Below are 72,089 nucleotides of genomic sequence, written 5' to 3'. Positions count from 1 at the left end.
AACAGTATAAAACAGTGTTATATCTGAATTCCATATGGTCAAGAAGCTAGAGAAAAGACTGAACACGCCAAGTAGAGACATGGAAGATATTTTTAAAAATCACAAATAGAACTCCTAGAAATGAAAACTACATTGTCTTAGATGAAAACCACACTGCATAGAAGTGACAGCATACTAGATATTGCAGAAGACTGTTTAGTGAATTTGAAGATAAAGCACTAGAAACCATCCCAAATGAAACACAGAGAGGAAATTTACCACAGATTACCTTAAATTTCTGAGAAGAAAAAGGTGAACTTATTGAAATGAGATGTGCTCCAATGTGCTGGAAGATGTGAGAGAGGTAGAGAAGATTCTAAAAGGCAAATAGGATAGAGGTTCAGGAAAAAAAGATAGATAAAAAGATTGCAAAGAGCATACAAGACTATGCTGAGTTTGTATAACATAGTTTCTGTTAAGGATCCATTTCCCCAGCAACCTAAGTGTCCATCAACAGATGAATGGATAAAGAAGATGTGGCACATATATACAATGGAATATTACTCAGCCATAAAAAGAAATGAAACTGAGTTATTTGTAATGAGGTGGATAGACCTGGAGTCTGTCATACAGAGTGAAGTAAGTCAGAAGGATAAAAACAAATACCGTATGCTAACACATATATATGGAATCTAAAAAAAAAAATGTCATGAAGAGATTAGTGGTAGGATGGGAATAAAACACAGACCTACTAGAGCATGGACTTGAGGATATGGGGAGGGGGAAGGGTAAGCTGTGACGATGTGAGAGAGTGGCAGGGACATATACACACTACCAAATGTAAATTAGATAGCTAGTGGGAAGCTACAGCATAGCACAGGGAGTTCACCTCTGTGCTTTGTGACCACCTAGAGGGGTGGGATAGGGAGGGACGGAGGGAGGGTGATGCAAGAGGGAAGAGATATGGGAACATATGTATATGTATAACTGATTCACTTTGTTGTAAAGGAGAAACTAACACACTATTGTAAAACAGTTATACTCAAATAAAGATGTTAAAAAAAAAAAGGATCCATTTCCCCATTAGCCACACTATAAACACCAGAAGAATAATTTTTGCCATTTCTCCTTTCTCTATTTTCTAAGCCATGCTAAATTAGTCCCATGAATTACTTTCCTGGTTTCTCTAGTATTCATTCTTTTCACTGACACCCTAGTTCTGGCTCTTTTTTCCATTCATCTGGACGTCAATATGGTCTTCTAATTAATCTGCCATCCATTCTAAACTGTGTTGCCGAATTCTTTTTCCTAAGGCACCACTTTGATCATGTCACTTTTTTTTTGCTATAAAATCTTCAAAGGCTCCGCTGCCCTCTGAATAAAAATTTGGACTGTGTTTCACCTGCAATTCAAAGTTTTACCTATTTCTCCAGCTTTTTATATGTCTTATGATATAGCTGTACTAAATTATCTGTTATTTCCAACAAACTTTCATTTTATTGCCTCTTACTTAATCATTAATGAAAACACTTACTGAGTACCTACAATGTGGCATTAATCTAAATGACAGGGATAACGTCACTTTCCTTCAACCTAGGTTCATGGAAATCTGATCACCTTCATACAAATCCATATAATGAAGTTTCTGAACTTTCAAAGTTGAAGATCAGACCACAGATAGAGGTAAAATCACTATGGTACAGTCGCTTAGGAAGTTTTACCTGAAATAACCAACTGCCATCTAGTGTTCAGAACATTATGGAATGAATTATTTGCATGAGGTTCAAGAGAGAAAACAGACCACAGAAAAATGTGTGAGAATCAGATTGAAATGAGTGAAAAAGGTCTAATTTGTCCTGTACAGAACAATTTCCCTCTGCTTGGGAAAAGATAAGTGATCTGTACCACAAGAATGGAAAGTTAAAATATCCCTGTGCTTTTGTACATGGAACATGCATTTCATCCCTTTGACAAATATTTTTAAGTATCCACTAACATGCCCTGTGATCGATTTATATGTCAATTTGAGATGGAGCTTCTGAAAAGGCCTAGAGTCAGAGAAATGAACCTATGAACATTTAATAGTATTGTTTATGATATTTATGTTTCTCCATGAATAAAATCAATGCCTTTTGGCAGCAAAGTGAATTACTAAGGTGGGTAAGAGTCTAAGTAGTGAGTACAAGTGAGTTATCGGCCAAGAATCTATCATAGGAATACTGAGTAAGCATGACAATGTATTTCTAATGAGAAAAGTCACCTCAGATTTTAGGCTGATGGCCCAGACTCACATGTGAGAAAAGGAATGTTGACTTGTTTAGGTATTTAAGCATTTTCAAGGGTCCCTTCTAACTCTTAATATTATAAAGCTTATTGTCAAAACCAAATTTTTTAATATTTTCTGCTCTTAAAAGGCTACTTTTCCCAGACACTCTATGTCAGGTTAGTCAAAATACAGAGACAGATTTACCATGAAACTAATGAAAGAAACTTAAGCTTTTGGGATCCTCACTTGTGCTGTCCCCTTTTAAATAAGTAAATAAGTATTCACTTTTGTACCTAATTTTGATATGTAATTCCATATTGTTCTTTGTAAATAGAGCCCAAGAATTGTATAAGCTTTAGGTCACAATACACCTAGAAATGCCTCTGGTAGAAACCTTAGAATTACTGAAGTACTCTTGTTCACCTCATTTTATTTAATTCTAAGAATTACTATTTCATCCTTCAAAATTCTCTTGGATTTTCTCTTGTCAATTTCTGCTGATACTATTTAGTTCAGGGCTTCCTCACTTGAAAACTGCATCATGGAGGGGAGCGAGAAGATGGCGGAAGAGTAAGACGCGGGGATCACTCTTCCTCCTCACAGATACATCAGAAATACATCTACACGTGGAACTTCTCCTATAGAACACCCACCAAACGCTGGCAGAAGACCTCAGACCTCAGACCTCAGGCAAGAAACCCCCCCACGTACCTTGTTAGGGCAAAAGAAAAAAGAATAAACAGAGACAAAAGAATAGGGACGGGACCTGCACCAGTGGGAGGGAGCCGAGAGGGAGGAAAGGTTCCCGCACACTAGAAGCCCCTTCGCGGGCGGAGACTGCGGGTGGTGGAGGGGGAAGCTTCAGAGCCGCGGAGGAGACCACAGCCAACAGGGTGCGGAGGGCAAAGCGGAGAGATTCCCGCACGGAGGATCGGTGCCGATCAGCACTCACCAGCCCGAGAGGCTTGTCTGCTCATCCGCCGCGGCGGGCGGGGCTGGGAACTGAGCCTCGGGCGGATCCCAGGGAAAGGTCTGGAGTTGGCAGAGCGAAAACAGCCTGAAGGGGTTAGCGCACCACGGCTGGCCGGGAGGGAGTTCGGGAGAAGTCTGGAGCTGCCGAAGAGGCAAGAGACCTTTTCTTCCCTCTTTACCTCCTGCTGCGCGAGGATAGGGGTTTAAGCGCGCCGCTTAAAGGAGCTCCAGAAACGGGCGCGGAGCTGCCGAAGAGACAAGAGACTTTTTCTTGCCTCTTCGCTTCCTGGGGCGCGAGGAAAGGGAATTAAGGGCACCACATAAAGGAGCTCCAGAAACGGGCGCGAGCTGCGGCTGTCGGCGCGGACAACAGAGACGGGTGTGGGGCGCTACGGTTGCTGCTGCCGCCACCAAGAGGCCTGTGTGCGATCGCAGGTCACTCTCCACACCGCCCCTCCCGGGAGCCTGTGCAGCCCGCCAGTGCCGGGGTCCCGGGATCCAGGGACTGCTTCCCCGGGAAAACGCGCGGCGCGGTGCGCCTCGGGCCGGTGCAGCGTCACGCCGGCCTCTGCCGCCGCGGACTCGCCCCACATCCGTGCCCCACCACCCACCGCCTGAGTGAGCCAGAGACCACGAATCAGCTGCTCCCGTTAATGCTGCTCCTTTGACCCCGCCCTCTCTGAGCGAAGGGCAGACGCCCTCGGACAACCTGCGCGCAGAGGCGGGGCCAGGTCCAGGGCTGAGCCCCAGGAGCTGTGCGAACAAAGAGAGGGGGTGGTCCCTCCCAGCAGCCTCAGAAACAGCGGGTTAAAGCTCCACAGTCAGCTTGAAGTGCCTTGCATCTGTGGAAAACCTGAATAGACAGCGAAATATCCCAGGTTGAGGAAGTGGACATTGGGAGCAAGATATACTATTATTTTCCCCTTTTTTCTTTTTGTGAGTGTGTATGTGGGTGCTGCTGTGTGAGATTTTGTCTGTGTAGCTTTGTTTTCACCATTTGTTCTGGGGTTAGACCAACCTTTTTTTTTTTTTTTTTTTGGTCTTTTTTCTTTCTTTCTTTTTTTTTTTTTTCTTCTTTAATAGAAATTTTTCTTCTTAATAATTATTTTGTTATTTTAATAACTATATTTTACCCTACTTTATTTTGTCTTCTCCCCTTTCTTTCTTCCTTTCTTCCCTCCTTTCTTTCCTATTTCCCTCCTTCCTTCCTTCCTCCCTTCCTTCCTTCCTTCCTCCCTTCCTTCCTTTATTCCCTCCTTCCTTCCTTTATTCCCTCCTTCCTTCCTCCCATCCTTTCTTCCTCCCTCCCTTCCTTCCTTTATTCCCTCCTTCCTTCCTCCCTTCCTTTCTTCCTCCCTCCCTTCCTTTCTTCCTCCCTCTCTTCCTTTCTTCTTCCCTCCCTTCCTTTCTTTATTCCCTCCTTCCTTCTTCCCTTCCTTTCTTCCTCCCTCCCTTCCTTTCTTTATTCCCTCCTTCCTTCCTCCCTTCCTTTCTTCCTCCCTCCCTTCCTTTATTCCCTCCTTCCTTCCTCCCTTCCTTTCTTCCTCCCTCCCTTCCTTCCTTTATTCCCTCCTTCCTTCCTCCCTTCCTTTCTTCCTCCCTCCCTTCCTTTCTTCCTCCCTCTCTTCCTTTCTTCTTCCCTCCCTTCCTTTCTTTATTCCCTCCTTCCTTCTTCCCTTCCTTTCTTCCTCCCTCCCTTCCTTTCTTTATTCCCTCCTTCCTTCCTCCCTTCCTTTCTTCCTCCCTCCCTTCCTTTATTCCCTCCTTCCTTCCTCCCTTCCTTTCTTCCTCCCTCCCTTCCTTCCTTTATTCCCTCCTTCCTTCCTCCCTCCCTTCCTTTCTTCCTCCCTCCCTTCCTTTCTTTATTCCCTCCTTCCTTCCTCCCTCCCTTCCTTTCTTTATTCCCTCCTTCCTTCCTCCCTCCCTTCCTTTCTTTATTCCCTCCTTCCTTCCTCCCTTCCTTTCTTCCTCCCTCCCTTCCTTTCTTCCTCCCTCTCTTCCTTTCTTCCTCCCTCCCTTCCTTTCTTTATTCCCTCCTTCCTTCCTCCCTTCCTCCCTCCCTTCCTTTCTTTATTCCCTCCTTCCTTCCTCCCTTCCTTTCTTCCTCCCTCCCTTCCTTTTATTCCCTCCTTCCTTCCTCCCTTCCTTTCTTCCTCCCTCCCTTCCTTTCTTTAGTCCCTCCTTCCTTCCTCCCTTCCTTTCTTCCTCCCTCCCTTCCTTTCTTACTTCCTTCCCTCCCTTCCTTCTTTCTTCCTTCCTTTCTTGACTTTCTACTTTTTTCTCCCTTTTGTTTTGAGCTGTGTGGATTAAAGGCTCTTGGCACTCCAGCCAGGTGTCAAGGCTGTGTCTCTGAGGTGGGAGAACTAACCTCGGGACACTGGTTCACAAGAAACCTCTCAGCTCCACGTAATATCAAACGGCGAAAATCTCCCAGAGATCTCCATCTCAACACCAAGACCCAGATTCACTCAAGGACCAGCAACGAGCAGTGCTGGACATCCTATACCCAACAAAGAGCGAGACAGGTCTACAGGCCCATCCATTAGCAGAGAGCCCGCCTAGAATCACAGTAAGGCTACCGACATCCCCATACACGCCCCCAGACGTGGACCTACCCACCAGGGAGACGGGATCCAGCCTCATCCACCAGAACAGGGGAACTGGTCCCCCCAACCAGGAAACCTGCTCAACCCACTGAACCAACCTCAGCCACTGGGGACAGCCACCAAAAATAGATAGAAATTCGAACCTGCAGCCTGCAAAAGGGAGACCCCAAACACAGTAAGATAAGCAAAATGAGAAGACAGAAAAACACACAGCAGATGAAGGAACAAGATAAAAACACACCAGATCTAACAGATGAAGAGGTAATAGCCAATCTACCTGAAAGAGAATTTAGAATAATGATGGTGAAGATGATGCAAAATCTTGGAAATAGAATAGACAAATTGCAAGAATCAGTTAACAAGGACCTAGAAGAAATAAAGAGGAAGCAAGTAACAATGAGCAACACAATAAATGAAATGAAAAATACTCTAGACGGGATCAGTAGCAGAATAACTGAGGCAGAAGGACGGATAAGTGACCTGGAAGATAAAATAGTGGAAATAACTACTGCAGAGCAGAAGAAAGAAAAAAGAATGAAAAGAACTGAGGACAGTCTCAGAGATCTCTGGGACAACATTAAACGCACCAACATTCGAATCATAGGGGTCCCAGAAGAAGAAGAGAAAAAGAAAGGGACTGAGAAAATATTTGAAGAGATTATAGTTGAAAACTTCCCTAATATAGGAAAGGAAATAGTCAACCAAGTCCAGGAAGCACAGAGAGTCCCATACAGGATAAACCCAAGGATAAACACGCCAAGACACATAATAATCAAACTGTCAAAAATTAAATACAAAGAAAACATATTAAAAGCAGCAAGGGAAAAACAACAAATAACACACAAGGGAATCCCCATAAGGCTAACATCTGATCTTTCAGCAGAAACTCTACAAGCCAGAAGGGAGTGGCAGGACATATTTAAAGTGATGAAGGAAAAAAACCTACAACCAAGATTACTCTACCCAGCAAGGATCTCATTCAGATTTGATGGAGAAATTAAAACCTTTACAGACAAGCAAAAGCTGAGGGAGTACAGCACCACCAAACCAGCTTTACAACAAATGCTAAAGGAACTTCTCTAAGCAAGAAACATAAGAGAAGGAAAAGACCTACAAGAACAACCTGAAACAATTAAGTAAATGGTAATAGGAACGCACATATCAATAATTACCTTAAATGTAAATGGATTAAATGCTCCCACCAAAAGACACAGACTGGATGAATGGATACAAAAACAGGACCCATATATATGCTGTCTACAAGAGACCCACTTCAGACCTAGGGACACTTACAGGCTGAAAGTGAGGGGATGGAAAAAGATATTCCATGCAAATGGAAATCAGAAGAAAGCTGGAGTAGCAATTCTCATATCAGACAAAATAGACTTTAAAATAAAAACTATTACAAGAGACAAAGAAGGACACTATATAATGATCAAGGGATCGATCCATGAAGAAGATATAACAATTGTAAATATTTATGCACCCAACATAGGCGCACCTCAATACATAAGGCAAATACTAACAGCCATAAAAGGGGAAATCGACAGTAACACAATCATAGTAGGGGACTTTAACACCCCACTGTCACCAATGGACAGATCATCCAAAATGAAAATAAATAAGGAAACACAAGCTTTAAATGATACATTATACAAGATGGATTTACTTGATATTTATAGGACATTCCATCCAAAAACAACAGAATACACATTGTTCTCAAGTGCCCATGGAACATTCTCCAGGATAGATCATATCTTGGGTCACAAATCTAGCCTTGGCAAATTTAAGAAAATTGAAATCGTATCAAGTATCTTTTCTGACCACAACGCTATGAGACTAGATATCAATTACAGGAAAAGATCTGTAAAAAATACAAGCACATGGAGGCTAAACAATACACTACTTAATAACGAAGTGATCACTGAAGAAATCAAAGAGGAAATCAAAAAGTACTTAGAAACAAATGACAATGGAGACACGACGACCCAAAACCTATGGGATACAGCAAAAGCAGTTCTAAGAGGGAAGCTTATAGCAATACAATCCTACCTTAAGAAACAGGAAACATCTCGAATAAACAACTTAACTTTGCACCTAAAGCAATTAGAGAAGGAAGAACAAAAAAACCCCAAATTTAGCAGAAGGAAAGAAATCATAAAGATCAGATCAGGAATAAATGAAAAAGAAATGAAGGAAACAATAGCAAAGATCAATAAAAGTAAAAGCTGGTTCTCTGAGAAGATAAATAAAATTGATAAACCATTAGCCAGACTCATCAAGAAAAAAAGGGAGAAGACTCAAATCAATACAATTAGAAATGAAAAAGGAGATGTAACAACTGACGCTGCAGAAATACAAAAGATTATTAGAGATTACTACAAGCAACTCTATGCCAATAAAATGGACAACCTGGAAGAAATGGACAAATTCTTAGAAATGCACAACCTGCCAAGACTGAACCAGGAAGAAATAGAAAACATGAACAGACCAATCACAAGCACTGAAATTGAAACTGTGATTAAAAATCTTCCAACAAACAAAAGCCCAGGACCAGATGGCTTCACAGGCGAATTCTATCAAACATTTAGAGAAGAGCTAACACCTATCCTTCTGAAACTCTTCCAAAAGATCGCAGAGGTAGGAACACTCCCAAACTCATTCTACGAGGCCACCATCACCCTGATACCAAAACCAGACAAAGATGTCACAAAGAAAGAAAACTATAGGCCAATATCACTGATGAACATAGATGCAAAAATCCTCAACAAAATACTAGCAAACAGAATCCAACAGCACATTAAAAGGATCATACACCATGATCAAGTGGGGTTTATTCCAGGAATGCAAGGATTCTTCAATATACGCAAATCAATCAACGTGATACACCATATCAACAAACTGAAGGAGAAAAACCATATGATCATCTCAATAGATGCAGAGAAAGCTTTTGACAAAATTCAACACCCATTTATGATAAAAACCCTGCAGAAAGTAGGCATAGAGGGAACTTTCCTCAATATAATAAAGGCAATATATGACAAACCCAGAGCCAGCATTGTTCTCAATGGTGAAAAACTGAAACCATTTCCACTAAGATCAGGAACAAGACAAGGTTGTCCACTCTCACCACTCTTATTCAACCTAGTTTTGGAAGTTCTAGCCACAGCAATTAGAGAAAATAGAGAAATAAAAGGAATCCAAATAGGAAAAGAAGAAGTAAAGCTGTCACTGTTTGCAGATGACATGATACTATACATAGAGAATACTAAGGATGCTACCAGAAAACTACTAGAACTAATCAATGAATTTGGTAAAGTAGCAGGATACAAAGTTAATGCACAGAAATCTCTGGCATTCTTATACACTAATGATGAAAAATCTGAGAATGAAATTAAGAAAACACTCCCATTTACCATTGCAACAAAAAGAATAAAATATCTAGGAATAAACCTACCTAAGGAGACAAAAGACTTGTATGCAGAAAACTATAAGACACTGATGAAAGAGATTAAAGATGATACAAATAGGTGGAGAAATATACCATGTTCTTGGATTGGAAGAATCAACATAGTGAAAATGACTGTTTTACCCAAAGCAATATACAGATTCAATGCAATCCCTATCAAATTGCCACTGGCATTTTTTACAGAACTAGAACAAAGAATTTCACAATTTGTATGGAAACACAAAAGACCCCGAATAGCCAAAGCAATCTTGAGAACGAAAAATGGAGCTGGAGGAATCAGGCTCCCTGACTTCAGACTATACTACAAGGCCACAGTAATCAAGACAGTATGGTACTGGCACAAAAACAGAAATATAGATCAATGGAACAGGATAGAAAGCCCAGAGATAAACCCACACACATATGGTCACCTTATCTTTGATAAAGGAGGCAAGAATATATATTGGAGAAAAGACAGCCTCTTCAATAAGTGGTGCTGGGAAAACTGGACAGCTACCTGTAGAAGTATGAAATTAGAACACTCCCTAACACCATACACAAAAATAAACTCAAAATGGGTTAAAGATCTACATGTAAGGCCAGACACTATCAAACTCTTAGAGGAAAACATAGGCAGAACGCTCTATGATATAAATCACAGCAAGATCCTTTTTGACCCATCTCCTAGAGAAATGGAAATAAAAACAAAAATAAACAAATGGGATCTAATGAAACTTAAAAGCTTTTGCACAGCAAAGGATACCATAAACAAGACCAAAAGACAACCCTCAGAATGGGAGAAAATATTTGCAAATGAAGCAACTGACAAAGGATTAATATCCAAAATGTATAAGCAACTCATGCAGCTCAATAACAAAAAAACAAACAGCCCAATCCAAAAATGGGCAGAAGAACTAAATAGACATTTCTCCAAAGAAGATATACAGATAGCCAACAAACACATGAAAGAATGCTCAACATCATTAATCATTAGAGAAATGCAAATCAAAACTACAATGAGATATCATCTCACACCGGCCAGATTGGCCATCATCAAAAACTCTAGAAACAATAAATGCTGGAGAGGGTGTGGAGAAAAGGGAACACTCTTGCACTGCTGGTGGGAATGTAAAATGATACAGCCACTATGGAGAACAGTATGGAGGTTCCTTAAAAAACTACAAATAGAACTACCATATGACCCAGCAATCCCACTACTGGGCATATACCCTGAGAAAACCATAATTCAAAAAGAGTCATGTACCAAAATGTTTATTGCAGCTCTATTTACGATAGCCAGGACATGGAAGCAACCTAAGTGTCCATCAACAGATGAATGGATAAGGAAGATGTGGCACATATATACAATGGAATATTACTCAGCCATAAAAAGAAATGAAACTGAGTTATTTGTAATGAGGTGGATAGACCTGGAATCTGTCATACAGAGTGAAGTAAGTCAGAAGGACAAAAACAAATACCGTATGCTAACACATATATATGGAATCTAAAAAAAAAATGTCATGAAGAGATTAGTGGTAGGATGGGAATAAAACACAGACCTACTAGAGCATGGACTTGAGGATATGGGGAGGGGGAAGGGTAAGCTGTGACGATGTGAGAGAGTGGCAGGGACATATACACACTACCAAATGTAAATTAGATAGCTAGTGGGAAGCTACAGCATAGCACAGGGAGTTCACGTTTGTACTTAGTGACCACCTAGAGGGGTGGGATAGGGAGGGTGGGAGGGAGGGTGATGCAAGAGGGAAGAGTTATGGGAACATATGTATATGTATAACTGATTCACTTTGTTTTAAAAGAGAAACTAACACACTATTGTAAAACAGTTATACTCAAATAAAGATGTTAAAAAAAAAAAAAAACTGCATCATGATGATAGCCTGATAGTTGGTTTTCCTGACTGCAATCTCCCTTCCAAATAAATCTATCCTATGTAAAGCTGGCAGACTAATTTTCTTAAAAAGAAACACTGCTTATTTTGCAAAATTCCGATCCAAACTCAAGATATTTTGGTGTCTTTCCACTATCACTGATCGTCTACACTTGGGATGCTTAAATGTCCAGGCAAAAGTGACAGTCAATCAGAGGGTACTTGAAGCCACAAGAGAAATGTCACACATTTTTCTAGAGTATCATTTTTTCTTGATAGCAAGTAATTTAAAAGATTATTTCCCCCCTTTCTTTTCTTTACTTGTATCAAAGAGATATCGAATTGAATGTAAAAAGATAAAATACTTTTGAGCTTACATGCAGAAAATTAGATTCACTATTATTCTTGGCTCATGACACATTCTCACCATTGGTTCATTCAAGGATCTCAAGCATTCATTCATTCTTTCACTTAAAATAATACAACATGGGGCTTCCCTGGTGGCACAGTGGTTGAGAATCCGCCTGCCGATGCAGGGGACATGGGTTCGTGCCCCGGTCTGGGAGATCCCACATGCCACGGAGTGGCTGGGCCTGTGAGCCATGGCCACTGAGCCTGCGCGTCTGGAGCCTGTGCTCCGCAATGGGAGAGGCCACAACAGTGAGAGGCCCGCATACCACACAAAAAAATAAAATAAAATAAAATAATACAACAGGGGAATTCCCTGGCGTTCCAGTGGTTAGGACTCCGAGCTTTCACTGTTGAGGTCCCATGTTCAATCCCTGGTTGGGGAACTAAGATCCCTGAAGCCACTCAGCCAATAAATAAACAAACAAACAAACAAAAAAATCCATGAAGTCACCACCAACATGAAAACTAGGACATGAATTTACATTTACATTCACCTCTTTGACCCTCCATTGCATCACCCAGCCTCTTCAGGTATATATATATATATATATATATATATATATATATATATATATATATATATATATATATATATATATATATATATATGATCCTAAATAGTTTGGGGGGGAAAGCTTAGAAGTTATTAACTTTATAAGAAGTGTATCACATGCTGTATGTAATTCTTACAGACTTACTCTTTTCACTCAATATTATATTGCTAGGATTAATGCACATTATGGCATATAACTGTAATAAATTCATTTGGAGTGCTGTATAAATATATTCTAATTTATTTATCTATTCTTCTACTTGTAGATGGGCATTTAGGTTGTCTTCAGATTTTGATATTAAAGAGAATGCTCATATGAACAATCTTGTGTATGTCCTGGTACTTGTTCAAGTTTCTTTTGCGTATATACCTGGAGCAAAATGGTAGGTCAAGGGGTTTCCAAATGTTTATCTTTACAGGGTAATGACAAACTTTTAAAGGAGGCTGTACCAATTTATATTCCCACTAGAAATGACTAAAAGATTCTGCTGATCCACATCCTCTAGATATGGTCCAACTTAAAAAAGTTTTTTAAAATTATGGTAACATATGCACAATATCAAGACTACCATTTTAACTATGTCTAAGGGTACAGTTCAGTGATATTAAGTACATTCATATTGTTGTGCAATAATCACCCACCACATCCATCTCCTGAACTTTTTCATCTTCCCAAACTGAAACTCTGCGCCCATTAAACAATAACTCTCCTCTCTCTCCTCTCCCCAGTCCTTAGCATCCACCATTCTTTCTGTGTCTATGGATTTCACTACACTAAGTACCTCGTAGTGGAATTATACAGTATTCATACTTTTGTGACTGGCTTATTTCACTTAGCGTAATGTCTTCAAGGCTCATCTACGTTGTAGAATGTGTTAGAATTTCCTCCTTTTAAGACTGAATTATATTTATACATATATATGTATATATATATGGACACATTTTGCTTATACATTCATCCATCTATGAACACTTGGATTGCTAAGTATAAGGGAAGAAGGGAAAATTGGAGTTTGGGTGAAAGAACTGGATAGGTTCAGTCTGGGATATCCAAACGGAAATGCCCAGTTGGCAGTTAAGTTACTAGGTCTGAGAATCAGAAAAGAAACCTGAGCTACAGATATTATTTCATGAATTATCAGTGGATAAATGGTAACTGAAGCTACTGAAGAACGCAAGATGACAGGGAAAATGAATTGAGAAAAAACTAGTTCAAGGATTATGTGCTAGGTGGTTTAATAAGAACCAGTAACAATAACAGTTAACACTTACTGTGACCTTTCTATGAGTCAGGTACCATTTTAAATATTTTGCTCAAATAATTTTTAAAAAACAGCAACTTTGGACTTAGGTACTATTATTATTATGCCATGTTACATTTAAGGAAACCAAGGCACAGTGCAGTGAAATAATTTGCCTGAAATTACACATTAAATTGAGTGGTGAAGCCAAGATTTGAAGACAGGTAGCCTGACTCCATAATTTTGTTCTCAACCATATACAAACCTCACAGTAATTCTGGAAGGTAGCTGTTTTTACCTCTACTTCATAGATTTTAAAAAATGAGGCTCAGAGAAATTAAATTAACTTGCTAGAGTAATACAGCTTGCATGAAGTAGGATTACGATTCAAACCTAAAGACCATATCCTTTCATACGTCAGTTATGAGAAGAGATTTAATTTCTCTCATAATCTTTTACAATGCTTTGCCTAGTACTAAATATTTGTTTAAAAATGGTATTATTATCCTTAATTATTACTACTAATAATGTAAGAACATTGAATTTTAGCTCCAATTTACCTATCACAGGAAGTTACTTGAGGTTGTACCACAACATAAAAAAAGTATAGGGCTTCCCTGGTGGCACAGTGGTTGAGAATCTGCCTGCCAATGCAGGGGACACGGGTTCGAGCCCTGGTCTGGGAAGATCCCACGTGCCACGGAGCAACTAGGCCCGTGAGCCACAGCTACTAAGCCTGCATGTCTGGAGCCTGTGCTCCGCAACAAGAGAGGCCACGATAGTGAGAGGTCCGCGCACCGCGATGAAGAGTGACCCCTGCTTGCCGCAGCTAGAGAAAGCCCTAGCACAGAAACGAAGACCCAACACAGCCAAAAAATAAAAATAAAATTAATTAATTTTTTAAAAAAGTATAAACTAAGGCGGAAGATGTGGGTCCAGGAAATAGTAACTCGTACCCTAGAGAATAGTGAAAGGAAGTCCCAGTACAAAAGCCTTATAGTAGTCATAGAAATTGGAGCAGGACAGTGAATTTTTGGAGAGTGGTCTTCATGGAGAAAACGTTGAAATATAAAAATTAAAACAATGAGATTTCAGAGATATGATAAAGGAATCTGGTAGCATGTAGTAAAGATGTCACTGAATTGCCTCTAGCACTGTTCTTCAACAAAGGGCATTAGTGAGTGGCCCCTGCTCGCGCAACTAGAGAAAGCCCTCACACAGAAACGAAGACCCAACACACCCAAAAATAAATAAATAAATTAATTTTTTTAAAAAAGATGTTAAACAATATGCTCAAGGATGGCTTTCAATTAAGTGGCAAAGCCAGAATTGAAAACCAGGTCTGGGGAATTCCCTGGCAGTCCAGTGGTTGGGAATCAGTGCTCTCACTGTCAGGGCCCTGGGTTCAATCCAGAAACCTCGTGGCATGGCCAAAAAGAAAAAAAAAAACAGAAAAAGAAAACCAAGCCTTACTTCAAAGGTCATGCTCTGTTGCACCTCAACATTTACCATGGGTGATACAAAGCTGAATAAAAACCATCGAATAAAACACAGACCTACTAGAGCATGGACTTGAGGATATGGGGAGGGGAAAGGGTAAGCGGTGACGATGTGAAAGAGTGGCAGGGACATATACACACTACCAAATGTAAATTAGATAGCTAGTAGGAAGCTGCCACATAGCACAGGGAGTTCACCTCTGTGCTTTGTGACCACCTAGAGGGGTGGGATAGGGAAGGTGGGAGGGAGGGTGATGCAAGAGGGAAGAGATATGGGAACATATGTATATGTATAACTGATTCACTTTTTTGTAAAGGAGAAACTAACACACTATTGTAAAACAGTTATACTCAAATAAAGATGTTAAAAAAAAAAAAACCATCGAAGTTGAATAATTCAAGCAGGATGCAGTTTTTCCAGCTCCTCCAGAAAGAACCAATCTTGCCCTCATCTGTGCTCCCATAACATTTTATGAGTACCTCTGTGGATGTAAAATGTCACCTGTCATATCAGCAAACATAGGCTATTGTGGCCATCAAGCCATCAGCCACTACATCAGCCCTGAGGCAACTCAGGATAGAGAAAAACAAACAGGCTGCTGGTCACCAAGCTGTCAGCCACTGCAGCTGTCCCCAATGGTGCAACCTGAAGGGATTCAGGATGGAGTAAAAAACAGGATACTGGCCCTAGACAGTTAAGGTGCATATCAAAGGAAGGATTTCAATAAGCCCAAACTCTTGCATCTTCCCATACACAGCTAAATTCATTAACTTGAGATGTCTGGTTTTTCTTCAATTAGCAGTAATCCTTTGATTGCCAACTACCTGGTTTTTGTTGCAAAAACTCCTATATATCCTTGCTCCTCCCTTACCTCTTTGGAGCAATGTCTCATAGCTGAAAGGCTGCCTCCCGGGCTTAAGGCCTCAGAAAGTCCGCGCGGAATAAAATGTAACTCCCAACTTTCAGGTTGTGCAATTTTTTTCAGTTGACACCTCTAGTATATGTTGTTATAATGTATAACTTACAAGGAAGTCAGGAGTAGTATCTCTTTTTTTTATAGTTTAATTTTTATTTTACATTGGAGTATAGTTGATTTACAATGTTGCGTTAGTTTCAGGTGTACAGAAAAGTGATTCAGTTATACATATACATATATCTACTCTTTTTCAGATTCTTTTCCCATATAGGAGTAGTATCTTAATCACCCTTTCCAACCTTAACAGTGCCTACCACTGATACTGACACATGAAGAGAAGCTCAATGTCTGTTAAAAGGAAACAGGGTCTCTGCCGCTAAGTGTAAAGAGGAGACAAGAAATGCACATGTAACTAATAAAGGCGAAATACAGTGTCATAGGAAAATTATAAATAAAATGCATTGGAGTTTAGGAGAAAAGAAAAAAAAACGATAGAGTACAGGTCAAGGGGAAACAGTTCAGCCAGCTTCCAGATTTTCCTACACATTCTGGAAAAGCTGAAAAGGCTGAAACCAAGCTAATGAGACAATTCCTCTACCCATTTTAAAATATAATGAGTTCCCAGCATTTATAGACTGAACTTTCAAAATTTCACATAAAATCAGGATTTTTGAATTTTCTTTGTTTGTTTTGTTTTTTGGGGTTTTTTGCTGTACGCGGGCCTCTCACTGCTGTGGCCTCTCCCGTTGCGGAGCACAGGCTCCAGACGCGCAGGCTCAGCGGCCATGGCTCACGGGCCCAGCTGCTCCGCGGCACGTGGGATCTCCCCGGACCGGGGCACGAACCCGTATCCCCTGCATCGGCAGGCGGACTCTCAACCACTGCGCCACCAGGGAAGCCCTGGATTTTGTTGAAAAATGGGAAGGTATCGGAAACTGGGTGCTCATTCTCCGAGGGAAATTGGTTGGATATATCAATTGTTCCCTTCAGATAAAGTTAGTGCTCCCTTGCTCATCGTAGTACCTCCCACCATTTTCTTACGCCAACCCAGTGTAAAATACTTTATACTTGGCCATGATGGGTATTTGGGTTTAGGACCCCTTCTCAAGACACACCGCTCACTGCTCTATTTCACACCGAGTATTTTCAAGCACCGTGTCTCTGCCTGGAGAGACTTTGCTTTCTACGAAAGCACTGACTTCTCTAACCGACTGCTTCAATTCCTTTTACTAGCTTTCTCTGACCATCCCCTCAACCAGGTCACCACAGCATTCTGTTCATACCTCTATTACAACCCTAATCACACCGTATGTACAAGTTTTTCTCCTTTACTAGGGTGTGAGTGCCTGGAAGCCAGCGGCCCACGATTCATTGACGTTCGCGGCCCAAATCCGGGCCCGGCATCTAAACACAGGCATTCGGTACTTGTGTGCGGAAGTCAATCTCCCTACTTTACGCAAACTTAGGCTAAATTACCTACTTGACCTTAGATGTGGGGCTGAGACAGAAACGCAGACGAGTCAAAACAAGTGGACTCTGGGCGAGAAGAAAGCACACCCCGCCACCACCGCGAGCAAACGCTACCGTACTAGGTCCCGCCCCCGTAACTCCGTTTCAGTTGCTCCAGTTCCAACTCTCGCGAGATTCGGCCTGAGCGCCAGCCCGTAAGCCCCAGAGACTCGCAGCTCGGTTTCCGGGGATTCTCGTGGTAGAGCGACACGCCAGGAGGAGCACTTCCGGCGCTGCGCCCAGGAAGCGGAAGTGAGACTTCCTGGCTGACGGACTAGGTGTGTTACTCGGCTGTCCTGGAATATAGGAAAGTCGCTGTCGCTTCACTTTCGCTGGCTTTCGAGCGCTTCCCCCCTGGCGGGTGGGAGTGCAGAGACTTAAGCGCAAGATGAGCACTATGTTCGCAGACACGCTGCTCATCGTGTTTATCTCCGTGTGCACGGCTCTGCTCGCCGAAGGTGAGAGCGGCTGCTTCTCTGACGTTTGATCAGTCCCCGAGGGAAGGATCCTAGGCCCTGGGTCCCTCGAGACTAGGGAGAGGTCGCGAGCCTTGCTTCCTTTGGCGGGGGTGGGAGTGGGGTTCGCCTCTATTCCAAGTAATCTTACCTCCAGGAGCGGGAGGGGTAGTGTGGAATCGATTGCCGAGGTTTCTTCTGTCTAGGTTTCACTCGCGTGTTTGTGAAGACACCTTCGTATCGTGTCACAGTTTTGGTTGAAGATTCAATTGTCTTAACCTTTGAAAAAAGTTAACTATTGGTGAATATGAAGCAAAAAATTGAAATCCATTCTTATCCAACGGTAACCACTAATAAAGGCTGTTGTGACCATTCCAAACATTTCTCTATTAGCATGCTGCTTTTAATGTTTCAGGTATAACCTGGGTCCTGGTTTACAGGACAGACAAGTACAAGAGACTGAAGGCAGAAGTGGAAAAACAGAGTAAAAAATGTGAGTATGGCAACATCCTTTAAAAACAGTTTCAACACATCAGGCTCACTGAGTGCATGTTCACAGTACATATTTTAGGAGCATCAACTGATATAAAAACTTTATAGGAATACAAAGGTGAATCTGACTAGAAATGAAGTCTGTTTAGAAATATAAGACTTTTTTGTAAAGAAAACTTAAAAAAATAAATTTATTTTATTTTTGGCTGCATTGGGTCTTTGTTGCTGCGTGCAGGCTTTCTCTAGTTGCGGCAAGCGGGGACTACTCTTCATTGCGGTGCGTGGGCTTCTAATTGTGGTGGCTTCTCTTGTTGCGGAGCACGGGCTCTAGGCACACGGGCTTCAGTAGCTGTGGCTCGCAGGCTCAGTAGTTGTGGCTTGCGGGCTCTAGAGCGCAGGCTCAGTAGTTGTGGCTTGCGGGCTCTAGAGCGCAGGCTCAGTAGTTGTGGCACATGGGCTTAGTTGCTCCACGGCATGTGGGATCTTCCTGGACCAGGGCTTGAATCCGTGTCCCCTGCATTGGCAGGCGGATTCTTAACCACAGCACCACCAGGGAAGTCCCAAAATATAAGACTTTTATGCAGAATACGTAATACAAACCTCAGCGGAGTGACTGACAAGAGAGGTACTTATTATGTGCTGTGGTGGTTCTAAAGAAGAGACCCCATTCAGTTGTGAGGGGCCATGGAAGCCTTTGTGATACAGATAGCCTTGCAGTCCTTCATGCGTAGTTAGAATTTGGACAGAGGATGAGATGAGGAAGGAGTTCCAGGCAAAGGAAATAGCATATGTGCAAATATAGGGAAATTTTAACTAGTAAGGTGTGTTTGGAGAACAACAGGTCATAATGATTGGTATCAAGGTAAGTGGTGTCTTCAGAGATAAGCCAACTTTCATTTGGGTCTGATGGTTGAAGGAGTATTTGAGGAAAAGGTTAAGAACAAGTCGAGTTTGTTGTTTTTGAAATAAAACAGGAATTCCACAGGATACGGCTGGGGGGGCTGCTATAGGTATAATGTGAATGGTTCCTTACAAGCTTGATTTGGTTTTCAGTCTCCTTTTCTGCCTTATAAAGATTAACTCTAACTTTCACATCTTAAAATTCTGTGACTTTCTGTATTCTATGACTTTTCTGTATGTCTTCATAAGAATTTGAAGTTTTCTTTTTTACAACATCCCATTTCTAATATCCACATAGTAACAATTTGTGGTCAGTTGTATAAAATTATTTTCCTTTTCTAGAAAAGGAGATTGAGACTCAGAAAGGTTAAATGATGTATTAATGTCTCAGAGCAAACAAAGAATTAGAAACCAAATTCAGGCCTTTTAAGTTACGGTTTACTGTTCCTTCATTTATTCAATGTTGATAATGCACCTCAACATATTTAAAACCAAACTCATTATCTTTACCTTCACACATGTGATCCTTTTCTAGTATTTCCCTATTCGGTGAATGGTACTTCCTTGCTTCCAATGGTGCAAGCCAGAAACGTTACTATACTTTCTTCATTTGGCTTTCAGGACACCACACTCTCTTGGTTTTGCGCTTACCTTGTCAATTGGTCGTTCTTTTGCAGTTTCCTTGTTGGTTCCTCTTCTTGACCTCCTGTTGTTGGGAGTGACCCCAAATTTATTATTTTTCCTCTATACTCACTCCCTTAATGAACTCATTTATGTGCTCTATTTGCCAGTGACCCCCAAATTTATATCCTTAGCCCTCTGTGCTAATGCAAGATTCAGATATCCAACTATCAACTTGTTAATTCCATTGGAATGTCTAATGTATATCTCACACCCAACCTGTCCAAATTGAACACTGTTCCTCACTTCTAAGCCTGCTACATTTGTAGCCATTACAGTCTTGGTCAGTGGTAATCCTGTCCTTGTGTAGGACATAAGGACATAATCCTTGTGTAGTTATCTTTGATTCTTCTCTCACAGCCCACATCCAGTACTGTTGGGCTGCCTTCAGATATATCCAGAATCTGCCCACTTTATATCACCTCCACTGCTAACTACCATAGTCCAAGCCACCATCATCCTTTGCATGAATTATTGTGATAGCCTCCAACAAGTGGTTGTGTTTCCCTGTAATCTGTTCCCAAGATAGCAGCCAGAATAATCTTTTAAAAAGTATATCAGATCATGTCCCTTCTCTGCTCATAACTCTGTGATGGTGTCCCATTTTAACTCGGAGGAAAAGCCAAAGTTTTTACAGTGGCCTATAGAGGTCCCCTGCTCTGATCTTCTTTCCCTCTCATTCACTCTGCTCCACTCTCACTGACCTGTTTGCTGTTTCTTATTACACATCAGCCTCATCCTGTGCTGGGACCTATCTAATGGCTGTTCCCTCTACCTAGAATGTTCTTCTCTGTGACATCTGTTTACCTAACCCTTGTATCTTCTTCAAATCTTTGTTCAGAGCTCACCTCAGTGAGTCTTAACTTGACCACCCTGTTTAAAACTGCAGTCAGCCTACCTCCTGTACCACTGCCGCTCCTCATCTTCCTTATCCTGCTGTTTTGTTTTGTTTTCATTCATCTGCTACAATGAATGCTTCACTAGGGCAGGGTTCTTTTTTTTTTATCGTTGTTTACTGAGGTATCCCATGCACCTAGAAAAGTGGCTGGCACAGGGTAAATGTCTAATAAATATTTGTTGATTCATATACTTCCTTCTGTCACCCTGTATGTGCAGCCCACTCTCAATCCCTGATACTATTGTCCTCCTGAAGAGTTTTTGGTCTTTCCACATCTCTTCGTTTCCGCCACCATCACTCAGCCTAAACTTCTATCACATTTCATTTGATTTACTGTGATAGCCTCCTCATTGCTCCACCTGCAGCCACTCAAATTTATTCTGTTCAGTAACACCTGGAGTAGTTTTTCAAAACACAAATCTGATTGTGTTATTTGCCCTTCTTTTTTTTTGTGTGTGTGTGTGTGTGTGGTATGCAGGCCTCTCACTGTTGTGGCCTCTCCCGTTGCGGAGCACAGGCTCAGCGGCCATGGCTCACGGGCCCAGCCACTCTGCGGCATGTGGGATCTTCCTGGACCGGGGCACAAACCCGTGTCCCCTGCATCGGCAGGCGGATTCTCAACCACTGTGCCACCAGGGAAACCCTTTGCCCTTCTTAAAACAACTCAATTTCTTCCCATTGCTTTGAGGACAAAGGTGTGGCCTACAAGGTCTAGCATGGTCAGGTACCTCCCTCTCTCCCTCTCTGACCACATCTGTGTCATGTTTTTCCCTACTTTCTATTCTCTAGCCATCCTCTAAACTAATCTTGCTTTTTCCTACTATGGAGCTGGGCTTTTGTATCTGCTTTTTCCTCTGTCTGGAATCATTTTCCTTTCTCATTTGTCTAATAAACTTCTACTCATTCTTCAGATCTCAAAGCCTTATTTAGTCTCCCCAGCAGGATCAAATCTTTAGATCATGGGCCTTAATTTATCCAGATACTTCTCCTTAGAAAACTTATCATAATTACAATTTTTTCTATGTATGATTATTATTATTCAAATAATGTCCTCTCCCCATCTGAACTGTAATTTCTATGAGGGCAAAGGCCCTTGTATCTCTAGCACTTAACACAGGTCCTGGCACAGATTCACTACTTGATAAAAGCATGTTGAATAGCTTAAAGAATAAATGATTTCTATAACATAACATCACATGTATTCTTTGTGAGGAATTGTTCTGCTATGATCATAAACTAGTTAGCCAGCATGCAGTGGCATCCAAACACAAATTTCTTCATATCACATGTATCATGGAGTAGTCTTATGAAATACAAAACACCTTTAGTTTCGAATTTGTTTGGATTAATATTCTCATACCTTAAATACTTATATGAATTTGCTCTGTAGATTTTGAGCTTCCTTAGTATCCACAACTAATTGCCTTGTTTCTAGTTATCTGTATTATAGAAGTTAAGTCTCCTTCACCTTACACCTAAATTCAAAGTAATCGTTGCCAGACAAAGCTTCCATAGTTGTATTTTTTAATATAATTGACTAATGTGCTTGCTTTGAAGATAAGTATGAGGTAGGTTGGTGATGATTGGAATGTCTCATGGCATTTATGGTCTTAGGTCCTCTATTTCAGGTAATCTATCAAAACTCAGTGAACATGCACAGACATAGAAAACAGATTTATGATTATCAAAAAGGAAGGGTGGGGGGAGGGATAAATTAGGAATTTGGGATTAGAAGATACAAAATACTATATATAAAATACATAAACAGCAAGGTACTACTGTATAGCTCAGGGAACTATATTCAGTAGCTTGTAGTAAACTATATGGAGAAGAATCTGCAAAAGAACTTATGTATATATGTATAACTGAATCACTTTGCTGTACACCAGAAATTCACACAACATTGTAAATCAACTATACTTCAACTAAAAAAAAAACACAAGAACTCAGTAAGCATGTATTATTTTCATTTATATGATCAGTTGACACATATGATTGCTTGCTCGCTGTAGAGGTTACCATGATGAGTGCAGTATGCAGTGAACGGGCATAGATACTGTCTTCTAGATATTTGTAATCAAATGGATAACTATTATTTAGCATAGGATATTTAATAGGAAGAAATAAGGTAAATTCCCTCTTTGAACAAACGTCTTAATTGCAAACATAATCCCTTCTGACATTCTGTGTTCAAAATTTGGTATGGATCCAGGCAAGAAAAGTTTATAGGGACCAAATTTAGAGATGACCCATGGGAATTCCCTTGTGGTCCAGTGGTTAGGACTCTACACTTCCACTGCAGTGGGCATGGGTTCAATCCCTGGTTGGGGAACTAAGATCCTGCAAGCTGTGCAGTGTGACCAAAGAAAAAAAGAAAAAAGAGAGAGATGGCCCAGGCATAGAACTTGTACATAACTATGATTAGCATGTTAAAGGATCTAGTGGAAAATGTAGACAATATGCATGAACAGATGGGGATTTTCAGGAGATGGAAACTATAAAAAAGTGTCACATGGAAATGACGGGAATAAAAACATATCAGACATAAAGGATCCTTTGAGGAAATTATCAGATAGGCAAGGCCTTAAAAAATTTTATCTCAGCCAACTATTGGAAAATACACTACACCAAGACAAATGAGTAAACCAAAAAAGAAGAGGAAGATATGAACTCCAGGAAACAAGAGCTCCAACACAGGACTCAGGTGAAGGGAATCGCCCAGATGATGATGAAGGCAGATTTAGATCTGACATTCTTAGGAATGTCAGCTGTGCACCAGGCTGAGCTTGTAAGAGGGTGCTAGGAGAAACTTCTTCAGGAAAATTTATAATGCCTAATGATCTGGCTTTGTATAGGAAAGATTTAGACAGCTAAGAATTTGGGGCTGAATTAGTGATAAGTACGGAGACAACCAAACAAATTTTAAAATGCCATAAATCTAGGAAAAACTTGCAGGAAGTTAAATCGTTTGCTACATAAATTACCTGTGAACAGTATTTTCACGGTCATAATTTTGTAAATGTTGAACTCACATTTAACGAAAATAACAACTATAACAATGGATTTTATTATGTAACTAGCTTATTTCAAGATATAGGGGTTAAAAGAAAAAAAAACTTTATGGGAGTTCCTTGGTGGTCTAGTGGTTAGGATTTGGTGCTTTCACTGCCATGGCCCGGGTTCAGTCCCTGGTCGGGGAACTGAGATCCCACAAGCCAGCAGCACTGCCAAAAAAAAAAAAAAAAAAAAAAAAAGGATATGGGTGGGGTAAATATCAATATAATCAGCTAAAAGAGGTAAAAGTGGTTGCTCTTTGAAATAAAGGAAATAGGGAGTGGGGGCAAGCATAAGACCATTGCTTATCTTTAAAACTGACTCTTTAAAATAAATGAGTGTTTTACTTTAGTTATTTTTTTTTAACTTTTTATTTTGTTTTGGAGTATAGTTGATTAACAAAATTATGTTAGTTTCAGGTGTACAGCAAAGTGTTTCAGTTATACATATACATGTATCTGTTCTTTAAAATGTTTTCCAGTGACAACTCTCATTGGATGATCTCCAACTTGTAGACTATTAAAATAGTTACTACCTGATATTTTAAACTTATATAAAAATTAATCTATTCACAACTTCAGGCAAACAGAAATCCTTTATGAGTATAAATAAGTAGGCAGCCACAGCTGAAAAAGTAGAAATTTTCTGTCTATTGAAACAATTTTGAATCAATCAGTACGTTTTGGACTTTGATAACTAATAATGAATTTAAGGTGACTAAAGTGTATTTTCACACATTTCAGTGAACAAACCAATCAATAGTAATAAACCAAACTGAAGGGAAGCCTTGCTATTTCATCTACTCTTTGTTCTGTAATAAAGTGATGGGAAGCACAGGCTCAAAATGTAAAAGAATAAAATGAAATGAAAGGAAAAAAATAAAATAATTAAAACCTCAAAAAATTGTGTAGGGTTTTTGAGGAATACAAAGAAATATAAATATATTTGAATCAGAATTAGGTGTAGATTTCATATCTTGTGAAGATCTGATCCTAGGCATTATTTGGAGAATACTGGTGTTACCTACAAAACCGTCCTGTTGTGGTGGGGCCTTTGACAAAAGATGCTTTCATAAAAGCACCAAGCTGTTTGATTTAGGTGGTCACTAGACTTATGAGTGTGCTGTAAATGTCAGTGAGTTTTTTTTCGTTGTGTCACTTTAATAACGTAGACCAATGAAAGAACACTTCAGTAAATGAGAAAGATTAAAGTACTATATGTAATTGGATTCTTATAACAAAATTATTTATTTGAGAGCATTTATTAAGTACAAATTATTGTAAAGTATGAAGTATTTCTTTAGTTTACAGTACAACAGGATAAAGCTTTTAGAGTAATTTATAAACTGTTTGACAACTCTGGAATTCAGAACGCAGCAATACCAGGTCATGGGCAAAAATGTGTTTCATAGTAGACGTCTTTTATTTTTGTCAACTCTGATATCTCCATTTCTTTTTTTTCTTTCTTTCTTTCTTTCTTTCTTAGAGAAGGAGCTCCCTTTATTTTTTTAAAATTAATTAATTAATTTATTTATTTATTTTTGGCTGCCTTGGGTCTTCATTGCTGCATGCGGGCTTTCTCTAGTTGTGGCGAGCAGGGGCTACTCTTCGTTGCACTGTGCGTGCTTCTCATTGTGGTGGCTTCTCTTGTTGCAGAGCATGGGCTCTAGGCGTGCGGGCTTCAGTAGTTGTGGCACGTGGGCTCAGTAGTTGTGGCTCGTGGGCTCTAGAGCGCAGTCTTGGTAGTTGTGGCGCACGGGCTTAGTTGCCCTGCGGCATGTGGGATCTTCGCAGACCGGGGCTTGAACCTGTGTCCCCTGCATTGGCAGGCGGATTCTTAACCACTGCGCCACCAGGGAAGTCCAGTATCTCCATTTCTTGTTATGGGGTGAGGTTCTGGTGAATAAATATCAGGAAAAAGAGTTTCTTCGCAACTTCATGAGGTTAAAAAACCATTAGGTTAATTTATATTATCCCTAGAAAAGATTTATCTAGTCTTTATCCAGTGTGCTAGAAGATCAGGTTAATGTTCATTGTATCATCTTATGTTTCTATTCTCTAGCCTTCTGACTTTTTATTTTTCCCCTTTGCTTTTTATGCAGTCATGGTTAAATGCCAAGTAGCTGTGTTATAGTCCTTCTGAGGTGGGAAAGAAGTATTTTTTGTTTCTTTAGTTAATAATTGTGATAAAGAATAAAGCATCAATGTTTCTGTCCGTTTTGTCTTTTAAAATGTTATTTCTGTAACATCTTGTAGAATTTGACTTAATTTCCTTTTATGATCTCATACTAATAAATAAATCTTGGGACTTCCTGGTGGTCTTGTGACCACCAGGAATCTGGTGGTCTTGGGACTTCCCTGGTCCAGTGGTTAAGACTCCGAGCTTCCACTGCAGGGCACACGGGTTAGATCCCTGGTCAGGGAACTAAGATCCTACATGCTACCTGGTGCGGCCAAACAAACAAAAAAAACCTCTTTTTTCCCCCTATATATGTCATGTTTTATCTTTTTATCTACCTAGAACAGTACCTGTCACTTAGACACCCAATACATATATTCACGCACACACATTTTATTATAGTCAGAACTTTGCCATTTTATTTTAGTCAGAACTTTACCATTTTATTTGTAATAGTGGAGTTAAATTGAAGTTTATATCTCTTTGATAAAGGAGTAACACCAATTTTGCTTTTAGAATTCAGCATACTTAATATAATAAGGGAAAGATTCCTACCTGCCAATTCTCTTTAATGCAGCTTTTAGAAATAATACATGTACTGTACTATTTGCTAGTAAAGGAAGTATACTAAGATAATATAAGAAACAAATAATGTAAATAGAGTAAAGGTAATTTTTGGTGTATCTATTGCTAGTCCATTCATAGGTGATTAAAGATAGTAAATATAAAATATAAATACGTTAACACTATTCTTTTTCAAAAGCTTACTCTTACTCTATCGTCATACTAATTGAAAAACCTCAAAAAAATTGGTCTTAGCTTTTTTGGCTCTCCTGATCTTCCTACCTTGTGTATGTGTTGCCATTTTTCTATACTATAATTGTTACTTGATTATGTGTCCTCACTAAATTGCGTTTTAGAAGGCAAGGATCATGTTTATCTTTTTATTTACTTAGAATGGTGCCTGTTAACTTAGGCAGCCAATAACTGAATGAATGAATGCCCACATTCTATGGTGAATATGAGAATGGCACTACAATTAATTACCTGAGAGAGCAGAATTTTAAAATTATGCTTCGACTCTACCTAAGGCAATCACCCACAGCTAATGGTCTGAAAATCATCTCAGTTTTGATTATGACTTTGTGTTTATAAAGTCCTTTATGGGTATTTAATTAATGATGCTTACAATATTGCTGTTTTATTTTTAGAATATTGTGTCTACCTTTTATTGTCAGCAGGTGTGGGAGCATACCAGTTAACCATGACCATAATCAAAGGCAGCATGTAACTTTCTTGTAAGCTTCTTTCATTGGTTCAGCTGTGATAAAACATCCTTTGTTTCTTTTGTTTAATGCATAATTAATTTTTACTGTGTTACTATGTTGTTTACAGTGGAAAAGAAGAAGGAAACAATAACAGAGTCAGCTGGTCGACAACAAAAAAAGAAAATCGGTAAGATGAGTTATTGGTATACAAAATATTGAGGTTTCTTGGAAGAAATAAATTCTTAGATAATGAAAATGTAATAAAGTATTTAATAGTGGTAACATGTTTGTATAGTTTTATTGTCTACAAAGCACTTGCATATGTTATCTTACTTGATTCTCTCTGCTTGTTTTTGCTCTTAGGTTTGAGATTTCAGTTTAGTGAAATGGTGGTGACAGTCATGGCTTTTGAACTTGGCTGAAGGTTCTTGGCATAGTTTGTAAAAGGTTATTGTTTTTCTAATCTGAGATGATTATTTCCAGTTAAGTCTGAGTTACTTGTATTTATTGTTGCCATAGCTTCTTTACTGAGAATTGACTGGTGATGGAGATCTACCAAAATGTAGGAAATTTTCTGCTGAGTAATTTTACCTAGTCTGCAAAATAATTATATGTTTTTGGTTTTCCAGTGTAATTTAGAATTTAATTACAGAATGTAGTTCAGTTCCAAAAAGACAATTTATAAATGACTGCATGTGATTTGTGTTTATACTTTATGATGCTTCCTTATTCTACATTCAGAACGAAATGGTTGTGAAATTGTGTATTTGGCTCAGAAACTACGTCTCTGTGCCTAGGTCACTGCTGTTAAAACCTGGGAGATTACTCTACCAGCCTGGACTATACTAGTGTTCTGTTCTGGTTAAAGCTTTTCAATTTAGTGTAGGGGTATCAGATGTGTTCTAAATGGCCTATTCATTTAGTTCCATGGCAGGATGCTACTGTACATCTACTCTGTATGTGTCAGTCACTCTGGTGGGCATTGGAGAAACAAAGTAGGAAAAAATTCTGTGTTTTAAGACAGAGGTCCCCAACCCCTGGACCACGGACCATTATGGGGCCACACAGCAGGAGGTGAGTGGTGGGTGGTTGAGGGAGCAAAGCTTCATCTGCCACTCCCCATCACTTCTCATCGTATGCACTACCACCTGAACCATCCCCACACACACCCCCGCCCTCCTCGTCTGTGGAAAAATTGTCTTCCACGAGACCGGTCCCTGGTGCCAGAAAGGTTGGGGACTGCTGTTTTAAGAGGTCTAAAGAGGAAAAACATATGAATGCAGTGTAATACTTACTTTTTAGAGAGATATTCTGAGTGTCATAAAAGTAAAGAAGAAAGGATATCCAAACCAATCTAGGGGATCAGGTTTTCTTTAAGAGATAATGCTTAAGCTGAATCTTGAAGCTTTAGTGTGCGTTAACTAAGTAAAAGTATAAATAAATAAAATACTGGTCAGTTGAGTTCTTACCATCTGCAACACCCTGAAGTAAGCACTTGACATATTTTTTAATTCTCTTAATGGTATGTGGTAGTGAACAGTGTTACCTCAATTTTAGAGATGAGAAAATTGAGGTTGAAGTAACTTACTCTTGGTCATTCAGTGGTATGATGGATTAAGTCAGTGGTAGAGAAGGGGTTTGAACCTAGTCATTCATAACTTTAAGAATCAGCAGTTTTGGGCTTCCCTGGTGGCGCAGTGGTTGAGAATCCGCCTGTCGATGCAGGGGACACGGGTTCGTGCCCCGGTCCGGGAGGATCCCACGTGCCGCGGAGCGGCTGGGCCCGTGAGCCATGGCCGCTGGGCCTGCGCGTCCGGAGCCTGTGCTCCGCAATGGGAGAGGCCACAACAGTGAGAGGCCCGCGTACCGCAAAAAAAAAAAAAAAAAAAAAAAAAAAAAAAAAAAAAAAAAAAAAAAAAAAAAAAGAATCAGCAGTTTTTTTAAATAAATTTATTTATTTATTTATGTTTGGCTGCTTTGGGTCTTCATTGCTGTACATGGGCTTTCTCTAGTTGCAGCGAGTGGGGGCTACCCTTCTTTGCAGTGCACAGGCTTCTCATTGCGGTGACTTCTCTTGTTGTGGAGCACGGCTCTAGGCACACGGGCTCAGTGGCTTGCAGGCTCTAGAGCACAGGTCAGTAGTTGTGGCACACGGGCTTAGTTGCTCCACGGCATCTGGGGTCTTCCCAGACCAGGGCCTGAACCTATGTTCCCTGCATTGGCAGACGGATTCTTAAGCACTGCGCCACCAGGGAAGTCCCAAGAATCTGCATTTTTAAGCCTTGTATATTCTTGGTAGAAGGATAGGCATATGCAGAAGCATAGAGGGATCAAATAGCAAGGTATATACCTGGAACTATAAATAGTTTAGTATAACAAATAAAAAAGAAGGTATGTGTAAAGTACAAGCAAACAAGGCTAGAGAAATAAGTAGGGCCTAGTTCATAAAGATCTTTATAAATTAAACTAAGGTAAGGAGGTTAACGTATGCAGAAGTCTTTCCATAACCATTGAGGGATTTAAACAGAGATTTGAAATCAAATTTTAAGGAAGACAACTTTGACAATAGTTTGGAGGATAAATCACAGAGGGGTCATTCTGGAGGCAGGGAAGTTATGAGGCTTTTTAAGTATACTAGGCATACAAATGGCAAGAACCTGAACCTAGGCAGTGACAATGGGAATGGTGCAGATTCAGTGGATATAGAGGAAGTAGATGTAACAGGACTTGAAGGCCTTTTTTTTTTTCTTAATTTTATTTATTTATTTGGCTGCATTGGGTCTTCGTTGCTGTGCACAGGCTTTTTCTAGCTGCAGCGAGCAGGGGCTACTCTTCATTGCAGTGCGTGGGCTTCTCATTGCGATGGCTTCTCTTCGTTGCGGAGCACAGGCTCTAGGTGCGCGGGCTTCAGTAGTTGTGGCACGCAGGCTCACTAGTTGTGGCTCGTGGGCTCTAGAGCACAGGCTCAGTAGTTGTGGCGCATGGTCTTATTTGCTCCATAGCATGTGGGATCTTCCTGGACCAGGGATCGAACCCAAGTCCCCTGCATTGGCAGGCGGATTCTTAACCACTGTGCCAGCAGGGAAGTCCCAGGACTTGCAGACTTTTTAGATGTAGGGTATGTAGAGAGGAATGAGTCTGGGAAAAAGCCCAGATTTCTGATTAGGAGAGGAAATATCGGAGAAGTTGTAGATTGGGACGAGGAAGAGGAGAGGATGATTTCAGGTTTGAACATGTTAGATTTGCAGTGTTTGTGTGACAGTAGGGCGGAAATACTTAGTACACTGTTGGGTGTATGGTGTGGAGCTGGCAGAGAGATAAAGGCTACAAACAGAATTTAGAATCATATGATTATAACTTATAATTAAGTCCACAAAGTAAATGAAATCACACAGGGAGACCATATAAAGCAAGAAAAGCAAAGGGCTGAGGATGGAGAGAGTCTTGAGACATAGAAATTTAAGGGGTAGCAGAAGAAGTGGAGCTTGAAAAAGTATTGCCAGAGAAGTTGGAAAGGAGTTGTGTCACGGAAGTTGAGGGGAGAGTTTCAGAGGACAGGAAGGGTTAGAGGCTGGGTGTTAAATATCTAAGAGGCAAAACAGAGATAATTAGTGATTTAGCAAGAATAAGTTCAGTGGCATGATAAGGGATAGAAGCCAGATTGTATAGATTAGGGAGATAATGCATGGTGAGGAAGTGAAGACATTGAACATGGGTAATTCTTTGGAGTAGCTTTGCTATAAAGGATAGGCAAGATATAAAAATGGAAGGCACATTACCCACTACCCTTAAAATTGACAACACAAACTATCTATACTCAAATTATTTTACCATGGAATGCTGCCTTGAATTGTTTGCTCACCAAAATGTCATCAGAAGGTAAAAGAAATAATATTTATGAAGAGTTGCTTATGAAAATCTACTAGGAGTTACAAGACATAATATTTGTTAGAATTTGCTTGAAGGACAAACATCCTATCCATTCTGTAGATTTATAAATTTTACTCCTAAATTAAACCAGACTATCAGAAATCTTTAAACCTAAACTTGTATTGTTTTGGACTTTATACAATTGCTTCTACTCTATTATTCCTTGGCATTTGTACTATTAGACATGTCATGAAAAACTCAGCCAGATAAAATTTACTGTAGTGCTGCTATGGACTTTTTTTTTTTTTTTTTTTTGGTACGCGGGCCTCTCACCGTTGCGGCCTCTCCCATTGCAGAGCACAGGCTCCGGACGCGCAGGCTCAGCGGCCATGGCCCACGGGCCCAGCCGCTCCGCCGCACGTGGGATCCTCCCGGACCGGGGCACGAACCCACGTCCCCTGCATCGGCAGGCAGACTCTCAACCACTGCGCCACCAGGGAAGCCCTATGGACTAATTTTGAGAACATTATCTACAACATTACACAATACCCCTTTGATGAGAAATTATGGAAATTTTCTAGTAGTTTTCAATGTCAAGACAAGCATTGATTCTCATAAATAATTGATTTATTTTTTATCTTATTGCCCCTGTGCTTGAACTGATGGTTTTTCCCTCCACTTTGAGATTGGCTGCTAATAAGCATAGAGTCAGATTTGCTATTCATCTCCAGCAACTTTATAAGACCAGTTAAATGTATTTTTGTATACTGACCCTATCTACAATTTTGTTATTATGCAACCCTTACTTTCCCTTTGCTCAGATTCCCTACTTTGGTTTCTTTAAATATATATATATATATATATATATATATATATATATATATATGACTTACCTGGTGGCACACAGGTTAAGAATCCACCTGCCAATGCAGGGGACACGGGTACAAGCCCTGGTCCAGGGAGATCCCACATGCTGCAGAGCAGCTAAGCCTGCGCGCCACAACTACTGAGCCTGCGCTCTAGAGCCTGCGAGCCATAACTACTGAAGCCCGAGTGCCTAGAGACTGTGCTCCGCAACAAGAGAAGCCACCGCAGTGAGAAGCCCGTGCACAGCAACAAAGAGTAGCCCCTGCTCGCCGCAACTAGAGAAAGCCCGTGTGCAGCAATGAAAACCCAAGGCAGCCAAAAATAAATAAATGAATTTATTTTTAAAAAACCAAACATATATATACAGTAATTGGGAGACTATAAAGAATGATATTGCTGCATTGAAAGAAGGGAGTTTTTAGTAAGAGGTGTGTGGTCAGCAATATTCAGTGTTTCAGAGAAGCAAAATGTCATTGATATCACTAGGTGAAGCTCTTAGAGATAATGGTCTTGGATAGAGACATTAATTTGAAACTGAGGTGTCTGAAGATTTTATGTTTCCCATTCTTAATTTCAGGAGCAGATGTTTTGGTTATTTTACATTTCCATCTCATAAAAAAGAAACTACTTTTTTTTTCTTTGTTTGTTTTTTTTTTTTTTTTGCGGTATGCGGGCCTCTCACTGCTGTGGCCTCTCCCGTCGCGGAGCACAGGCTCCGGACGCGCAGGCTCAGCGGCATGTGGGCTCTTCCCGGACCGGGGCACGAACCCGCGTCCCCTGCATCGGCAGGCGAATCCCCAACCACTGCGCCACCAGGGAAGCCCAAGAAACTACTTTTGATGTATGAATTTTATTTAGATATTTTGACTGAAGTCAAGTTACCTCAAGTAATGAGGAATTTAAGGATATATGTGATCCAGAACTCAGGAAAAGCTGAACTAATTGATTACAGGAATGCAGGAACTGTGTTAAAGCAATTCCTGCAGGCAGAGCAGGCCCTGGGATAAAGCCAGACATTGGGCTCTACTATTAATTTATAGTACTTCTCTCTCCTCTGTTGTTCAACTTCTGCACTTTCTCTGCAGTGCTTCCCTAACATTTAATTTTTGCCTGCGCCTAACTTTGGCTTGTCTCCTCTGATTCTTTCTATATCAGTATTACTCATAATGTGCTCTCTAGGCCACCTATATCAGTATTGCTTGAGATACTTGTTACAAATGAAGGGTTTTGAGTCTTACTCCCAGGCTTTACTGAATCAGAATTTCTGGACATGGGACACAGGAGCCTGCTTTTTTAACAAGTTTGCCCAGATAATTTTTAGACAAACTAAAGTTCAAGAGCCAGTTCTACATTACTATTTTGCTGTTTCTGCTCCCACAGTTAAATGATTTACTTTCCCAAGATTTCCTGGTTTACATTACTGAAAGAAGGAATCCAACTAGCTCAACTCATCTTTTTATGCCATAGGTCATGGGTAAGCCTGTGGATTGGCCTCCTTTTTGGTCAGTAGTGGTAGGGCAGGGGGTGTTAGGAATCTTCATAAGGTTGAACCTAAACAAAAACTATGATGAGAGGGAGATATTCCCCAGAAGGTGGCCAGAGAAGGGAGAGCAGGCATTCTGAAGCTTTGCTGAATGGAGTGTGTTATCTCCTTTCTTGGTGACTTGGAAATATAGGAGGACATTTCTGAAATTTATTTGGGGCCCCTGAATTAATATATTTATTCTAGACGTTTATCTATGCTATTTGGATTTTCTATAAAAGAAGGCTGTATCAGGCATTTCATTTAAATTTTGCTTCTCCCAATCTACATGAAATTTTAAAGGCATGTTATTAATTGGTTTTTCATTCAAGACAACTCAGAATATAGAAATGTCATGGTATACCTAACTCATTTAAGCTATAGAGAAGCATCTGCTATTTTGATCATCTCTTCCTTATTTGAAAATGTTCCCCATCTCCCAAACTGTCGGTTTGATCAGACTACCCAGTTGCCCTGTGAGTACTTTAATTGATTTATATTCTTTGACAGAAAAGTCACTGGTTATTTATTTTTTTATTAAAAAATATTTTTTTGGCTGCATTGGATCTTCGTTGCTGTGCGTGGGCTTTCTCTAGTTGTGGTGAGCAGAGGCTACTCTGTTGCAGTGCACGGGCTTCTCATTATGGTGGCTTCTCCTGTTGTTGAGCATGGGCTCTAGGCGTGCGGGCTTCAGTAGTTGTGGCATGTCAGCTCAGTAATTGTGGCTTGTGGGCTTTAGAGCGCAGGCTCAGTAGTTGTGGTGCCCGGGATTAGTTGCTCCGTGGCATGTGGGATCTTCCTGGACCAGGGCTCAAACCCATGTCCCCTGCATTGGCAGGCAGATTCTTAACCACTGCGCCACCAGGGAAGTCCCGTCACTGGTTATTGACTAAGGTAAATGATGACGTGTTCCTTTCTTAGTTAAATTATATTATCTTATTGTACAAAGCCTAATGCTGTGAAATAAAAATGTGTGATAGATTGGCTTGAGGTTTGTTCATTCTTTGGTCAGAATGGATGTCATCGTTGCTACTAGTGTATTCCAATAGCTACAAGAAATGTAGCTTCTTTTTAATTGGAGTATTCCCTTTTAGAATTTTAATGTTTCCTTTTGTCTATCATCTTGGATAATAAATCATCCTAGGATATAAATATATCTCCTTTATACTTCCAGTTTTTTTCTCTCCATGAAATTTCCTCATATTTCATAGAGGGTGTATTCCAAAAGTTCAGTAGTGAAAGGGTATATAGAATTCCTTTCAAATGGAGGAATTGAGGTATGATTCTCCTCTGTATTAAATCCTGAGGTTCTGAATGGCATAAACAATAGTTCACACAGGACAAGTGAACACTGAGTGACATGGAATATTTATTTCCAGCACTCGGCTTGGAACCTTTAAATTCTAGATCTTCAGGGGAGGTGTAGAAGGTTTTAGACATACGTTTTCTCCCTCCTGATGTCAACATAACATTGAAAGATGGGTTGGGAAGTTCAACCACCTTGGAAGCCTTGGGCTTCTAGATGTTGAGTTTTCTCAAAGGAGAAAACTAAGGGCGAGTGAACCTTAGGAGGAGGTTCACTAGCTGTACTTCTTTTAAGTAACACACCACCAAGATGAAAATAACATTAGACTGAGACAGTGACTTCCCAACTTTATTGGGACCAAGAAACAACTTTATGAGAGGAGTTATGCTAGTTAACTGACAACAGTTAAGGGCTAAGTTACACACAGAGCAATAGAGAACCAGTCAATCACTTTTACTTATTTCAGTATACTCTTAACTATTTGGGGTACTAGAAGTTAAGAGTTAACTAGCTACCTTTTATTGCATCATCTCAGCCAAAACTGTTCTCATAATTACATGAAGCATTATGCTCAAATATTTGATTGCTAATAAACAATATAAATCATTTCAAAATAAATTGTTTGCACTTATTTTTAATTACTAATGTGACTTTCCCAGAAATTATTCACTTGAGGAAACAAAGTTTCTTGATAAGGGAAAAGCAGGTTGTTTAAAAAAAGATACTTTTTTCAATACAGTTTATTAGAAGTTGGATTATTCTTATAAAACCATGTATTACATGGTGGTTATATTGACAAACCTGTCTTTATAAGCTTATTTAACCTATAATGTAAAAATTTTATTTTTAGGGACAATAGTTGGTTTTGTTTTTGTTCCTCTTTTGTATTGCTGGTAATTAAAAGCAGAATTGGTTAGGAAATAACATTTAAAATTTACTTAAATCATTGAGACTTAAAGAAAAGTAGATTTGATGTTTCATTTCTCATTGTGTCTAACAGAATATCCTTGTAAAACTTCAATCTTATATTTTAAAATAATGAGAATGAATAGAATAAATCTTTGCCTAGCAGTTTTATTTGAGTCAGGGTTTGGTAGTCATAATGGAAGAGAGATAAAGAAGGAGTTTAATAATTTTCTAAGACCGGAAAGAAGAAAATAAAGAGGGTAAAAGAGAACGTGGGTATTGAGAGAGAGAGAGAGAGATTAGGAGGATCTGAGAAACAATTAACTGAGCTGGGAATGGAGAAAACTGAAAATGGAAAAACTTTAGATTAGGCATTGGGGTTAGTGGAGAGAAGGGGAGGTATATAAACCTAACTGTGGCTTTATGGAGATATTTACAAGTTTATAGTTGGTAACTTGGGGAGTACCTGAAATTGCTTCCCTATTGGTAACATTTCTATTAGATCAGGTTTGCTGTTTCCCACATGGGCATTTCTGGATTTCTGAAAACTCTTTCATTGTCTAGGACTTTAAATGTTAAAGTCCTTGTAGTGTTTATGCTTCTTGAGGCATCTTAGCATTTCCTACCAACTAAGCACATCAAGGTCATAAGAAACTTGACTCTGTTTCTTTTATCCCCTCCAAAACCAGATGAATGTTAACTTATTTCTGAATTATTTGAAACCAACAAAACCTTTATTTGTATATGGTGGGCACCTAAAAACAATTTGAGTTGAAAAATCTTCAGGAACCAAGCACAGTAGTGTTGGGATATATCATAAACCTGTACTGCTGTATTCTTCTTAAGCCACGTATACATACAGTCTACCTTGACACTACATATGGTTAAAGCTTCTGTTCGGACATAATTGAAAAAAGTGGAATAGAACTTCATAAAAACTGTGTCACTTTAGTGTCCTCTCAGCCTTTCAGGCTTTAAGTGCCTCTTCAGGCTACCAGCTTTATCATGAAAGACTCCTGTCCCTGGAAAGGGATTTTTGGTGTACGGTATCTTCAGATCAGCTTTTATTATATTGCTGATTCATTAAGCAATATTGAGCATATACTACAATACTGAGCAACTAACTACTTTCCTGTTACTGAGGATACAAAGATGAAGAAGTCCTTGTCCTCCAGGAGCCTGCCATCTAGTTGCATTGTTAAGTACATAAACAGATCATTATAACAAAATGTATAAACTTGGTGAGTATAATGATAGAGATGTTCTTGGAATATTCTGGAAGCATGAAGAAAGGACTTCTAATCCAGTGTCTAAGACTGAATTGTCCAATACAGCAGCCTGTAGCTACATTTAACTGTTCAGATGTTAAATTAATTAAAATTATTAATAAATGAAATTGAAATTTTAGTTCCTCAATCATACTGGTCACATTTCATTGCTCAGTAGCTACATGTAGCTAGTGACTACTGTATTGACAGCACAGATGTAGGATATTTTCATAATTGTAGAAAGCTTTTTAGAATAGTATTGCTTAAGGAATCAAGATTGTCAAAAGGAGGTGACACAAGAGCTGAGGCTTAAAAGTTGAGTACAGGCTAGCCAGGAAAGGGTTTGATGGGGTAAGATAAAACAGTCTAGGTGGAAGTAGGGTAGCCAACCATCCCAATTTGTCTAGTCCGAGGAGTTTGTTGGGATGTGAGATTTTCAGAGCTAAAACTGGAACAATCCAGAGAAAGCTGGGACACTTGGTCACCCAAGGTAGAAGAGACTTTATGAACAAATACACTGAATCAAGAGAAAAGCATATACACAGGAACTTAAAGTTGTTTGGTATTGTAAGAACATAAAAATTTATGGGAGTGGTTGGAAATGTGGCTGCAGAAGTAAGCAGGGGCCAGATACAGGACTTGCCGGTGATAGTGAAACATGATCTTAGGACTTGCCTGGCAGTTCAGTTGTTAAGACTCCAGGCTTCCACAGCAGGGGGTGTGGAATCCCTCTTTGGGCAGCTAAGATCCCACATGCCACGTGGTGTGGCCAAAAAAAAAAGAAACATGATCTTGTAGGGATGAAAAGCCATGGAAGGATTTTAAGCTGGGGACTATCATTATTTTGTTCAGTTTTGCCTGACTGCATTTATGTGGAAGATGGATTTGCCGGAACAAGTTTGGAGGCAGATCTGTTAGGAGACTTGAAAGTAATATAGGTAAGAGATGTTAGAAATCCTAACTAAGGAAGTGATAGTAAGGAGGAGGGGAAGAGGTGGATTTCAAAAGTATTTATGAGGTATAATTAATAGAATTTGGTGTTTGATTGAAGACAGAGTAGGGAGTCAAGGATGTGCCAAGGTTTCTAGCATAGATGCTTTTCTGTACCTTTCTTTTCACGTCTCAGTGGTAGTCCTTTTCTCCCTCTACTCGGTTTTATGCCTGTTTACCTTCTTACCTTCTACCCAATCTTCAAACACCCAATTTTAAAAAGTCTTACTACATTTTAAGAGGGCTGCTCAGGTAGAAAAAGAGCTCTAGCCCCCGAGATACACCTTAGTTCCACCCCATTTTGTTCATTTTCTTCCATATATCTTCATAATCCCCACTTTCTCCTGCCTGTATCCTTTCCTCCCAGGGAGAACAAACTGGATAGGAAAGGTTTAGGACAAGGAAGCATATATTCATCTCACCGTACATTGTTTGGAAACCGCAGACTCCAGTCTGCGGTTCCTGTAGGCCTGTTCTTCCTTCCTTTCCTTTAACTGCCTAACTTGCAGCTCTCACACCAGTTTCATATATTCCAATTGTATATTTTTTATTTTAGAGGGTATTATATTTTAATTTCATAATCTAACTGTGGAAGTGAGGATTTGTGTGTGTTTTGTTCATTCATTTATCCCTAGTGCTCAGAAAAGTGCTCGGCATTTAGTAGGTAATCAATAAGTATTTGTTGAATAAATTGATCCTGGTGATAAAAATGTATAATCAAAGAAAGCAGTAGCATAGTATATATAGAGATCATTGGGTTGGGAGTTGGGAAACTTGGATTCTCGTCCTGGCTTTGGCCTAAAATACCTGGGTGGTCTCTGAGAAGTCACTTCTCCTTTGCTGGGCCTCAGTTTCTTCATAAGTACAATAAAGTCCCTTACGTTGATGGAATACAGTAAATAAGGTCATTAATGTACAGCTGAGACTTCTTTAGCAGTTTAGGTTCTGTGTATATAACAATTTTCTTGAAATATATGTCACATTTCCTAGCTTTTCAAGTGACTTAACTATGAAACTATGCTTATTTTTAGATTGATTTGACTGTAATACGAAAGAACCTGAATCTTAAATTCATCTTAATTGGCTTTTAATTTTTAGACTCCATGCTCTCTTAAAGAAACTGAAAGAGAGGGGAAAAATCATAACAGATGGGTAATTAATACTTGAAATATAAGTACAGTCATTATGGTTATACTTCCTTTTGATGTAATGTAAGAGTATATCTTAATGTAAAGAGTCCAGACACTTAAAGTTTAAATTAAACTTTAAATATTTTTATTTATTTAATTTGAACTATTTTGGTGCCCTGCTGCATTTAAATTTTCTGTTAGTACAAAGTATACAGTATTCCATGTATTCAGCTTATCTTATTAAGTGATACTGCAACAGAAATGCTATTATAGTCATCAGGCAGTGACTGTTTAACATCTGCTTTGTACTCAGCGCTGTGTATATTAACCAGTTCATTAATTCTTTACAGAGCGGCAAGAAGAGAAACTGAAGAATAATAACAGGGATCTATCAATGGTAAGAGTCCTAAATATAACTTCATGATAAACCACATGTTTTTCAGCAAAAGACCCTGATTTTCATTAAGTACACTGCACTTACCTTTTCAGAAATTTATAGTTATGCAGGCTATAAATAATATCATGGTTGTTCCTGGACCAGATAGAAGTGAAAATATGCTACTGGGCTGAAGCTTCGTGTTAGCAATATGAATAATTTTTTTTTTAGGCTCTCTCAAAGTCATAGTTTGTCCCATTCACACAGTTTTTATTATCTTCCCCCTTACGTTTTCAAATGAAGTAGCTTATTTTCTTTTTCGTCCTCATGTTATTGCTGAATCTTTGGCTTTATGGTGACCTGGTAATCCCAAATAGGAGTTGGAGCATCATAGATGGCCTTTATTGTGGCCTTTATTCTTTAAGAGGCCTTTTGATCTGAGGGTGAGGCATATCATAAAGTGTAAGGAAAAGTGATTTTATTAGCCATTTACTCATTATTTATAAAGAGTAGAGTTCAAGCATGTCTTTCTTTTGCTTTTTTTTGTTTTTTTTTTGGTGGTACGCGGGCCTCTCACTGTTGTGGCCTCTCACTGTTGTGGCCTCTCCTGTTGCGGAGCACAGGCTCCGGACGCGTAGGCTCAGCGGCTGTGGCTCACGGGCCCAGCCGCTCCACAGCATGTGGAATCTTCCCAGACTGGGGCACGAACCCGTGTCCCCTGCATCGGCAGGCGGATTCTCAACCACTGCACCACCAGGGAAGCCCCAAGCATGTCTTTCTGAGGTATAGGTAGGCTAATTATATGGCTTGACTTATTTTTCTACTTAATTTCTGTATATTCAACACAGGACATCTAAACTGTACAACAGTTGTCTTTTGCTTACCAAGAGACCTTTGCTATATTATTTTATCTTCTGTTTCTTGAAATTCTTATTAAGAAAGATCATAATTTAGAAGTGCATTTTTTTGAAAATAACTTTTCTCTTGTCACAATTATTACATGTTAATGAGACCAAATTTGGAAACTGCAGAAAGAAGAGATAAAAATTGCTGATAAACTGTTAATCTTATATCTTTATGATCATTTATTTGTTAATACTTTTATGGGACATATAATTAAGAAGGAAGTTAGCTGCAAGAAACAAAATGCTTAATAATGGCTTAAACATATAAAATTTTTTTCACTTGCTCAAGAGGTGCAGAGGTTGGTAGTCCTGGGCTGCTGTGGCAGCATAGTAATGTCACCAAGGACTCAGGTTAACCTTCCTTAGCTTATGGTCGTTTGGTTGTTTGATGGTGCTTTACTGTCAGGCATTATGTTCTTCATTCCAGGCAAGAAGTATGGGCAAAAGGCCTAAAGGGATGCTAGCCAAGTTTGTCCCTTTTAAAAGTTTTGGTTGGTACTTACATCTCATTGGCCAGAGTTGGGTCATATGACCACCCCAATACTATTCATCAGAAGCTGGCAAGGAGAAGAGGCCTTGGAGGTGGAGGGTGGGTTAGCTAATAAACAGCCTTTTGCCAAGGAGCATCTTTTAAAAATGACATGAAACCAAAACTTTTGGGGTGAGCTTTAGTGGTGGTTTTTCTCTAGTGTAAAATAACAATTTGTTGGTTTCCTTCCAGGTTCGAATGAAATCCATGTTTGCAATTGGCTTTTGTTTTACTGCCCTAATGGGAATGTTTAATTCTATGTGAGTAGCCTTTTATATGGTTTTATCTAAATATTGCTCTATTTAGTATATATGTGTGTATATGTGAACAATTAGCTTTTTTGGTAATATTTTGATATTTCAAATTTACAGAAGAGTTATAAGAATAGTACATTTGATTAACCAGATTCACAATTGTTAACCTTTTGCCTCATTTGCTTTCCTTTTTTCTCTGTTTCTCCATATCATATATGTACTCATTAATACATTATTTGTATATTTTTCTGAATCATTCAAGAGTTTGTTGTAGGCCTCATGCCCCTTTACCCATAACACTAAAGTGTGTATTTCCTAAGAACATGGACATTCTCTTACTTAACCTCAATCCAGTTATCAAAATCAAGGGAAATTTAATTTTGATGGAATACAATTATATGATAACTTTCTCACCCTCTTAATATTGAGGATATCTTATGTGTAAGGTAAAGACTAAGGTTTTATGGGTCCTCTAAAAAGAATTTAATATGTCTCCTGGTTTTTAAGTTCCTTACTAACAAACTGCTTCAAAATGAAAGTAGTCCTACAGAGATGTTTTGACTCTTAAAATAGGGTCTTAACAACTATAATCTTGTCTAATGATAAGGTAGGTTACTATTGTCTAAACTAGCATATAGCAGGCCTGAGTAATTGTGGGACTGCTTTTGACAGAAGCTGGGAAGATATCCAGAGATGACAAGCTGTCATTTATTACCTTTCAGAGCTCTCCTGAACTATCCCACGCATTTTCCTCACTTGCTCTTTTCCTTCCCTTTCTCCTACTCTTCCTCCCCTGCTTCATTTCTACCTGTCTCTTTCTCTCCTTGTACCCACCCCCCACCCCACCTCCAGTCTGTTCTTCTCTTCCCACCTGTCAGGGGCCTACTTTGTGCCAGGCATTGTGCTAGGTATCAGAATATAACAAATAAGATGTGTTCCCTGCCCTCAGTAATAACAAAATTTTATAGAAAGAAAGGACAAACAAATCAATACATTGATGGATGTTACAATAGATGTGTGTGTGTGTGTGTGTGTGTGTGTGTGTGTGTGTGTGTGTGTGTGTGTGTGAAATATAGTAGGGGGTAAAGGGGAGTGGTTATTTTTATTTAGGTGAGGCACCAAAGGGAATGTCCAAAATGATTTTAATACAAAATTTCCACTTAACTAGTGATTACTAAAATCATAGACCTTTAGTGCTGAAAAGGACCTTTGGAAGATTAAATAACTTGCCCAAGGTCTCTAGAAGTTTCATAATTTCTAACTTATAACTCTAAACTCAGTATCCTTTTTTCACTGCTTTGCTTTCTCTCATTTCTTGGGTATATATCACCATGGATTACCAGGCAAACCAAACACCGAAAGATTTTGTAGTTAACTAGTAAGCTTCATTGGTACAACTCAAATACTCAAATATTCTTTAATTTGTCAAATTCTGGACAGTATAGAGCTAGCTAAGTACTCATCTATATTTTAAAAATTTGATGTTTAACGTTTTATTTTTCTCATACTTCTGATTTTTAAAATAATATTTTTATAGGTTAGTGGTGTGTGTGTGTATAGCTATTCGTATTGGTCTTGGCTTTATTGTGTGATACCTACAATAAATTTGAATCACTGCTTTGCTTGAAGTTCAGCATTTGATTTTTATTCCTTAGTCTTATGTACAGGTGGGTTCTAACGAAATAGGCTGATTAAGAAAGAACTGTGGGGGGCTTCCCTGGTGGCGCAGTGGTTGAGAGTCCGCCTGCCGATGCAGGAGACACGGGTTCGTGCCCTGGTCCGGGAGGATCCCACATGCCGCGGAGCAGCTGGGCCTGTGAGCTATGGCCGCTGGGCCTGTGCGTCCGGAGCCTGTGCTCCGCAACGGGAGAGGCCACAACAGTGAGGGGCCCGCATACCGCAAAAAAAAAAAAAAAAAAAAAGAAAGAACTGTGGGGAATATAGCCAATATTTTATAATAACTCTAAATGGAGTATAATCTTTAAAATCACTATGTTGTACACCGGAAACTTATGTAATATTGTAAATCAACTATACCTGAATTTTTAAAAAAAGAAAAGGAAGAAAGAATGGTGGCCATTTCTACCAGTGGTAATGCTGCCTTCTATTCATGTGATTCCCTTTCTTAATGTTATTTGTGAACATATCGTGGTATGAATGGCTGCTCTATGGGAAGGGCATCTGATTCAAATATATTTTTCTCCCAATGCCATATTTTTCCCCTCAGGTGTAACCTTTTATTACATTTTTTCTGTAATCATTGAAGTAATAAATTCTTACTGGAAAAATTCCAATAATATATAAATGTGTAAAATATAAAGTAAAGATCACTCTGCCTTCCTCAAATGAGCACGTGTCCTTTCAAGATTTGTATTTCTTCTCTCCGTATACAAACATTTAGATATTTGTATGTATTAATTTTTATACCCCAAAATGTTTGTTTTGTAACGTGCTGTAGTTACCTGTGATAATTTTTTAAATACAGTATGTGTAACTCTTGCGTAATCATTTTTAGAGGATTTTTATTTTTAAAAAAATTTTTTTAAAATTTATATTTTTATTTTTTTTTGACTGCATTGGGTCTTCATTGCTGCATGCAGGCTAGGATTTTTTAAATTATTTATTTATTTATTTATTTGGTGGCACCAGGTCTTAGTTGTGGCTCATGGGCTCCTTGGTTGTGGCATGTGAACTCTTAGTTGCAGCATGTATGTGGGATCTAGTTCCCCGACCAGGGATTAAACCTGGACCACCTGCATTGGGAGGGCAGAGTCTTAACCACTGTGCCACCAGGGAAGTCCCATCTTGCATAATCATTTTTAATGTCTGTCAGTATTCCATTGAATGGATGTACCCTAACTTATATAATCTATTAATCTTCACACAGAATTTTCACAGGTAGTATGTACACCAGTGTATACTTATTTTTCCCTCAGGCATATCCTAGAAGTATTGCTTAGGTGAAATTTTTTTTTGGCCTTGCCGCACAGCATGCGGGATCTTAGTTTACCTGACCAGGGATTGAACCCGCGACCCCATGCAGTGGAAGCGCGGAGTCTTAACCACTGAACTTCCAGGGAATTCCCCTAGAAAGGTTTTTATTAATTTATATTTTTCAATTATTGCCGTCAGTACTTGTGAGTGGTTCTTTCTTCATATATTTGTCATCACTGGGAATTATGTATCTGTTTAATATTTGCAAATCTAATAGCTAAAAAATAATATTTCTTTTAAAATTTGTATTTCTTGTGAGATGTAGCATATTTTCATATACTTATTATGTTTATCTATTTCTAAATTTCTAGTTCATGTTCTTTCTCTTATTTTCTTTTTATAAGAATTTTTTATTTATTGAGACTATTAAGCTCTCTTTTTGAGATATATGGGCAATGTTAATTTTTATGTCAAATCTGTTACTCTTTTCTGTTATATAAATAGTGCCTTTCTCATACCAGATTATATAAATTTTTTCTACTTTTTATTTTTTATATTTAAATTTTGTTTCATCTGTAATTTTTTTAGTGGTTAGTTTCCAACTTTACCAAGTACTTAGCTATTGTTAATACCAGGTAGGGAACAAATAATATATTTTCCCTGATGATTTGAAATGACTAGTTTATGATATATCAGGTAGCTTCCCAAAGCTTATGCAGTAGATCTTAACCAGGAGTGTGCATCAGAACCAAAGTTTAAAAAGAAAAAGAATTTTCTTATACTAGTAATATACAAGTACTTTTAAAAAATTCAGACAGTACAGAATAATGTAGAATAAAAAGTGAAAGTGAACCCAGATGAGTTGAAAACTTACCTCCACACAGAAACCTACACACAGATGTTTATTGCAGCTTGATAATTGCCAAAACTTGGAAGCAACCAAGATGTTTTTCAGTTGGTAAACGGATAAACTGTGGAACATCCAGACAGTGGAGTGTTATTCATTGCTAAAAAGAAATGGGCTATTGACCATGCAAAGAACTGGAGAAACCTTAAGTGCATATTACTAAGTGAAAGAAATCAACCTGAAAAGGCTATGTACTACATGATTACAACTATATGACATTCTAGAAAGGGCAAAGCTCTGGAGACAGTAAAAAGGTCAGTGGTTGCCAGGGATTAGGTGTGAGGGAGGGATGAATAAGCAGAGCACAGAGGATTTTTTAGTGTGAAACTATTCTGTGTGATACTTAATGGTGATACATGTTGCTATACATTTATTAAAACCCAAGAGTGAACCCTTATGTAAACTATGGACTTTGGGTGATAATGAGGTGCCATTGCAGGTTCATCAGTTGGCAATTATGAATAATGCTTCCATAAACATCTGTGTGCAGGTTTTTTTTGTGAACAGGTTTTCACCTCCTTTGGATAGATACCAAGGAGCATGGTTGCCAAATGGTATTCATGTTTTTTTTCTGGTCTTTGTGCCCAGACCAGAAATTTAAATATATATCTATATGTAAGTATATATATAAATATATATATACTTACATATATACATTTAAATATATATAAACATATATATTTAATCTATTTAAATATATATATATTTCTTATGTCTAGGACTGTGAGCACCTAGAAGTTAAAGAATGTATCTCTATTTTTATAAGCTGGTATGTGGAAACTCTAGTACATTTTTTTCTTTTTTTGGTGAACAAATTCCAAGTTTTATTTCACATATATTGAAAAGCAGACATTTCAGATCTGATGTTCAGAATATCCAATCTATAAGATTCAATGCTATCTTCATATCCTCAGATAAAACGTCATTGTTCATGTGACATGACAGTCCAGACAATATAGCTGGGATTGAAACCGAATGCACCCCTTTCTTTTTCTTTTCATTAAAAATATTAGCAAATAATAATTTAATCAAAATTTAATCATATTTGTATATGAATTTTAAATTTAAATGGAAAAAAAAGGGAAAAAAAAGTATAGGAAAAAACCCCCACCATCCCTCAGCAGTTCTAAATAAAAGTAATGTGGGTGTCAATTATTACAGTCTAGTACATATTTTGATTGTATTGAACAGTCACTATTCATTTTTTGCATAATTTCTCTTAGTTTCACCTTGATCATCTGTTTATTATAGAATGGAATACATTATCTCTAATATCCATTTTAATCTTAAAATTGTTGATAAGAAAAAAGCCTCAAGTTAGACTAAGATGGGAAGGACCTGAGCTTCCGGATTGCCAGAGTAGCAACAAGAGGCACCAAATTCAGCTATTTATTTGTCTTTGGCTTCTCTTCTGGATCATTTCCATAAAGCTGAAACATTAAATCTTAGAATTAGAAGTGATCTTAAAAGTCATTTAACACATTACTTCTGTGTCAATATGGAAATCCCTCCAATAATACCTCTAGCAGATAATTTTCCATTATTTCTAATCATTTTCAATGATGAGGAGCTTGATGGTTTCTGAGATAATATAGTTTTACTGAGTAGTATTTAGGGTTTGAAAGCGGTTCCTTTTACTGGGCCAAAATATGCCTGCTTGTTCTTCTGTTCCTGAGCAGTGGTCCTGCTCTCTGGAACTGCAGAGAGTAAGTTCACTTAAAGAAATAATCGACCTATTATAAACTGTCTCTCTCGTTGCACCTTTTTCTTTCTCTCCCTAACTCTTTTCATTATTAGGCTACACACCAGTAATGGTGTCTTTTCTTAGCTATTCCTGTGGCAAGCCTCTAATCTCCTGGAAAAATTAATTTGAAGGGTTTTTTCTTCACATTTGTGGCTGGTTTAAGGTCTCATCGTACTAAATGTTCAGTTTCACATAAATGAATAACTCACTTATAGGACATGAAAGGTTTTCTCTCTCCTTTTTCTTTTAAAGCTTTTTTCCAGCTTTATTGAGATATATAATGACTTATAATATAGAATATTGTGTACGTTTAAGGTGTACAGAGTGATAATTTGATACACATACATATTGCGAAATGATTACCACAGTAAGGTCAGTTAGCAAATCCTTCATCTCACATAAATATCATTTTGTTGTGGTGGCGGTGAGAACAATTAAGACTTACTCTCTTAGCTTTCAATTATATAATACAGTATTAACTATAATTACTATGCTGTACATTAGAAGCCCAGAGCTTATTCATCTTAAAATTGGAAGTTTGTACCCTTTTACCAGTATCTCCCCATTTCCCTCAACCCCTGTCCTCTGGCAACCACTAATCTAATTCTCTGTTTCCATGAGTTCAGCTTTTTTAGATTCCACATATGATGTTGTACAGTATTTGTCTTTCTCTGTCAGACTTGTATACAGTATATATATCACATTTTCTTTATCCGTTCATCTGTCGGTGGACACTTAGGTTGTTTCCGTATCTTGGTTCTTATGAATAATACTGCAATGACATGGGAGTACAGATCTCTTTGAGATAGTAGTTTATTTCAATTCCTTTGGCTAAATAGCTAGAAATGGGATTTCTGGATCATATGGTGGTTCTACTTTTAATTTTTTGAGGAACATCCATATTGTTTTTCATAGTAGCTGTACCAATTTACATTCCCAGCAATAGTGCCCAGGGGTTCCCTTTTCTCCACATCCTTGCCAGCATTTGTTATCTCTTGTCCTTTTGATAGTAGTCATTCTGACAGGCATGAGGTGAAAACTCATTGTAGTTTTGATTTGCATTTCCCTGATGGTTGGTAATGTTGACCACCTTTTCATGTACTTCTTGGCCATTTGTATGTCTTGTTTGGAAAAATGTCTATTCAGATCTTCTGCCCACTTTTTAATTGGATTATTTCATGTTTTGTTTTGTTTTGTTTTGTTTTGCTATTGAGTTGTACAAATTCCTTATATATTTTGGATATTAACCCCTTATCAGATATATAGTCTGTGAATATTTTCTCCCATTTCATAGTTTGCCTTTTCATTTTGTTGTTTCTTTTGCTGTGCAGAAGCTTTTTAGTTTGATGTAGTCACATTTGTTGATTTTTTGTTGCTTGTGCTTTTGGTGTCATATCCGAAAAAATCATTGCCAAGACCAATGTCAAGGAGCTTTTTTCCCTATGTTTTCTTCTAGAAGTTTTACAGTTTCAGGTCTCATGTTTAAGTCCTTAATCCATTTTGAGTTAATTTTTGTGAGTAGTGTATGATGGGGGGGTACAGTGTAATTCTTTTGCATGTGAATATCCAGTTTACCCAGCACCATTTATTGAAGAGAGTATCCTTTTCCCCACTGAGCATTTCTGGCTCTTGTCAGATATTAGTTGACTGGGTTTATTTCTGGGCTCTCTATTCTATTCTCTTGGTCTGCATGTCTATTTTTGTGCCAGTAATATATTGGTTTGATTACTATAGCGTTGTAACTTAGTTTGAAATCAGGAAGTTGGATGCCTCCAGCTTTCTCAAGATTGCTTTGCCTATTCAAGATCTTTTGTGGTTCCATATGAGTTTTAGTATGGATGTTTCTATTTTTGTGAAAAGTAGAGTTTTGATTAGAGATTGTATTGGATCTATAGATGACTTTGTTGTTGTTGTTGTTTTTAATAAATCTATTTATTTTATTTCTTTATTTTTGGCTGCAATGGGTCTTCGTTCCTGTGCACGGACTTCCTCCAGTTGCAAGGAGTGGGGGCTACGCTTTTTTTTTTTTTGCGGTACGTGGGCCTCTCACTGTTGTGGCCTCTCCCGTTGCGGAGCACAGGCTCTGGATGCACAGGCTCAGCAGCCATGGCTCACGGGCCTAGCCGCTCCGCAGCACGTGGGATCCTCCCGGACCAGGGCATGAAACAGTGTCCCCTGCATGGGCAGGCGGACTCTCAACCACTGCACCACCAGGGAAGCCCATGGCGGGGCTACTCTTCATTGCAATGCACAGGCTTCTCATTGTGGTGGCTTCTCTTGTTGTGGAGCACGGGCTCTAGGCATGCGGGCCTCAGTAGTTGTGGCTCATGGGCTCTAGAGCACAGGCTCAGTAGTTGTGGCACACGGGCTTATTTGCTCCATAGCATGTGGGATCTTCCCGGACCAGGGCTTGTACCTGTGTCCCTTACATTGGCAGATGGATTCTTAACCATTGTGCCACCAGGGAAGCCCTGTAGATGACTTTATATTGTATGGACATTTTAACAATATTAACTCTTCCAGTCTATGAACATGGATGTCTTTCCATAATTTGTGTCTTATTCAGTTTCTTTATCAATGTTTTATAGTTTTCAGTGTATATATCTTTCACCTCCTCGATTAAATTTATTCCTAAGTATTTTATTGTTTTTGATGCTGTTGTAGATGGGATTGTTTTATTTTTTTTTCATATAGTTCATTGTTAGTGTATAGAAATGCAACTAATTTTGTATGTTGATTTCCATCCTGAAACTTTACTGAATTCATTTATTAGTTGTAAAAGATTTTCTTTTTGGTTACAATTTCAAGTCAAAAATGTCAAGGAATAAAATGACTATATAAGATGAATTTGTTGGGTGTGTATGTTAGCAATAAGAGGGGTAAACATTTTGGGCTATATTTATTCCATCCTTACTCCTCACAGTTTAACTCTACAGATGGAGAGTAGAGTGACGTATGTAGAACAGTATACTGCATACAGCATATAACCAGGAAATATTGGAACAACTGTGTATAATACTTCCTGTGAGTGAATGGGAATATCTCCTCCTGGAAAAGTTATTACAATACTTTGTTTTGCTTTTGTGAGGTTCGTAGATAAGAATAACTACTTCAAGCAGATCTTTAAATATTTTCGTCATATCCAAGTAACAGTTCATGATTGAGCCCTTACCCTGTGCAAAGTATATACTAGGAAAGCAGTTGGAAATAGTAAGTGGACAATCGTACGTATGTAAGAATATGTCAAATTCATTCTATTTATATTCTTTGGAGTTCAGCTGTATAAGAAGCTCTTTGTAACCACAATAGTTAATATGGATATTTAGGGATTTTTTTCCCCAACGAAAAAGATGGTAATGCTACCTCTCTTTTCCCTCTCCCTCTATAGAAACATTCTAAATACCAAGTGTTTTTGTTTTTTTTTTTGTTTGTTTGTGTTTTTTTGCGGTACGCGGACCTCTCAGCAGGCTCCGCGGCCATGGCTCACCGGCCCAGCCGCTCTGTGGCATGTGGGATCTTCCCGGACTGAGGCACAAACACGTGTCCCCTGCATCAGCAGGCGGACTCTCAACCACTGCGCCACCAGGGAAGCCCCCAAGTGTTTTTCTGAGAGGGAGTGTTCTAGACATTTTAACTGGAGTTAAAGACTTTATTTGGATAATGTAATTGATGCTGTCATATATTTTTCTAATATTATGAAGTATCACTCTCCTTAATCACATTAATTTATAATTCTCAATATTGTCTGACTGTACAGCTTATTCATAGAAAAGTGTAAAAGAAGTTTATATCCCCAGCACCTCAAAATAAACACTGATACATATTTTCTTCTAGTTTTTTTCTAAGATTTTCTCTTTCCAAAACATTTTTCTTTTCTATTTTAGAAAAAGTAAAAGGAATTACTTTCAAACATTAAAAGTATGTTAAAAGTTATCTCAGAGTGTTATGTATGCCATTTTTCTTTCACCGCTATGTATATTCCATGAATTTTTCTCCAGAGTGTTTATCCTGTTTAATGTGTATATACTGGGAATCTTTGAGTCTTGGAAAAGAGGGTTCTTAAAATCTTATTGGTGTCATGGTTTAGAACAGTGGTTCTCAAAGTGTGGTCTGGGGATCCCTGGAGGTCTCTGAGACTTTTAGGAGGTCCTTGAGGTAAAAATTATTGTTGTAATAATTCTAAGATGTTATTTGCCTTCTTCTCTCCTTCTCTCATGAATGTACAGTAGAATTTTCCAGAGGCTTCATAGGGTGTGTAATATTGCAACAGCCTGAATAATGAAGCAGCTATGAGAATCCAACATTTTTCTATTAAATAAAACATTAAAGAGATTGGGGGGAAAAAAGCCTTTCTTATCACTAAATTCTTTTTCTATATGGAAAATATATTTTCCATAAAAATACTTGTGTTAACATACTGAATATTGCTACCTTTTAAATGATTTGATAAATGGTTTAAAATTTCTGTTTTAATTTATAAAACAGTAATATTGACAGATATAACCTCTAAATAAAACCTCTTTAGGGTCCTCAATAATTTTTCAGAGTGTTAAAGGATCCTGATACTGAAAAAATTAAGAATCACTAGTTTAGAAAAAGATTGATGGGAAAAATCTAGGCGCCCTTCCTTACATCCTTATACTTCAAGTCTCTTTTTAGAATATCACCCTTTCTTTGTTTTTTAGAGATCAAGGGACTTAGAGTTCTATTTCTGTCCCAGATTCTTCTCTGGAACTAAGAAGCTTGTCACTCTTCCAAAAATAACAGTTCTTTGTTTTTTCCTTTTTAGATTTGATGGTAGAGTGGTGGCAAAGCTCCCTTTCACCCCCCTTTCCTACATCCAAGGACTGTCTCATCGAAATCTGCTGGGGGATGACACCACAGACTGTTCCTTCATCTTCTTGTATATTCTCTGTACCATGTCAATTCGACAGGTAAGTGACAACATCCACTATTTAATATGTATATCATTCCTTGCTGTCACACCCTAAATTAGTGTCTACTTCTGTAATACTGGAAGTGTCTACCTGTTGCTACTGAGATCTTTCAGTTGCTTGTTTTAGAATTCCAGAGTGTCATCTAAAACTGTTTTAAATGTATGTAGGTCTAGATTACTGGTCCTTAGGGATGGGAAGTAGCCATAAAATCAAACATGGTTTCCATATCCCATTTTTAGAGCTCTCAAGTTTCTTCTTTATTGCAACTATCTAAAGGTAGAAAAGTAAAGAGTGGCTTTTGTCTTCCCACTATCATTTCTTCTTTATTATACACCAGTGCCTTTTGGCACTTCAGAAACACAAATAAACATAATAATTTGGTGACTTTAAGTTAGTCAGAGTTGAGATAAAGTCTGGCTTGTAGAATTTACATTCAAGCAACATGATGGTCAGACATTCATAGTGAGAAAGAGTGAGAGCTAAGAGATCCATATAAGGCTGTGAGAGCCTGGAAGAGAGACATAACATTCAATTAGTGGCAGACGATTCAGACAGAAAGGTTGAAAGAATGAAGTGGCTTTTGAGATGGGACTTTAAAAAGTAAGAGAGGTTAATTAAAGTCTCTGGCTCCAGAACTCTTCATATTTCAGGGCTTTATTCAGTTTTTGAACATACTGCCACTCAGCAGGCATTGTAGTGGGGAGGTTGGCACATGCAATAAGTATGAACATGATTCTTTCAATGATTGTTACATAAATGATTCTTTCAGAGTTGTTTTTCTTCTTCTTTTTCCTCTGAATATTGTCTGTGGCAGAAGGGTTTTTGATTTGTCTGGCATGTGGGAATCAATAGGAAATGGAATTATAGTTTGAAGCTCACAAAGATCTTCATGAACTTACCACTTAATACTTTCCTTGCCTCATCTCTCACCTCATCCAACACTCCAGCCATTCTGACTTGCCCGACAGTTTCCATGTTCCACTTACCCAGACTCACTTTTTGTGAATGCTCTTCCTTCTATCTGGATGTCTCCCACCTTTTTCTGTTGCATATTAAATGCAACCAAGTTTCCAGGCTTCCTGGAATCATTTTCTGACACTTGCTGTATTCTGAAGGGTAGATATATGACCAGATGCAGAAATCTCAGAAGATTATCACAGTAGTCTAGCAAAAAATCACTATGTTTTGAACTATTACAGTGATGGGAGGGTTGAAAAGGAGGGGACAAAGTTGAAAAATATATAGAGGTAAACTAGCAGAACTTAGTGATTGATTTAATGTGAGAAAGGAGAAACTAAGATGACTTCAACATTATGGCTTTGGTGACCAAATGGAGGATGGGAATAGAAGGAGAAGTAGATTGGTTAGAAAACATGCTGTTTGAGGTGTTTGTGAGGCACTTAAGTGGGTATGTCCACCGGAAGTTGTATTCTTGTGTAACCGAGGTATATACTACATCTTTTGACATGCTTTAGCATTTTGGCTTATCCAAGGTGAAAGCCAAGACAGTGACAACATGGATCTCTTTGTTGGTTTAACAGAGGTCATTGATAACTAGAATATTGCTCTTAAATTTGATTATTTAAGTATGAAATATTAAAATTATAGCTATGGTCAAAATGTTAATAAAAACAATGATGTATACATGCTACCTTAAGCAACAAAGAACAATTCTATTTTAATTACATGCAGATGTTACTACTTTATTTGTGATGGCTCACAACAGTTTTGTGGTTTTTTTGTTTTGGGGGGGTGTTTTTTTTTGGCCACGCCTCGCAGCTTTGCAGGATCTCAGTTCTCTGACCAGGGATTGAACCCAGGTCACGGCAGTGAAAACTCAGAATCCTAACCACTAGGCCACCAGGGAACTCCCTTACGTACCATTTGCACTGTTACATGGACATTGTTACCTAGAAATCACCATCTGAACTCTAGAGGTTTTTTTAAATGAAATAAATGTTAAAAATGATCATTGAGAAAGTTCAGCTAAAGCTGGTCTTTAAACTCCTTTCAGTTATTTCAGAAAGTCTGGTGAGGTGTGTGTGTAGCAATTAATTTTATGAGGAATGCCATGGTCATTTACCGTGGTGGTCAGCAAACTTCTTCTGTTTGCTGACCACCATGTCAGGGTCTAGATCAGGGGTCCCCAACCCCCGGGCTGCGGACTGGTACGGCATGTTAGGAACTGGGCCGCACAGCAGGAAGTGAGCTGAGGGCAAGCGAGCAAAGCTTCATCTGCTGCTCCCCATCGCTCACGTTACTGTTTGAACCATCTCCCTGCTGCCCGTCCATGGAAAAATTGTCTTCCATGAAACCAGTCCTTGGTGCCAGAAAGGTTGGTGACTGCTGGTCTAGATGATAAATATTTTTGTATTTACTTTTCAGACCATACAGTCTCTGTCACAACAACTTAACTCTGCCATTATAGTATGAAAACAGTCCTAGACAATATGTAACTGAATGAGTGTGGCTGTGTTCCATCAAAACTTTATTTATAAAAACAGTCAGGGCCTTCCCTGGTGGCGCAGTGGTTAAGAATCCGCCTGCCCACGCAGGGGACACGGGTTCGAGCCCTGGTCCGGGAAGATCCCACATGCCGCGGAGCAACTAAGCCCATGCACCACAACTACTGAGCCTGTGCTCTGGAGCCTGCAAGCCACCGCTACTGAAGCCCACGTGCCACAGCTACTGAAGCCCATGTGCCTAGAGCCCGTGCTCCGCAACAAGAGAAGCCACCACAGTGAGAAGCCCACACGCCACAATGAAGAGTAGCCCCCGCTAGCTGCAACTAGAGAGAAAGCCCGTGCGCAGCAACGAAGACCTAATGCAGCCATTAATTAATTAATTAATTTTTAAAAAACGGGCAGTAGGCCAGCCATGCTAACTCCTGAGAATACAAAAAAAAGGTGAAAGGTGATGGGTGGGGCGAGAAGGGGCAGCAAAGAAAACACACAAAAATTCAGTGTGTTTGTTTTCAGCCAAGGAAGATATATATTCATACTTCTAATTTCCGCTTGTCCAAGTCTATGCACTGATATTAATAAGAGAAAAGTATATAGAGCGCTAGTATAGGTATTCTGAGGTATTAAAAATCTTTGAAAAATCACTAAAATGACCTACCTTTATCATTTTTATTAGCTGCCAATAGTTTCTGTGTTCTGTTCCCCATTGGTTGTTAGTATGTATAACAGGAGGATTATGAACTTATATCCAGTTTGAAATACTTTAGCATTTGAAGTGTTACTATGGAATATATGCTTCTTTCTTTGTCTTTTGGTTTCTTTTTTTTTTACAGTACGCGGGCTTCTCACTGTTGTGGCCTCTCCCGTTGCGGAGCACAGGCTCCGGATGCACAGGCTCAGCGGCCATGGCTCACGGGCCCAGCCACTTCGCAGCATGTGGAATCTTCCTGGACCCAGGCACGAGCCTATGTCCCCTGCATCGGCAGGCGGACTCTCAACCACTGCACCACCAGGGAAGCCCCTGCTTCTTTCTTTGAATTAAAATTCCTTTCTCTTATTCCCTTTCTCTTTCTATGTTTTGTTTTGTTTTTTAAGATCTTACGTTGCATAATAGTTGACTCTGTAGATGCATGTGAAATGAGCTGTCATAAAATATGAGGCTTTCATATTAGAGACTGTATTATGATTCCCTCAGTGAAGCCATTCTTTTTTTTTTTAATTAATTAATATATATATTTAAAAAAACTTTTTTGGCTGTGTTGGGTCTTGGTTGCTGCGCATGGGCTTTCTCTAGTTGCAGCGAGCGGGGGCTACTCTTCATTGTGGTGCACGGGCTTCTAGTGATTTCTTAATTTCTTGTATATACCTTAAAGTATAGTGTGCACCTAAAAGGCATGTGTGAAACAAACAGTAGATACTACACCCAAATATAAACTTATAAACTTGGAAAATTGGGGTTATACCACTTTTTACTCCCTAGAACAATGTGGGAAAATTCATGTTACCCCCAACCTCCAGTAGAAATTGTCCAACTTTGGGGTTTTTACCAATCTAACAGATGAGAATTGCTCTCTCATTATAGTTTTAATTTGCTCATTTGGATTGAGCATCTCTATTTGTTGAAGAGCTATTCATGTATTTTTTTTCTTTCTTCGGTAGGCAAGACACTGTGTATGCTTTTTGCCTATCTCACTATTGGGTTGTTGGTCTTTTTCTTAATTTTTAGCTCTTAGGGAGATTAGCCCTCTCTGTGACCTAAGTTACTGATAATTTTTACAATTATCATTCGTGTTTGTTTTACTTAGTATGGTTTTTGTCATGCAAAATTTTGTTTGCTGGAGGTTTTTTGTTGTTTTGTTTTTTTCCTTTTTTGGTTTACTAGTCTTTAACTAGAGTTATAAAGAAATTCATCCTTGTTTTCTTCTAGTACAGTTTGGTTTCATTCTTTATATTTAAGTCATGGTTCGATGCATTTGGAATTGACACTGGTGTACCTTATTTATTCTTTGCTCTTGTACTTTGCTAACTATTATGTGATTTTTATTAGGGAAAACATGAATTCATTTGAGATCAAAGGTTGCCTATCCTTTGTTTTCAAAGGCTGAGAAGCCAGAGGGTCAAAAGAATGCAGTAAGATTAATGATTATTCTTGAATCTAGTGTGTATTTGAATAGGATGAGTCCTGTCAGCAGCCTACTATTAATATTTTCTCTGGAGTGCCTGTCTAAATTCCTCTTTGAAATTTGAAAGTCTGTTCAAATCCCAGTGCAAGTGTTTGGCTGGGGACACTCCTACTTCACACCCTGTGTAGATAATCAGGTCTTTTGGAATGCGCAGGTGTCATAGGGTGGGCTAAGCATTGTGATCTGAACCCCTAGAGTAAAAGAATATGGAGGAGTGGGTCAAAATATACGTCTCATACCTATAGAGTCTCAAGGTTTAAACTTGTCAGTGTGACTGCCCCTGGTAGCAATTTTCCTGAGGAATCCTCAAGGCAATGCTCTCTTATGTCCAGAAGCTACTTTCTGGTTTCCTATATTCAGTAATTCCAGTGCTTTTAATCTTTCTTTTTTATTGTTGTAAAATAGACATAACATAAAATATGCTGCTTTAACTGTTTTTTAACTATACAGTTCTGTGACATTAAGTACATTGTACGTTGTCATATGACCATCACCACTATCCATCTCTAGAACTTTTTCATCTTCCCAAACCGAAAATCTCTGCCCATTAAACACTAAATCTCCATTACCCTCTCCCCTCAGTCCCTGGCAACAACCATTCTACTTTCTGTCTCTGTGAATTTGACTGTTGATATTTGTGAATATGACCTCATATAAGTAGAATCATACTTATGTCCTTTTATAACTGGAATGATTTAAAGGTTCATCCATGTTGTAGCATATGTCAGAATTTCTTTCCTTTTTAAGGGTGAATAGACATTCCATTGTATGTATATACCACATTTTGTTTATTCATCTGTCAAAGGACAATTGGAATGCTTCTACCTTTTGGCTGTTGTGAGTAATGCTGCTGTGAACACGGGTATATAAATGTCTGAATTCCTGTTTTCCCTTCTTTTTGCATATATACCCAGAAGTAGAATTGCTGATCATACTGCAGTTCTATGTTGAATTTTTTGAGGAATCAATGTACTGTTTTCCATAGCTACTCATCATTTTACCCAGTACTGTTATCTTAAGGCTTCAGTTCGCCACCAGTTTGAGACCATTTTTAAAAGAATACAAGTAATTTCTCATGCTTTTGTTTCAGTGAGTGAAAACCATAATTTCATTCACTCAGGATTAATGTTTATGCTGAATGTGTAAAAACAAAATGTATTTTGTTCGTTACCCCCAGCAATGGTGGGGTGGCCTTGCTTGTTTTAATGGGGAAGTCTTCTTGTAGTAAATTAGAATATAGCATCTAGGGGAATGAGAAACATTTCTGTTATTCATGTCCTTAAAGTGTCAACAGTTTAATTGCTGAAGTGAGTAGATAGTTCTATCACCAGGTTTCTGGAATTTGTTTTAAACACCTTATATTTGTGAAAGATTATGATATTTACATATGTCAGCTAATAACATCTCTGCAGTATTAACCAGAATCCACTTCCTTTACTGACGGTGGTAGTGTGATTAAATCAACTAGCTCCAGTCCCTTCGTGACAATACCCCAAGGGTAAGAGTGTGCTAACTGGTTTAAAAAAGTGTCACCTTAAGAACAACTGCTAAAAAAAAAAAAAAGAAAACTGCTCACTTTCTATATCATGCCCCCTTATTATGATGGAGGTATAATATTAGGTTGAATTAAGGGTATCTATCTGCTTCAGTAATTTTTTCCCCTATCTATAAGAGAACTTACTATCACATTAATAGCAATCCCTTGATAGAGTTCTCTGTTCACTTATTCATTCAACAAAATTGAACACATATATGTTTCAGGCTCTGTGCTGGATACTTCGTATACAGTTATAAAAAAAAAAAAACTGACGTATAATTATGGTCCTTGCCCTCATGGAACTTATGTTTCTTTTGAAATAAAAAGGTTAATTTTCCCCACCTGCAACTTCACTTCTAAAGAAATCATTATCAAATATGAGGGTATAGAAGTACATTTAAAATTATTTCTGTTATACTAATCATTTAGAGTGGAGGCAGATTAAACAAAGATTAAATTTTAAACCTAAACTAAGGCAATTTTATGACATTACTAATTCACATGAGTTTGTGAGTCTGGTTTTTATCTATTACTTATTTTTTTCATGTTCTGGTATGTTAGTGATTATATGATTCACCACTGACTTAAGAGTTTTCAAGGAGGCACTTCCCTGATGGTGTATTGGTTAAGAATTCGCCTGCCAATGCAGGGGACATGGGTTCGAGCCCTGGTCCGGGAAGATCCCACATGCCGCGGAGCAACTAAGCCCGTGCACCACAACTACTGAGCCTGCGCTCTAGAGCCCGTAAGCCACAACTACTGAAGCCTGCGCTCCTAGAGCCCGTGCTCTGCAACAAAGAAGCCACCGCAATGAGAAGCCTGCACATGGCAAGGAAGAGGAGTCCCAACTCGCCGCAAGAGAAAGCCCGCATACAGCAACGAAGACCCAACGCAGCTATAAATAAATAAATAAAGTTATTTTTTTTAAAAAAGAGTTTTCACGTAAAAGCAGAAATAATACTTACTGATAATAGATTTTAAGACACATTCTTACTTCAGAAACTTTAGAATGGTGGGGAGAGAGGAGGAATGCATTATAAGGTTGAGGAAGTATAGTATTTGGAGGTAAAACACCAAGGGTTGATTCTTGTTGACACTCACTGGCCTAGTGTCCTTGGGAAACTCTGAGTCTCAGTTTTCACAAAGGTGAAATGGGGTTTGGTGTACAACCTCACCATGTTATGATAATCAGCTGACAATGATTAGAAAGTTAGCAGTTTTTCTTAAGGTGATACTTTTTTTAGAAACCATTTAAAAAATAAGTATTTAAATTTTTAAAATTAGTATTTGTTTCCCAGCCCTAGATAGGACCGGTTCTTTTCACAGATTAAAACATGGTGATATGTCATATTAACTGAAAATAAATCTAATTACCTTTTCTCATTTTATCTTTCTCCTTTTGTTTACTTCCTTAATGTGTAGTGATTTGCTGCCTTGACCTTCACATCACTGTTTCCTTTGTGTGACTTTGTAGCAGCGGAAATGGTAGGTCTGCCAGCTTTTATCAGAGGTGTTAAGTTAGTCCAGGGCAGTGATGAAATTTAAGAATAAAAGGAAAATTTCTTAACTCCTAAAATTAAGGTACTTACTTTTTTTTTCTTTCCTTTTCTTATTATGAGTAAGTAGTGGGTTGAGTAAATGGTGATCTCCTCTACAGAAAGTGCTCTAAATCTTAGTGAAAATACACGCAAACTTACCTGGTGAACAGCTAAGGCAAAAGTGGTCTATTCTTACACATTTATATGACAGTAAAAGCCATGAACAGAATTCTCTTTTCTTTGCAGGCATAAAGGATTAGTGGTTCTGAGGAAAAGTACAAGAAAGAGTTTCTTTTTTTTTTTTTTGTCACTTACATCTTAATATAGAACTTTAATGGATGTATGATTGTAATCTGAAGAAGTATCAGTGAGAATTTGTCACTGTCTTCTTCAACAGACATGTGCTCAGGACAGTGATAAAAATAAGTAAATTTTATTTTTTCTCTCACTTTTGGCTTTTCTAGGGCAAAGAATTTTGATATGACTTGTAAAAATAGGTTCTAATTATGTCATGTCAGTATATCTTAAAGTCATCAGAATGATACGACTAGATAGATGCCTGCTATCTCTTGTACCTCATCATTAATTTATGTCACTTTATTTAAGGATTATAACTTAAGTCATTAATTTCAGTATAGCTCATCTATAAGCAAGGCATTTTCATTTGTAATATTTAACTTCAAATCAGAGAATGTGTGTGATTCAGAACAGATTATTCAGGCATCATCTTAACCTGATCCCTTTGAATTGTTTCGGTGCATGAGTTCAAGGCTTTATTTAGAATATTCCTGTTCTTGCAAAAGAATGATTCAAGTCCTTATACTATGCCAGGAATTCTTCTTTGATGCTGAGAATGCAAGAGCAAGAAGTGATTGTCTCTACCCTTGTGGAACTCACAGTCTATGTGGGAAGACAGACCCATAAGTAATAGTAGAGTGTGATTGATGCCCTTTGTGTGTGTGTGCATGTACAAATATGGTATAGGAGGGGGGAAAAAGTGCTATGGAAGTGAAATGGCTGCAGGGATTATTTCTATGAAACAAAGATTTTATACAAGAGGGCCATTTAAGTTGTATTTTGAAGGATGAGTAGGGGTTTTCCAGTCTTATCAGAATATTCTTGGCATGGTATGAGTAAAAACTTGGAGGCTTGAAAGTGTGTAGTGGATATAGAGACCACTGAGTCCAGAGTTGTTGGTGGGATGTAATAGGAGATGAAACATGTCACTGCTTGTACTGATTTCTGTCTGTTTCTTACTTTATATGTGTTTCTTATAGTGTAAATCTACTAGTGACAAACTCTTTTTTTAATTTTTAAATTTAATTTTATTTTTTTATACAGCAGGTTCTCATTAGTTATCCATTTAATACATTAAGACATTTTAAAATGTCTTTCCACTATCTTCTGGCCTCCATTGTTTTTGATGAGAAGTCCTTTATATCTTTGTATCCCTATAGATAATGTGTCACTTTTCTCTGGATGCTTTCAAATTTTTTTTTTAAGTTTGGTTTTCAGCAACTTGACTATGATCTGCCTAGGGCATTTAAAAAAAATTATCCTGCTTGAGTTTATGGTTTTATAAAATCTGGGAGAATTTCAGCAATTATTTTTTCAAATATTTTTTTCTTCCGCATTCTTTCTTGTGTGATTCCATATACTTATATTTTGGTATTTTCCAGTAGGACACTGAGTCTGTTCAATTTTTTAAAAGTCTTTTTCTCTCTGTTCTTTAGATAGGATAATTTCTAGTAATCTGTCTTCAAGTTCACGACTCCTCTTTCATCTCTGTTAACCCTAAGTTCATCCAGTGCTTTTAAAATTTTGATACTGTATTTTTTAGTTCCAGAATTTCCATTTGGTTCTTTTTGGCTTTTCTCTTTCCCTGCTGAGATTTCCTATTTGTTCATTTATTACGAACATATTTTCTTTTATGTCCTTAGGTATAGTTAAGCTGCTTTAAAAACCCTGTCTACTTTTTGAATTATAGTTTTCTCAGGGTATATGTAGTGGGGTTGCTGGGTCGTATGGTAGTCCTATTTGTAGTTTATTAAGGAACCTCCATACTGTTTTCCATAGTGGCTCTATCAATTTACATTCCCACCAGCAGTGCAAGAGTGTTCCCTTTTCTCCACACCCTCTCCAGCATTTATTGTTTCTAGATTTTTTGATATGGCCATTCTGACCAGTGTGAGATGATATCTCATTGTAGTTTTGATTTGCATTTCTCTAATGATTAATGATGTTGAGCATTCTTTCATGTGTTTGTTGGCAATCTGTATATCTTCTTTGGAGAAATGACTGTTTAGAAATGACTGCCCATTTTTGGATTGGGTTGTTTGTTTTTTGTTATTGAGCTGCATGAGCTGCTTGTAAATTTTGGAGATTAATCCTTTTGTCAGTTGCTTCATTTGCAAATATTTTCTCCCATTCTGAGGGTTGTCTTTTGGTCTTGTTTATGGCTTCCTTTGCTGTGCAAAGGATGAATGGATAAAGAAGATGTGGCACATATATATAATGGAATATTACTCAGCCATAAAAAGAAACGAAATTGAGTTATTTGTAGTGAGGTGGATGGACCTAGAGTCTGTCATACAGAGTGAAGTAAGTCAGAAGGATAAAAACAAATACCATATGCTAACACATATATATGGAATCTAAGGGGAAAAAAAGGACTTGAGGATATGGGGAGGGGGAAGGGTAAGCTGTGACAAAGTGAGAGAGTGGCATGGACATATATACACTACCAAACGTAAAATAGATAGCTAGTGGGAAGCAGCTGCATAGCACAGGGAGATCACCTTGGTGCTTTGTGACCACCTAGAGGGGTGGGATAGGGAGAGTGGGAGGGAGGGAGACACAAGAGGGAAGAGATATGGGAACATGTGTATATGTTTAACTGATTCACTTTGTTATAAAGCAGAAACTAACACACCATTGTAAAGCAATTATACTCCAATAAAGATGTTAAAAATAAACAAAACAAAGCCCTGTCTACTAATTCCAACATTTGGATCATCTCAAGGTTGAGCTCTATCTGTTGCCTGTTTTCTTAGTATGGGTCAAGTTTTCCTATTTCTTTTTATGTCTAGTAATTTTAGACTGTATCTTGGGCATTGTGAATGATAGGCTATAGAGATTCTAGATTCTGCTATTCTTAAAAGAGTGGGGGGTTTATTTGTTTAAGTGGGCAATTAAGTTGGCACTCAAACTCCAAAGTCTGTCTCCTTTGTGGTAGGCAGCACCTGAGATCTTAGTTATTTTAGTCTTAGCTTGGCTACTTGAAGACAGTCTCATGCATGAGTGGTTTAAGAGTCAGCTAGAGATATGGACAGAGTTTAGATGTACAATTTTGAACTCTCCTTTTAGCTGTTTTCCAAGATTTTTTCCCCTCAATTTTCAGTTACTATGGTTGCCCTAAACTCTGTCCTTTGTTTCTTCAAACCAGTAAGACTGCAATTTCATTCTGAGTTATAGATACCCAACATGGTGCCAGCTGGGTTTTACTATCCATTAGGAGATTTAAAAAGAATAAAACATCTTGTCTTCTTACACAAAACTCAAATTCAGAACATTCAGAAAGTTCTCCTTGGCTGGTCGAAATTGTCACTTGATCCCCTAATCCCCCCCAAAAGAGACCTTTATTACAAAAGAGACCTTTGGACATCCTAGCACAGAAAATATTCATTCAGCTTTACAAAGGAAGTGGTGTTACTCTGGTGCAGATTTGATGGCTCATCCTCCTTTCAAAATTTTGATTTCCACTTTGTAAGATATGTGTTAAGTCTGCAATATAATTTGTTACAACATAGACACATTCTAGAATGTTAGAGCCACAGCCACACAGGACTGTGGCTCCTTGAAGGTGCTTGGCGGGGAAGTTTGAAGGGTCCAGTAGGGGGCTTCAGGTTCCCAACACTATTTCATCTCTTTTTCTTTGTTGGGTTTTTACATGATTTTGTTTAAGGAAAGGATTCTGTGGCTAAAGGGTCTGAAAACAATCAACCTAGTGAGCCCCCTTCTTTTAATTGTAAGGAAAATTGAGACTTGGTAAAGTGTAAAGATACTGCTTATTACTTTCTTTGCCTAGTTTGCTAGTACTGGAAAACAAGTCTTCTGACTGCTAACCCAGTACTATTTGAGCTACACCAGTGTTGTCCTGTCATTAAATATTTAATCTCTACATCATTCTCCTAAATAGCCTATTTTGATACAATGTGAAAATCTAGGGACTGTTGGATGGAGCCAGTTGAGGTGATAGGATTTTACACACAGCATTATGAATAAGGTAAAGATTATGTTGTAAGAACTTGATGAGAAATTGTAATCAGTTGGAAAGGAAGGCTGGTTGTCAGATGCCAGAGAAACTAACAAAGAGTGAAGTAAGGACTGCCATGGCTGAGTTATTTTAGCTAAATGACTAAGGAATAAAATTTAGCAGAATGTGTTTATTGCCAGTGACCTGGGTCTTCCCAAAATATCCAGTTAGCAACCAACAACTTCCTTTTCTTGATCAATGGTCCTTATCCTTTGCAGAGAGGAAGGAACACAAATCCTGTAGTGGTATTTTTCTGGGTTTCCTGCCAATAGAAGGCATGATTACTGGAAAATGTTTTTCCTTTGTTTTTCTCTTCTGACATACACTCTTCACTTGTTACCCTGTTACACAGGACTGGACAGAAATGCAAAATAATTGTTTTATATCTTTCCAAAACCTTACTATACCTTTTTTTAAATTTTTAAAATTATTTTTATTTTTTAATTTAATTTTTATTGAAGTAAAGTTGAATTACAGTGTTGTGTAAATTACTGCTGTACAGCAAAGTGACTCACTTATACATATATATATGTTCTTTTTCATATTCTTTTCAATTATGGTTTATCACAGGATATTGAATATAGTCCCTGTGATATAACAAGTAGGACCTTGTTGTTTATCCATTCTATATATACCAGTTTGTATCTGCTAATCCCCAGCTCCCACTTCTACCCTCTCCTACCCGCCTCCCCACTGGCAACCACCAGTCTATTCTCTAGTCCCTGATTTTGTTTCTGTTTCATAGATAGGTTCGTTTGTGTCATATTTTAGATTCCACATATAAGTGATATTATATGGTATTTGTCTTTCTCTTTCTGACTTAATTCGTTTAGTATGATAATTTCTAGTTGCATCCATGTTGCTGCAAATGGCATTATTTCATTCTTTTTTATAGCTGAGTAGTATTCCATTGTATAGATATACCACATCTTCTTTATCCATTCTTCTGTTGATGCACATTTAGGTTGTTTCCATGTCTTGGCTATTGTGAATAGTGCTGCTGTGAACATAAGGGTGCATGTATCTGTTTGAATTATAGTTTTGTCCAGATACATGCCTGGGAGTGGGATTGCTGGATCATATGGTAATTCTATTTTTTAGTTTTCTGAGTAACCTCCATACTGTTTTCTGTAGTGGCTACACCAACTTACATTCCGACCAACAGTGTAGGAGGGTTCCCTTTTCTCCACACACTCTCCAACATTTTTTATTTGTAAACTTTTTAATGATGGCCATTCTGACTGGTGTGAGGTGATACCTCATTGCAGTTTTCTTTTGATTAAAAAGTTTTTTTTTCTTTTAAAAAAAATAATAAATTTATTTTATTTATTTATTTAGTTTTTTGCCTGCGTTGGGTCTTTGTTGCTGCATGCGGACTTTCTCTAGTTGCTGCAAGCAGGGGCTGCTCTTCGTTGTGGTGTGCAGGCTTCGTATTGCTGTGGCTTCTCTTGTTGCAGAGCTCTAGGTGGGCTCTAGGTGCGTGGGCTTCAGTAGTTGTGGCTCATGGGCTCTAGAGCGCAGGCTCAGTAGTTGTGGTGCACAACCTTAGTTGCTCCACGGAACATGAGATCTTCCTGGACCAGGGCTCGAACCTGTGTCCCCTGCATTGGCAGGCAGATTCTTAACCACTGCTCGAACAGGGAAGTTCCATGCATTTTTTTTTTTTTTTTTTTTTTTTTTTAGCATTGCAACCCCTTTTTCCAGTTAAATCTTACACAGAACCACCAAATAGAAAAGCAGTAAAAGTGGTAGAAGTGAGAGAGGGGTCCTATATAACTACCTGCTTCTCTGCCTTTATCCTCTTCCCAACTCAGTCTCCCCGCACCTACCCCACCCCTGGAGTCCCTGGGCACCCTGGGGGGGAACAGTCTGAGAACTATGGATCTGCCCATTTTTCTGTTGGGTTTTTTGTTGTTGTTGTTGCTGAGTTGTATGAGCTGTTTGTATAGTTTGGAAATTAAGCCCTTGTTGGTCACATCATTTGCAAATATTTTCTCCCATTCTGTAGGTTTTATTTTCATATTGTTTATCTTTTCCCTTGCTGTGCAAAAGCTTGCAGGTTTGATTTTGGTCGCATTTGTTTATTTTTGTTTTATTTCTATTTCCTTGGGAGACTCACATCTTATATTTTGCATTTCTGTTAAGTGTTCTTCCATATCTTGTTCATAATATATTAAAACTCCTGTCTTTTTAGCAAAGTTCATATTTCTAAACTAAATCTTGCTAATTAAGAAGGCCTGAAAAATTGGGGGAGAATTGAGAGGCTGTAGGAAAGCAGTCAGGTCAAGTTTAATGGATGAGGTTGTTGAAAGATATAAAGGAGATAATGTATACACACATACCTGCTATATATATACTGTGAAGCTCAGCGACTGTTTATTGAATTACAGCCTGACAGTTGCATCCCCTTTTTTTGTCTGCATGTAAGGATAATAATAAGCCTGCTTCATTGAGTTGTTGTGAGGATTAAAGGAGAACATAGATGTGAAGTGCTTAGAACAGTGCCTGGCTGGCACTTTGAGATAGCACCTATGGAAATATTTGTCTTTATTTTAAATTATCCTGTTCAGCAATATTTCAAAAAACTGAAGGCAAGGAATGAGAAAAGGATATACAACTATTATTAATACAACTATTGTTTTTCCATATATTCTTACAGTATTTATGTGCATTTTTTATAGATTTTTTTTTAGAGCAGTTTTAGGTTCACAGCAAAATTGAGTGGACTGTACAGAGATTTCCCATCTAACTCCTTGTCCCCCACTTGCACACAGCCTTCCCCACTATCAACACCTTGCATAATAGTGATACGTTCTTTTTACAATCAATGAACCTACACTAATACATCATTATCACCCAAAGTCCATAATTTACATTAATGTTCACTCTTGGTATTGTACCTTCTGTGTATTTTGATTTATATGCATTTATTCACTTAACAATGTAACATATATATTTTTTCTATGGTGTGCTCATACATAGTCTTCATAATAGTGAATTTTTTAATAGGCCAGGCCTGCTATAAGATTTTTCACTGCTAAGGTGAAGATCCCTTAGAGAGTTGTTTAACAGAGGAAAACTGCCTCATTTGTAAACTCTCTCTGCCTCAGCTTTCTCATCTCAAAAACAAGGATAACTAAGGACTGGTATCTAGTCCTTAAAACTATTTTCAAACTTTAAAGTGCATAGAAATGTAGTATAGTATTACTGCTGTGGAGGAAAAATTTTATCTAAGAAAAACCATCGTGGGTTCATTTGTGAGACTATAGGAATTTAAACTGATGGTTTAGAATTTCACTAAAGGATAAGACTGCAGAGGGTTGCTATTGAAATACAAATGCTTGAGTAAAGTACCATTGATAAACTTGATTTAGTGTTTCCAAAGGGAGTCTGTGACAAGAGCCACAAGGAAATCCAGAGCACTGCCTGGATTTCCATGAACTTGAACCTTGTTTTAACATTCTTGTTGCTGTTGTGGTTGTTGCTGTTAGGGCTATTTTCCATCTAGAGCAGTGGCTTGTGTACAATAGTCATTTATGTGTTTTTAATTCATAATGAGACTGTCCACAGTCTACGCTTTCAGTCTGCCTTTCAAAATATTGCCTGTTTTCCTTTCATTTGTCTTCTTTAAATCACAGTAAACCTGTGATTTAAAGGGCATCAGAGGTTTTTACACTGGTCTTTATCTCTATAATGGTAAGGAGTCACTTAATTGACCCCTGTCTCTACAGAATAATGGAGCAAGGATGCCTTGTATATTTTGTCTATACTGTATTATTCTAGTCATTAACTAGACAAATATGTTTATCAGCAGCTAATCTCAAATGTCTTATTATTTCAAATTTTATCTTTAAAGTAATTTACCATAATGCGTTGCTTAATGCTTGATACATTGTAGGTGGTCAGTAAGTACTTACTGATTAAGTAAAAGAACTCGACGGCCTTCCCTGGTGGCGCAGTGGTAAAGAATCCGCCTGCCAGTGCAGGGGACACGGGTTCGAACCCTGGTCTGGGGCGATCCCACATGCCGCGGGGCAACTAAACCTGTGTGCCACAAATATTGAGCCTAAGCTTGGAGAAGCCCGCACACCACAATGAAGAGAAGCCCCTGCTCTTCGCAACTAAAGAAAGCCCCGCACAGCAACAAAGACCCGGGGCAGCCAATAAATAAATAAATAAAAGAAGTTGGAAATTTAGTGACATTCTATCATTTGGTCTTATTGCTTTGTGCAGTGGATTTTTAGAGGGGGGCATGAAGGAGCTATTTTTATTATGAAAGTAATACAGACATTCTCCAGCTTTACTAAGGGGAAGTAACCTGAACTACTAATGATTGATTTTTCTTCTTAACCTGTTTTTAGATTTCTTTTTAAAGTACAGCATGGTCTATAGTATTGTGAGTGATTGAATGAATGAATAAATAAAGTATTTTATGGCAAATATAATTTAAATGAGTTCTTAAAGTTGTGTCTTCACATTTAAATATTATGTGATATTCTGACTGTTATCTCAGAAATATAAACACATCAGTATCAATTATTTTTTTGACTATTTAAATTTTATTTATTTTTTTATACAGCAGGTTCTTATTAGTTATCTATTTTATACATATTAGTGTAAATATGTCAATCCCAATTTGCCAATTCATCACACCGCCACCACCACCCGCCGCTTTCCCACCTTGGTGTCCATATGTTTGTCCCCAACATCTCTGTCTCTATTTCTGCTCTGCAGACTGGTTCATCTGTACCATTTTTCTAGGTTCCACATATATGTGTTAATATATGGTATTTGTTTTTCTCTTTCTGACTTGCTTCACTCGTATGACAGTCTCTAGATCCATCCATGTCTCTACAGATGACCCAATCTTTTTATGGCTGAGTAATATTCCGTTGTATATATGTACCACATCTTCTTTATCCATTTGTCTGTCAAGGGGCATTTCGGTTGCTTCCATGACATGGCTATTGGAAATAGTGCGGCAATGAACACTGGGGTGCATGTGTCTTTTTGAATTATTGTTTCCTCTGGGTATATGCCCAGTAGTGGGATTGCTGGGTCCTATGGTAGTTCTATTTTCAGCTTTATAAGGAACCTCCATACTGTTCTCCATAGTGGCTATATTGATTTACATTCCCACCAACAGTGCAAGAGGGTTCCCTTTTCTCCACACCCTCTCCAGCATTTGTTGTTTGTAGGTTTTCTGATGATGCCCATTCTAACTGCTGTGAGGTGATACCTCATGGGAGTTTTGATTTGCATTTCTCTAATAATGAGTGATGTTGAGCAGCTTTTCATGTGCTTCTTGGCCATCTGTATGTCTTCTTTGGAGAAATGTCTATTTAGGTCTTCTGCCCATTTTTGATTGGGTTCTTTGCTTTTTTAATATTGAGCTGAATGAGCTGTTTATATTGGAGATTAATCCTTTGTCCATTGATTCGTTTGCAAATATTTTCTCCCATTCTGAGCATTGTCTTTCCATCTTGTTTGTAGTTTCCTTTGCTGTGCAAAAGCTTTTAAGTTTCATTAGGTCCCATTTGTTTATTTTTGTTTTTATTTCCATTACTCTAGGAGGTAGATCAAAAAAGATCTTGCTGGGGCTTCCCTGGTGGTGCAGTGGTTGAGAGTCCACCTGCCAATGCAGGGGACACAGGTTCGTGCCCCAGTTCGGGAAGATCCCACATGCTGTGGAGCGGCTAGGCCTGTGAGCCATGGCCACTGAGCCTTTCAAGAGCCAATTGTGTTTATCCCTAAACTGTTTATGCTAGTTTTACTCATTGTTGCATTTATGTTATTTAATTTAATGTTATATTAACTGATGAAATCTGAGTATAAAATAGTCTTTTCTATGAGAACTAGTTTCATAAAGTTGAGTTTCTAAAAAAAAAACATTTGAATTAGATTTAAATGAGACAGCTGAAAAGAAGAGGGGTTGTGTAGAAACCTAGGAGGATTCTCAACTTAGATTACTTTGCAAAATTCTGAATTCTCTCACTCCTTTGAAGACATTGATACTGAATATTTCAGTTTCAGCTTCAGACGGTGCAATAATGACTAAATCCAGCTATAAGACCCATACTCAGAGAAAAGGCCTTCCTACACGAAATAGCTAATGAATGTACTTTGTGTTGAAATAAAAGATTACCTCTTTTTATGATTCTCCACTTGAAAAAAATCAGCTTCTTTGGTTAGTAGACCACGATCCCATGAGGGAAGAGGCCTTTTACTGTTCTGTGATCTCTACAACATTGTAGGCCTTTTAAAAAATAAGTAGTAATCATCCTGTTTTAGGTCATATCAGTACTTTTTATTTGTAAGGTTTCTCTTTATATGAGATCTCTATTAAATATTTTTCCCTATATCTCATTAAAACCCAATTTTTATTCTGTTTCCTTCACAGAACATCCAGAAGATCCTTGGCCTTGCCCCTTCACGAGCCGCCACCAAGCAGGCAGGTGGATTTCTTGGCCCTCCACCTCCTTCTGGGAAATTCTCTTGAATTTAAGAAGAACCCTATAATGCCTGTCATTCTTTTTAGACACTCAAATCAGACCGGCAGCTATTTTGTAGCAAGAACCATAGGCAGCCTTAACACTTGGGTCACTTTCTAATTTTGAGTTATTTCTAGGTTTTTTTGGATATGATTCGAATGAGAATGGCACTCAACAAACATGATAGTGCTTTTGGTCACAGATTAATTTTTCTTAAACAAGTGTTTTGATTAGATAAGCACAGGTAATGTTTATATTTGCTTACACAAATATTTCTGTGGGATCAACTTTCAAGTGTGTGCTGTGTGCCATGTACCATGGAAGTTGGCTCTCTATGAGCATTTAGAGATTTAGTTTATGTAACTCTTATTTGGAACTATTTGTTGTGTGTTTTTTTCAACCCAAATATATGACCTGAGATCAATAAAAGAGGCCAAAATGTTAGCTATTTCATCTACAAGGAGAGACGTGTTTTGTTTTGCCATATTTGTAGATACATATTTTCACTAATCTGAACATAAGGGTAAACATTGGCAGGAAGGGGCAATGCTGTTTTTGTTTTTTCTCGCCCATCCCCCCTACCCTAGGGCAATGTTTAAATGTAATATTTTATCATACTTGCTTCATATGCTCAAAATACAGAGTTACCCTGTTATAGGAATTTGAAAACATGAGAGGAAAGGAAGGTAATAACTCACGGGAGTATAAAAATGAGAATCCTCAGCAGTTTCCTTCATACCCTAATACAATCTGTTGGGTTCTTGGGAAGGTACTCACCCTCCCCTGGAGGCAAGATTATGGTTATTTGTGGTTAATCTTGCAGAGCTTCCTTGTAGTCACAGTGGCCTTTGGTTCCTGCCCTGCTTCTTTATAAAGGATGAGAGTATGTTTATACCACGATCCACTCCCCACCTCATCCACCCCACCCCCTGCATCCATGGAATTAGAAATCTTATGTGGAGTGATAACTCTAGTACTAAACGTTTACTTTTATCAGTAGTGTCCTTAGATGCATGTATTCTACCAGTGAGAAAGGTACATTATTTGCAGAGTAACAACTGTTAACCAACAGCAAACTTTTCAATGGCATAAAGTCCAGAAGACAGTGGGATAATATTTTTCAAGCTGGGGAAAATAATTGTCAACCTAGAATTTTATGTACAGCTAAACCAGAAGTTTGGGAGCAAAACTGGGGAAAATATTTTCAGAGCTACAAAATCCAAGATAGTTGAATTATTAAAGGATATATTTCAGGGATGGGAAAGAATACCAGGGGGAAGGTGTGGGATCTCAGAAACGATGGTCAACACAGAAATTGATAAAATATATGGATAAATTTAAATATTTTATGGATTATCTAGTTTAAGGATTATCTCAAGACAACCCCACAAAGTAATTACTGTTCTTGCCCACATTTAACAGATGAAGAAACTGAGGCAAGAGAGGTTAAGTAACTTGCTCAGCATCCCTTAGCTAGTGAGTGGCAGAGTTAGGGTTCGAACCCAAGCAGTTTAAAGCCATGTAGTCCAGGCTCTCAAATGCTGTGTTGTATTATAACATCCCAATATAGCATGTGGTGAGTCTCTTCCTATCTCTTTCCCTTATCTCCTCAGCTAGAGTATATGAGCTCTAAAGTTGAGGCTTTGTCTTTTTTTGTTGTTGTTCTTGTTTCCTCAAAGCCATCACAGGGGTGGGAGGGAGCACAGCAGGAGCTCATTGAAAGCAGATGAAATGGAACAGAAATCTCTATTACAAGGTTACCTTTATCAGAAAAGATGCCTGATAATGGATAGTGATAACTTCTAATGGTCTTTTCTCCATGTCATTAACTGTTCCAGGCAAAATAAAAATTAAAAGGGTGATAAAGAAGGAAACGATGATCATGATAACAATGATG

The 72,089-nt window shown here is 38.4% G+C and overlaps 1 protein-coding gene across 4 annotated transcripts; it reads left to right on the top strand.

The window, feature by feature from the left end:
• The first annotated feature begins 17,426 nt into the window (after nt 1–17,426).
• Nucleotides 17,427–70,640, top strand: TMCO1 (transmembrane and coiled-coil domains 1). Of its 4 annotated transcripts, XR_010841725.1 has the most exons (8): nt 17,540–17,753; nt 18,166–18,243; nt 27,349–27,408; nt 39,431–39,477; nt 41,083–41,150; nt 51,519–51,663; nt 59,271–59,333; nt 70,102–70,640. XR_010841725.1 is itself a non-coding variant. In XM_059054447.2 (7 exons), exons 1-7 carry the CDS (start codon nt 17,684–17,686, stop codon nt 70,198–70,200), a joined length of 567 nt encoding a protein of 188 aa, XP_058910430.1. In that variant the 5' UTR covers nt 17,427–17,683; the 3' UTR covers nt 70,201–70,640. The 4 variants fall into 4 exon arrangements, 3 of the variants coding, with proteins under 3 accessions (XP_058910430.1, XP_066896219.1, XP_066896224.1); XM_059054447.2 differs by lacking the exon at nt 59,271–59,333 and having other exon boundaries at nt 17,427–17,753; XM_067040118.1 differs by lacking the exons at nt 59,271–59,333; nt 70,102–70,640 and adding an exon at nt 54,962–55,185.
• The last annotated feature ends 1,449 nt before the right edge of the window (nt 70,641–72,089 follow it).

This window comes from Kogia breviceps, chromosome 1 (assembly GCF_026419965.1).
Source record: "Kogia breviceps isolate mKogBre1 chromosome 1, mKogBre1 haplotype 1, whole genome shotgun sequence".
NCBI lineage: Eukaryota > Metazoa > Chordata > Mammalia > Artiodactyla > Physeteridae > Kogia > Kogia breviceps.
The sequence above is the reverse complement of the archived record's forward strand: the minus strand, read 5'-3'. Positions and strand labels throughout refer to the sequence as shown.

Excerpts from the sequence above, each read along its gene's own strand:
- TMCO1 (XM_067040118.1), top strand. The coding sequence starts at position 17,684 with ATGAGCACTATGTTCGCAGACACGCTGCTCATCGTGTTTATCTCCGTG. Across the intron at positions 17,754-18,165 it reads CACGGCTCTGCTCGCCGAAG|GTATAACCTGGGTCCTGGTT; the intron begins GTGAGAGCGGCT and ends TTAATGTTTCAG. Across the intron at positions 27,409-39,430 it reads ACAACAAAAAAAGAAAATCG|AGCGGCAAGAAGAGAAACTG; the intron begins GTAAGATGAGTT and ends AATTCTTTACAG.